At 37.2% G+C, this 72,089-nt stretch overlaps 2 protein-coding genes across 2 annotated transcripts in view; both read right to left on the minus strand.

Annotated features, from left to right (window-relative positions):
* Window positions 1-3,800, minus strand: part of LOC127623729 (potassium channel subfamily K member 13-like) — a 6,910-nt gene extending 3,110 nt beyond the window's left edge. The window contains exon 1 of the mRNA XM_052098209.1: window positions 3,461-3,800. Coding sequence (XP_051954169.1) covers window positions 3,461-3,800 — 340 coding nt within the window. The remainder of the gene's footprint in view (window positions 1-3,460) is intronic.
* A 27,357-nt stretch (window positions 3,801-31,157) lies between these two features.
* Window positions 31,158-37,440, minus strand: LOC127623664 (cell cycle control protein 50A-like). Its single transcript, XM_052098077.1, has 6 exons — window positions 37,414-37,440; window positions 37,115-37,234; window positions 33,634-33,741; window positions 33,149-33,236; window positions 32,916-33,062; window positions 31,158-31,384 (listed from the first exon to the last, which is right to left on the minus strand). Exons 1-6 carry the CDS (start codon window positions 37,438-37,440, stop codon window positions 31,158-31,160), a joined length of 717 nt encoding a protein of 238 aa, XP_051954037.1.
* Window positions 37,441-72,089: the final 34,649 nt, after the last annotated feature.

The raw sequence follows: 72,089 nt of genomic DNA on the forward strand, positions 1-72,089 counted from the left end.
AGATCACATTTTTCCCCATTCTGATGGTTGATGTGAAAATTAACTGAAGCTCCTGACCTGTATCTGCATGAATTTATGCACAGCATTGCTGCCACATGATTGGCTGATTATATATCTGCTTGAATAATAGATGTACAGGTGTATACTAAAGTGGCCAGTGAGTTTAAATCATGATTTAGGGCAATTTAATGATTTTGATTTAAGAATGAATAAATGTTTCTATTACGCATTTATAACATGCAAATAAAAACATTCACTTTTTGGCAAGTATTGCATGAAAGTCTCTATTTTTTCATATTCTTATAAACCACATATCAATGATTTACAATGCATTTGTAAATGACTTAGAAGTCATTAATGAATCCCTTTATAAACCTTTAACAACCTGAACATTAATGTAAAGAGAAACACTAAAATAAGGTTCCATTTGTTAACATTAGCTAATGCATTAGATGTAATGAACTAAAAATGGGCAATATGCGTTTTACAGAATTTATTAATCTTTGTTAATGTTAATTTATCAAAATTGTTAATTGTTAGTTCATAGTGCCTTTAAGAGGCATTCAGCAGTTCTCTAGCTAGCGTTAGCATCGCTCTTCTTTGTGTACTTTAAGTACCAATGTTACAGTGGTGTTAGACGCTATACTGCCATCTTTCGACGTGGATCAGCATGATCGTCTCTGCTGCCCCCGTCAGCTTTGTAATATCATTTGTATCTGGACAATGTCTGTGTTTGAGGTGATTTGTGAAGTTATTTATTACTCCTATAAAATAATGGTTTTGCCTAAAAACAAACATCAGAAATCAAGCGAATATGCTTCTGTTGTTAAGGATAGATTATTCTTGAGACTGTCTATGTTTCACGTTATTTCTAAAGACAGTTATGACCTTTATTAGAGAACTGCTTAGTGTAACATAAACCTCAATTATCTAGCGATACAGAATGTTATGGTAAATGAAATAATATACTGTAATTGTTTTTGATGATTAAATTTAGCATGTCCTCTTTAGCAATGAATTCTTTATTTGAAGAACTTGTTTTATTTCCAATCAAACCAATTTCATGGTTTACACAAAATCCACAACAATCGCTGTGCCAAGCTACTACACGAATGAAGACGTATACCATTTCATAGAGGTGGAGGTAGATGGGCCCCCTTTTCTATAGCTGTGATAACAAAGATAATTACACATTGCTTTCTGGTTGCATTTGTAAACACCATTGAAGACTGTCCATTACATACATTGACAACACATGTCATTTAAAAATTTTTTAAGGAAACTTGAATGAGTTTTTTGTAAATTCCTCTGATACTGTTTTAGAGGGTGGTCTAAACAATTAATAATGTCTTATCTATCCAACAAAAAAGAAGCAACCTCTGCATCACTACTCAGGTTTTGAGGTTTTATACACACTGTACAGCTATCTCTCAGCTGGCAACCATTACACTCACCCCCCTAAACCTTGCTCCCATCCGGGTCACGGCACCATTGTGACACTTCTGTTCTACCCGCTCCGTACGGCACACTCGAACAGGAATCTCCTGCATGGGAGGCGGGTGGACTAACAAGGAGGCTAAAGCCTCTAGTGTCAGTCGCTAGTGCACCTCTTGAGGTCAGGTGAGTGAGTTTTTATACACATTGCACAAGTGTCTATCAGCTGGCCACCATTACATAAGCATAGCCAAGAATATCTACACAGGCAGCAGCCAATGAACATGAGGATACGTCATTAAGTGAAACACTGCAGGTCATGTGATTTCAACATGGCAAAACACATTGTAGGGGTGACCCGCGCTATGTAGAATAAAACACTTTTTTATAGAGAACTATTATCAGTACAGTATTCATCTCATGTGAGTGTACACCATTCAGATCAAACTTCACAAAAACACAATTCATTCTTTAATGTGTAAAACTTTTTAAATTAACCCAAAATGACTGAATATATATATATATATACACACACAACAGTTGGTTCCGGTCCTTGAATCTGATTGGACGAGAGACGTTCCATGTGCACTGATGGCCTGACATCATCAGCACCTGGACACTTCACTGTGTGTATATCACTCCGCTTGTGTTCTGCTGTTCTACACTAACGTGTAAGAGCAGTGCATATGTGTTAAGAGCTAATGTAGGCTATGTGTCTCTTTTTACCTCTCTTGCGCACCGGTTACCATGAAATAGAGAGGAATACCCCGCTTTGACGGCTATTTTACCACTGAGAAAGCTGACCTTCAGAAAGCTGACAGCATCTTTGCTTGGGAGTGGCAACAGGTGATCGCACACGCTCCAGCTCTCTCTCTCTCTCTCTCTCTCTCTCTCTCTCTCTCTCTCTCACACACACACACACCCATCCTTGTTTGTCCAATAACTCGTTAGAAACAGCACAAGCCATGATACTATTTCTGAAGAGAAATTTTGACATGAATTACTAACAAAGGCTTGGACGCTTCATTTGTTTTGAACCAGCAACAGCAGATTCTGATCGGTCGCGTAATAAAGTAGTTCCATGCACAAATGCTCTTTTTATGACCATCCTTAGTTTTTCCTAATTATTTTAAATGTACTTGTTCATTGAACTGTTGAATATAAGCAATATCACACTCGCAATCGTGCTATATGGTCCTACATCAGCACTGCTGTGATTACCTGTGTCACTCAGCACTGATGTAGGACCATATCACACTCTTGCTCATGTGATTTTTCTTAAATTAGGCTATATATATATATATTAGTAGCCTATGTGTTGAAATTAACATTAATCAAGATTAATAAATGGTGTAAAAGTATCGTTCATTGTTCATGTTAATAAATATATGTATCTCTTGTTATCAAATGGAACCTTATTAAAACAGATTCATGACGCTAAAATAAACTTCTTCATGTTCTCTGTGTGTTTTCCGCGCACTGCCAGATAAAACAGACTGCATGGAAATAAGATCTGATGCATTTCATATTCATATTACCCCTGTTGGAAAAACAAATCTGACATGCAGTAAATTGATTAAACTTTGTTTATGCTGATGCTAAACGCGAAATGCGCACGGAGGGTTTCAACAGATGAAACTAAAATAAAAATAACAAGATGATTTTCTGATAGAATTGAAATGCTACAAATAGAGATGTTCGATTGCTTGTACGGAATCACTTAAATCAGATGTTAAACTACTACTGATGTGTACTAAACCGCTGCACCGATGATATCATAATCATTTGCATTATAATATGAGTTTAGTGCACTTCATTTGGTTTTATTCTGTTAACACCACCTAAATAGCACCATTAACCTGTTTTACCATTTTACACGGTGCTTATGCTGACTAAAATCTCTAAAACAGACCACAGGAGTTATAGGCTAATGTTGTAATGTGCGCGTTTTTGTCTTAATAAGACGTTAAGTCATGGGATTATTTCACTATTATCTTGATAACGACATCTGTTTCATGCGTCTCACCTATGGTTGAAACCACCGTTCCGACAAAATAAAAAGCCCCCGTAAAATCCCATCGAGGTCTGGATGCGTCCACCCGGATCCCGGCCACATTGGCCTCCTCATAGTTCCTCAGAAAGTTCTTCAGGTCGTCTTGACTCAGGTTGTGCTTCTGGGTGAACTGCTCGATCCTCTGACTCCATCTCTCTTTGGCGAGCTTCTCTTTCGGGTGCTCCAGGGCTGAAAACACCGCTGCCCCACATAACAGGTAAACGATGATCAGCAAAGCCAGCATGATAAATCTGGCATTATCTTCATTCAGGGGACCAATGCAATGGCAGCAGCATCCACCCCGGCAAGCCATTATTAATCGGAATATTATAGCAACAGATGCGGGTAAACCACCACATTGTCTCCAGGTTATCATGGATCATGCATGTTTCTGCTCAGTCCAAAAAGTCTGCATCCGGATATTTCATGCATGCTAAATTAACAAGCTGGTGCAAACGACGCGATATTGTACTCGAAATGACCAGTTTGTTCTGGAAAACTTCTCCCAACATGATGCTTTTCCTCTCCAGTGCAGCGGTGGGCTGTCTGACCCCAACCTCTCCAAGAGCGCGCGTGGATCGAGCTCAGCGCGTGATTGAGTTGGCGCCGTCAGATCAGACCACAGGTGTCTACCACATCGTGTTGGCATGGAGCGTTAGGCGTGTTTGCAATCTTTGATCAGATTGCGCTCTGGGAATGCATCATTGCGATCAATTGTGTTTGATCTTTTGGATCTGGTTGGGAAATCTTCAGCATTTGTTCTGGAATGTCCAGAAACGCGTTCTGTAAATGTTACCGTTTGAAGAGGGAAACGAAAATGCATTATGCATTTAAGACAGATAGACAGACAGCCAAACAGAGAGCACGAATATTTGTAGATCTGGACCTAAACTGTCCAATCGATCGGTTTAAACATTGCACAGATGTATCGCGTTATTTTTAGCGCTTACAACGCGCTCGTCCAGAGAAAGTTTCCAGGACCTTGGAGAGCTCATTTGCTTTGCCAGTTGCGTGCCTGTTCGAAATCTGTAGACTATGTATTCATTAAAAAACAGTATTACTTCTGACAGATAAAGAAGCCAAAAGTAGAGCATCTTTATCAAGTTCAAGTGCATTTCAAACGAGTTTTAATGGTGCGATATTGAGGTGGTGCATGTGCATTTTAACGATTTCATTTAAACAATATTTTGGTATTAAAAAGTCCAAGGTATAATTACGTTTTAGTGCGCAATTATTTTCTTGTTTTATTTGATATGTTGCTTTCTGTACTCCTTTAATGTGTTTACAACTTAAAATTCAGCTCTAATATGCAACATGATCACACAGGAATTCGGCGTGTTGGTTCCGAAAGTTTCGGTACCCTAGGATCGGCTACATTATGCGGACTCACCGACAGGCGCCATTTCCTATCAAACATTTTGGTACCTGCACACTTGAATTCATACATGGGTTCACTTTAAATCTCTTTAACCTCATTACAGGTAGCTACACTGTTAAAAGGTTAGTTCACCCAAAAATATAAATGTAAAAAAAAGTACAATGTAAATTTACTCACCCTCATGCATCCCAGATGTGTATGACTTTCTTTCTTCTGCAGAACACAATCAAAGGATTTTAGAAGAATTTCTCAAGTCTTTAGATCCACACAATGTAAGTGAATGGGTGCCAATATTTTGAAGCTCCAAAGTCCATGTAAGGAAAAAATAAAAGTACTCTAGATGACTCTGGTGGTTTAATACATGTCTTCTGAAGCAATCTGAAAGGTGCGGGTGAGAAACAGATCAATATTTAAGTTCTTTTTTTACTATAAATTCACCTCCCTGCCCAGTCAATCTCCGCTTTACTTTCACTTCCTCATTCTCCTTCATTTTTGGTGATTTACATCCTTCTTACACGCATATAAAATGACTTAAATACTGTTCTGTTTCTCACCCACACCTATATTCGTGTCTGAACACATGGATTTAACCACTGGAGTCTTATGGATTACTTTTATGCTGCCTATATGTGGATTTTGGAGTTTCTAAATATTTGGCACCCATTCATTTATATTTGATGGACCTTCAGAGCTGAGATATTCTTCTAAAAACCATGATTTGTGTTCTGCAGAAGAAAGTAAGTCATACACATCTGGGATGGCATGAGGGTGAGTACACAAGTAACACAAGTTAAAGGAATATTCCAGGTTCAACACAAGTTAAGCTCAATCAGCATCATATGTAACATAATACTTATTTCCACACAAATTAATTTAGACTTGCCCCTCCTTTTCTTTAAAAGAAATAAAAATAATCTTGGTTACAGAGAGGCACTTACAATGGAATTAAATGGGGCCAATTTTTATATATAAATAATTTTTTTTCGGGTATATCTAATGGGCAATCAAAGTTAAGAGTCATAACTTTATATTTTTATTCTAGGAAGTTGTACTAGAGTGCTGCCTTTGTAATGTTGACCGAATAGTTTTTTTGTACAAACTTGTTTTACTTATTTTTATTTTGAACTTTCTTTTTTATTATTATAGTCAAATAAATCAAATAAATATTGCAATGGTCTGCTTGTATTTAATGTAATATAAGCATGTATCTAGATACAAGCACGCAGCATGTTTCTAATTGTTCAATGTTCCATTGAGTTGTCTTTAAGAAATATATATATATATTAGACATTTATTATCAGCGATTTCTCAATGTACAAATGCTGGATTGCCAACGTACACATCCATAAATGTGCCCTTGGCATCACAGATGCCATGCAGTAGCACTGAGGGGAAAAGTTTTCTGTTTATGTAACATTTCTTCTGTGGCTCTGCAGGAGGAAGAATCCCGATGTGGCACCCATCGATGGCATCGGCAGCACAGCACAATGCCTCATGGCCAGCAGGTTGAACAAAGACGGAATTTTTTAACATTGTTTATTAATAGTTGATATATTTATTATGTATTTATTGCTTATTTATTTGTTTTTACTATTGAAAATGTATTCAACTGTATTCTAAATTTATTGTCTGATATGAATTCTTGAAGTCTCCCAGAATTACATTCCTCACTAACATCTGACCTGTTTGGTCAGGTACTTGCTTATGCTTGAGAAGGTTTCTAATTCTTGCATTGTTTGATAGGCAGTATAAGAGCACACCTGACTTCCCAGGTTCTGAGTCAAAAAGGTACTGTAGCCTACATGATTACTGTATCATAGACATGTTTGTGTTCAAGTCTTTCCTGGTTAATGACTAATGAGGTAAGTGACACAGATGAGGTACGGGTACTTCTTGCATTAATGTATAGTGGTGTTTGTGCACCTAACTGTACTTGTACCTGTACATGCCTTAGTTTGTATCTAGGTGTTCCAAGTAAACTTTCATGTCTACATAGAAATGTGTAGGCAAGTTAAAAAAGCATAATGATTAGACAAACGTACAAAGCTAGAGAGACATGCTAATGAGGCACGTCTCCTCTCCATCCTCCACCGCATCCTGACTCTTCTTTGACGGATTCGCCTCCGCAGTTGGGCAGCCTCCTGTTCAGCTTCTTTACAAAGCGTAGCAATCCGGTCTGATCTATTTGTATGCTATTTGTCTAATTTTCTAATGACTGATGTCTCATTTGGTTTCTCCTCATTCATTCACAAATGTCCACAATGACAAACTTTTTCCCACCACTGGCTTTTTATATGTAGGTAGGCTACAGGTCTATTTAACACTCAAATATACATATTCATATTTTTATAATGACATTTGTTTTTCGTTTTATTGTAAATAGACATTAAAGTGAAGATAACCGGAGCAGGCCAAGACCAGCTGAGATGGTGACGTCATCAAGTACGCTACTGTTCCATACTGCGTCCTTGGGAGTTTGTACTACCGAACTACTAAGTACGCAAGTCCGAACTTGGCGCACTTGGTATTTAGAAACGCCCCCTGAAATGGTCTATAGGCGGCACTTTAGTACAGCATCATAACATACACATCACATTACAGTTTAAATCGTCATGACAGCGTTAAATTGCAGGTTCAGCGTGAAGACGCATTTAATAGTTCCTGATTTCAATCTCTCATCCTCTGTGTAAAACCAGATGCATTACATTATATTAGCTAGTAGCTATGCTTATTAAAGTGGTTAGTGAATGTTTTCAATTTATATATATATATATGTTGTATATGTTGCTATGGTTACAAAGCGCATTAATATCGAATCTGACCGGAACTACCTGTGCATTCAATGGTTTGAACTACACACATTCCAGCCAATCAGAATCCAGTATTCGAACAGACCATAGTATAAAGCTCAAATAATACATGAGTTTTAACAGGAGAATTAAAGGGGACCTATTATGCAAAATTCACTTTTACATGGTGTTTGTACATAAATGTGAGTCGGCAGTGTGTGTACACAACCACCCTACAATGTGAGTCCACCCACTCTTCTTTCTTATATTTCTATGAATCAAAAACAGTGTGTCAAAATTAATGGTTTTTGTTTCTGCTCTAACCTGATGTCACTTTAGAGCAGGCCTCGCCTACGACTGGTGACGGACTCCACCCTCCTCCCCTGAGTGATGTACACACAGTCCGCCATTTTTTCCATGCTGGAGCAGATGCAGTGAGAAGAAGAATGTCTCAGATTCATGAGCGTCATAAGTGTTCTGTTGTTGGCTTTAAAAGTGAACATAAGAGTCTTCATGTACTTCCTACATCAGAGCCACTGAAGATACAGTGGACAAGTTTTGTTTTTGAAGAAAATGTGCCCAAAACATACAAAAATGTAAGTATGTTTGTGCAAATCCAGTTACCATTGTCTCTGATTGTATTCAGGAGACCAGCGCTATGTGGGGGGTGGGGAGCAGCAGCTCATTTGCATTTAAAGAGACACACACGAAAACAGCGTGTTTTTGATTCCACCCAAAAAGAGGCATTTACAACATGGAATAATAAATGATCTGTGGGGTATTTTGAGCTGAAACTTCACAGACATATTCTGCGGACACCTGAGACTTATATTGCATCTTGTAAATAGGGGCATAATAGGTCTCCTTTACTGTAAGTGCTTTTATAAAATTATAAGCTTCACATATCTGCCTTTTAAACCCTCCCAAAATTGGCCCCATTCACTGCCATTGTAAGCACCTCACTGTAACCTTTTTAAAGAAAAGGAGGGATGAGTCGAAATAATTTTTTGTGGTAATCAACAAATGCTGTTGATTGAGCTTAACTTGTTTTGAACCTGGAATATTTCTTTAACTCATTGAGTAAAGGCTCCACAATGAAAGTTAGAAAAATATTTAAGTACAGAAATAATTCATGAATTCAGATGTGTAGAGAGAATATTCAGATGTTTGGTACCACTAGCTCCTTTATTTTAACACTTATGAAAATTATAAGTTTTAAATTCAATTTTTTTTCTTCTATTTTGCAAAGATGAGGTTAAATCTGCAGATGTGATTAAATCAGGTAGTAAGATAATATTGAGCTGACAACAGCAAAGTTGCCCAGCAATGTGAAATTAACCCAACAAAATGGCTCAACAGGCTATCTGGGTAAATACATAAATATACAAACCAAGCATTTTTAGAGTGAAAGCAACTGTAACTTCTGTTTAGATGACATATCTCGATTCAGGCTAGAAGCAGTGCAAGTATATTTAAAATAATGTTTTAATTTCTGTCTACAAGATTGTCATCATATACTCTGTTTAGATTATGTAAATCAATGTGTAATCAACTAATCACACAAGCACAAAAAACAATGACAAGATTGAGTTTTTCATGGTAATCCAACATGAAGACTGAGCCATGATGGATTATATATTGTATGTAACTAATTAGTGTTTAATGCTTGTCTTCACCTCCAGCAGCTATAAGCCGCAATATCAACCAAACTATCTTGTCCCATGCTGCGAAGGAATAAATCTGGTGTCCATGGTAACAAGAACTGCGAAAGAGCTTCAACTGAGTTAAACGTGCAACAGAGAACGTGGTGGTAAATAATTCAAGGAAACTTCTCATCCACAAAGCAAGCTACAGTGGTGCCGTCAATTTGCTATCTCTTTTTGTGAAGTGTATTGCCCTGTCCTTTGGCCTGCAGCACTGTAGAATTCCATCTGATGTCTGCAAGACCTCAAAAATCACAGGTGGGTGATGGCTTTGGTAGGACAGACATCAAACCAACTGCGTAGGGGAGAAGGAGGGGCCTTGAATCAAAAACAAAACTGATCCAGCAGAGAAGACATGACAATGATGGCTGTTCAGGTCTGACTGGATGAGCAAAAGTTGACAATGTTGAAACCCAGACATCTTTGTGATGATGTCACTTATTTTCTGTTATTATAAGACTCAGATTTCCTCACCCTTTTTCTCTCTCTCACAGATTTATCTCCCACCTCTGTCCTGATCCTCAGAACTCTTCTCAGCTGACTCTGTGTTACTGAGCTGTAAGTGAGAGACAGAAGCTGAAAATAATGTGATATGATTAAATATACAGTGATTAGTGCTTTCAGTTGATGAAAATTTTGAATTAATCGCACAATATACTGATTAATCGAATTAATCACATACATCAATATATGCTGAGAAAATCCCTCAAGTGAAGATAATTTAAGACAGATGGGTAAATCACTGCATTGACATTACCAAAAGTAGTTTTATTTCCATTTCCTTGAACTTAAAGGTGCTGTAAGTGATTTTTTCCATGGAAAAGTATGCAAAAAATGCTCCAACTCCCTTAAATATATTAATGAAATAAGTGTCCTGATATCTTATCTGTCTTTTTGACAGCTGTAGACTTTGTAAACAGCAAACAAAAATGTGTCCGCGAATCACATTGTCGCTTTTCGCCTGTCAATCATTTTGCTTGTTCTCATAGTGTTGTATTTGAAGTGGATCATTGAGGCTGTGATTCATAATGTTTGTCAGTTGAGGGCGCTATTGTGCCACTGTTGAATTTGACAGCCACTGGAACGAACAATGCTGCTCTTCTGAAGTAGTAATTGTTTTTACATGATGTTTTCTCCCATAAACGTAAACGAGTGTCCTTGCCAACATCATCATATGTCGAAAGGACTGAAGCCTGTCAACTAAAACATGAGCTTATTGATGTCATTAAATGAGAAATCAAGAAAATGTTATCCTCCGTATTCATTATTACAGACTTCTTGATAGTGAGTTCTGTTTTCCCATAGAAATCTAAAGAGAATCTTATCAATTGATCTGCACACTGCATTGTCTCCGTGCAGAGAAAGAGCAGCATAAGTATTCCTAGAAACGCCCTCGTCCTTAGTGAGCAGTGTCCTGCCTCTCAAGATTAAATCTCTCTGCAGCCACAAGTTGAACCTTTTATTGGACCTTCTCAATAACAGGATTATCTATCGCTACAAGTCATTTCAACGTCACTTTGAATTGACGTCATTTACACCAACGAAAACACAACATCTATCCAAATGATTTGCTTTGCTTATGTGGAAACTCGGATGATTTCAGTTGGGTAAAACTATGCTATACAATCAACACATTTTCACTTTCCATTTTAAAATCCCAAATACTTTAATGAATAAATCAACCTATTTGTAACAATTTATCAAACACACAGCAAGTGTAGTTCCTATTATTTATGCAATATATAAAAATTTACAAATAAATTATCTTTTTCCAATACTGAAATCTTAAGTCTACTGTATACAGCCAAATCACACTAGTGCAATAACAGGTGTATAATAAACAAATTACAGGCTAATTTAACAAGTCTCAAAGTTAAAGAGTTCACCCCCCTATAACATCTAGACTGTCATCATATACACACCGTGTGTCCTGTGGAATGCAAAAGAGACAGAGAATCTCATTCAACATTCAATTTTATTGCATCTTTTTTTCTTTAAAATTGAATGAGACTGAATATTTTAATATATTCCACTAAAGACATACAGGTATGGAACATGAGCTGCTCTGAAAGTGCAGGGAGGATTTTTTTCTTTCCCTGAATTTATTATTATTATTTCTTTTTTTTAATTTGCAGTCTATTGCTATACATTTTGTGCTCACTCTTCAACTGTATGGTATTTGTAGTGAAACCATATTTGTAGTGAAACCACAATAATAATAATTATAATAATAATAATAATAATAATAATAAAGGACAATGAAATCCAATGTAAAAAAAAATTGTGGTTCCTCTGGTTTTACTAAAAATACCACTTTAGTTACTGTATGAAACCATGGTTAGCCATTATGAAAATGAAATATGGTTTTACTGTATAGAAACCGTAACTGTGTAACGAGCGATAGTAAAACAGACCCAAATGCAGAGGAACAGTTCAAAGGATTTATTTACAGTAAATGTGAGCGGTCACCGTGGATGTCAAGGATCCTGACACCGGCTGCAGCAGCGCTGTGGTAATTAAACGAGGTGATTAAAATTGGCATGAACAAGCAAGGAACAGGTACCACTTGCCAGCTGAAAGTTGGCATGATCAGCGTTCCCATGGAAACAATCAGGGTTCCCATGGAAATGCTGATTCTGTGCCAGTGGCACCTGAAACACATCAGGAAAAAAAACGTCAGCAGGCTTGCAACAAAACAAACAAGGAACGTTGATGCCACGGTCCTCGTCAGACAAAAACCCAACCTGGTGACAGGTGACAGGACCGTGACATCACCAGAGAGCGCACGGTGGTATCTCCCACACCTCAGTCACTAACAGCCGGACCCGTGCGGTCATACAAAGAACATACGTGAAACACGAGACAGACAAGGGATGGTGATGCTATGGTCCTCGTCAGACAAAACCAAACCTGACAAGGTGATAGGACGGTGAAATCACCAGAGAGCGCACGGCCGTAACTTGAGCAACGCAGTCACTACCAACCGGACATGTGCACTCACACCAAGAACATACACGAAACAGACAAGGGACGAGGATGCTACAGTCCTGTCAGACAGAAACCCAAACTGACAAGGTGAAAGGACTATGACAAGTTTAACCATGGTATTTTTAGATACAGCATAACCACAAAATGAACTATGGTTACTCCATTATTATTAAATTATAACCATGGTAAATGTATTGCAAGGAAATGGAAAACACATTTCAAGGGGATGAAAAACTATTTTAGAAAGGTGCTCCATAGGAAGAACATAAGTGTGAATAGATGACAGGATTTTTTAATTATCCCTCACACAGTGGATTCTTTATAAAGAAATGTTACTCTTGAAAATAGAGGACAGAGAAAAATAATGGATACATTATTTCCCTTTGCAATTACCAATTATTTCTGAAGGCAAGTTCTTTGCTCATGCAATATTCAGATCTTTATGTCCCCAAGTTATATTTACATGCATCTATTTCTAAGGAGAACTTCCTAGTAGACAGCCGTCCATATAAAAGCAGAGAGAAATCTGGTGTGGTGAAGGTAGGACTGGATTAGAAGTCTGTCCAGGTTGACACAGGTTAAGGCCAACATCTGTTAGTTTGCCGTGTCTTCAGCTGGAGCTCACAGGAAACCTACAATAAAAACAATACAATTCAGGGGGCCTGGGTAGCTCAGCAAGTAAATACACTGACTACCACACTAGAGGCCTGTACCATGAAGGTTGCTGAACAAACTCAGGGTTCAGGATTGGTTTCAGGTTGACAAATTCAAACCAATCCAATCAGGCTTTGATCTTGACTTTGATTAGATTACACGCTTGTGCACATGAATGAGTGACGTTTGCAGCACACAGCCAATTGCGTGAGAGAACTCGCTCCTTAAAGCAGATGATAATGAAAAGAATTTTAATTCATTTAAACTGTGCAAAAGATATCGTTTAAAAAAAAAACACACATAAGAAATAAAACTAAACCAATATGTTGTGAATTATTTTATATGGTTATTCCAAATAACATTGTGCTTTTTTTTTTTTTTTTACTTTCTTGGTGCACAATTTGTACATTGTCTTTAGTAAAAAAATAAATTAAAAAAAGGCTACTATTGATAATTAAAAAGTGAGTACTGAATACTGTATGCAAAAAAATTGGTACACAATAATACGACAATTTGTTCTACTTATGAAATACTTATTTTGTATTAATGACACTAATTAATGTATTAATGGAGTAGTGCCCTGCATGACTCTCTGAAATGAAGATATACGGTGCATCCGTGAAAGTATTCACAGCACATTTTTCCACATTTTGTTATGTTACAGCCTTATTCCAAAATGGATTAAATTCACTATTTTCCTCAAAATTCTACAAACAATACCCCATAATGACAACGTGAAAGAAGTTTGTTTGAAATCTTTGCAAATTTATAAAAAATAAAAACGACAAAAATCACATGTACATAAGTATTCACAGCCTTTGCCATGCCACTCAATATTGAGCTCAGGTGCATCCTATTTCCACTGATCATCCTTGAGATGTTTCTACAACTTGACTGGAGTCCACCTGTGGTAAATTCAGTTGATTGGACATGATTTGGAAACGCACACACCTGTCTATATAAGGTCCCACAGTTAACAGTGGCAAACCAAGCCATGAAGTCCAAGGAATTGTCTGTAGACCTCCGAGACAGGATTGTATCGAGGCACAGATCTGGGGAAGGGTACAGAAACATTTCTGCAGCATTGAAGGTCCCAATGAGCACAGTGACAGCCTGCCTGCAGTTTGCCAAAAGGCACCTGAAGGACTATCAGACTATGAGAAACTAAATTTTCTGGTCTGATGAAACAATGATTGAACTCGTTGGCCTGAATGGCAAGCGTCATGTCTGGAGGAAACCAGGCACCACTCATCACCTGGCCAATACCATCCCTACAGTGAAGCATGGTGGTGGCAGCATCATGCTGTGGGGATGTTTTTCAGCGGCAGGAACTGAGAGACTAGTCATGATCGAGGGAAAGATGAATGCAGAAATGTACAGAGACATCCTTGATGAAAACCTGCTCCAGAGTGCTCTGGACCTCAGACTGGGGCGAAGGTTCATCTTCCAACAGGACAACGACCCTAAGCACACAGCCAATATAACAAAGGAGTGGCTACGGGACAACTCTGTGAATGTCCTTGAGTGGCCCAGCCATAAACCAGACTTGAACCTGATTGAACATCTCTGGAGAGATCTGAAAATGGCTGTGCACCGACGCTCCCCATTCAACCTGAGTGAGCTTGAGTGGTCCTGCAAAGAATAATGGGAGAAACTGCCCAAAAATAGGTGTGCCAAGATTGTAGCATCATACACAAAAAGACTTGAGGCTGTAATTGGTGCCAAAGGTGCTTCAACAAAGTATTGAGCAAAGGCTGTGAATACTTATTTACATGTGATTTATTTTTAATTTTTAATACATTTAAAAATAAAACCACCGTGTAAAATTATGAATACAAATATTTATGCTTACCTGTTCCCATAGACTGACAGTTGACCTCAGAGATTCAAGTTGCGCATTTGCAGAATTTTTAAAGGTGCTCGTACAGGTCTGTAGGCGTGTCTGCCTGGCAGTTTTTGTGTTTGTGGTCGAATTCCAATCGAAAGTGATCCCTGTGCCCTATACTCACTCAAAAGGACAGAGCTCTTGATGTGGACACTTTGAAAGGAGCATGTGATTGTACCCTTCTCTAAGTTTTTCAGGAGGGCCCTGAATTTGTGGAAAAAACAATGTCTTGCTTAAGTTGGGAACAATTCTATGAGTGGTGTCCCCTTCCCACAGTGTCCTTCTAGGGCGCAAAAATGCAGTTTGGAAAACGCCCCGTGTGTCCGGTTGCCAGCTGATTCCGTCCGTAGGATTAATTCGAACCTAAAACAAAAGTTTTGTTTCTGTAATCTGTAAAACAAGTTGCTGAAAAATTAGCAAGACATCATCACAGATCCTCCACCAAATTTCACAGATTCGTCGTTGTGAAGGATGCGTGAATCAAGCCACATATAAGGTTATCCTGGAAGAAAACTTGCTTCCTTCTGCTCTGGCAATGTTCGCCAACTCTGAGGATTGTTTTTTCCAGCAGGACAATGCTCCATGCCACACAGGTCAATCAGGGTGTGGATGGAGGACCACCTGATCAAGACCCTGTCATGGCCAGCCCAATCTCCAGACCTGAACCCCATTGAAAACATCTGGAATGTGATCAAGGGGAAGATGGATGTCTCAAGCCATCAAACAAAGCTGAGCTGCTTGAATTTTTGCACCAGGAGTGGCATAAAGTCACCCGACAATGTGAAAGATTGGTAGAGAGCATGCCAAGACGCATGAAAGCGGTGATTGAAAATCAGGGTTATTCCACCAAATATTAATTTCCGATCTCTCCCAAGTTCAAACATTAGTATTATGTTATTAAAAAATAAATATGAACTTTGTAAAACAGTTAAAGGATGGGAAAGGAGGAGGCGAGAACCGGCTTGACGATATAAATCGTAGTTTAATGGAAAACTTAAAAGACAACACAAACACGCATGACGGACATGTCCGCTAACGATCTCTCTCTCCCGCACGGCCCTCTGCAGTCAGCCTTTAAACCTCACAGAGGCATAATTAGCCTAATACGGGACCGGTGTGTAGTATCACGACCCGGCCCCGCCCTCCGCCCTGCCACAAACTTGTTTTCTTTGCATTATGAAAACACTGCACATTTTTTGTTATTTTGACCAGTTGACATTTTCTGTAAATAAATGCTCTAAATGACAATATTCCTATTTGGAATTGGGAGAAATGTTGTCAGTACTTTATAGAATAAAACAAAAATGTTAGTCAAACACATAGTAAATCCAGGAAAAAGATAAATTTCCTTGAGGGGCGCCTTTAGGTAGTGTTGTACCCTACCAAGTGTGACAAATTTTTAAGACAATGAGTTAAAAAAAAAAATAAAAAAAAAAAAAAAAATATATATATATATATATATATATATATATATATATATATATATATATATATATATATATATATATATTTAAATGCGTCTTGAGACCCCAACATTCTATAGCATAGACCATATTCACAGCAGCGCCATCTTTGATTTTCAATAGGAATGGCAACGAGGCAAGTGTGACAGACGTATAGTCCCTTCAATGGGCTGTACTGTAGTTTAAAGAGTTTTTAAATCAAAGCTAAAAAACGATCATTTGCGATCAGTCATATAAACAATCTAAGAGTCTGTTTTGGGGCGGTGTGACCTTAAATATGTGCTTGTGATGCCTTTTTCTTGTATTGTGGTTGTACTGCATAGTTTTGACATGCGTGATATTTTGTGATGTCTTTTCATTGTATTTGTACAGCACAGTGTGATGTTTTTTTGTTTGTGCTTAATGTAAATAAATTGAACTGAATATTTTATCTTTCCTCAGACAAAACATTGACAAAATATCTTTGAGAACATTCAGTAGACAAAACAACTCCAGACAACATGAGTTGTGGAAAATCAAATGTGATCAAGCTTTTCACAGCTTTATACCATTAGTGCCCTTGAAGAGATCGTTAGTCTATCCCTCACAGCCTCGTTGTCATTCCCATTAAAACATTGGCACTACTGTGAATAATGTCTACAGGATGCCTTTACGCTCAGTCAAGCAGTTTTTGAATGCAAGAGCATGTCCAGAGTGAACGGCTGCTTACCCATTTTGTGCCGCATGCTCTCGGTGAGTGTGGTTTGTTGCCTGTATAGATAAGGCTGTGCTGACTGCCCCCAGCTGACGTGCAAAAACACGAAGGTGGTACCTTAAGCTTGACACAATGTATGACACCTTTGTATGAAATCTTCAGTTTTTTGGTAATTTCAAGCATTGTATAACCTTCATTCCTTAAAACAATGATTGACTGACGAGTTTCAAGTGAAAGCAGTTTCTTGTGTCATTTTTGGCCTAATATTGACCTTAAGACATGCCAGTCATCGTGGATGTTTTATTTGTCCCCTGTGTTTTTGTTTATTTGGTTCATCTTTTGTTTTTCCATTAAAAACTGCATGTAGATCCTCACTCCACCTCTGCCCTCGTTACAGAACAAAATGAAACATCCACGATGGGAAACAAAACATAAACAGGTGGAAACATCCACGAAGGTTACAGGCAGAACACGGAAGACCAGGCAGAACACGGAAGACCAGGCAGAACACGGAAGACCAGGCAGAACACGGAAGACCAGGCAGAACACGGAAGACCAGGCAGAACACGGAAGACAAAGCACATAACTACATTCAACAACTGACACCGAACGATAAAACAATGGGGTTTAAATACACAAGAATAATGACACACAGGTGAAAACAATGAAGCTGGCAGTGATGAGGGCAGGGAATTATGGGAAGTGTAGTCCGGGACAGATGACAAGTGAGAAACACAGGGCAGACAACAGGGAATCGTGACAACATGATTGAAATCATCACAAACTTTTAGCCATAACAATCAGCTTAAAGGGCCATTTGGATATATTTTGAAGACGTTTTTAAGATTTAAAGTGGAGAATTGGCTTTTACAGTAAATATTGCAGTATTTTCTTCAGAAATTTGTACAAATCTTTTGAACATCCGCATTTCTAAACATCTATTAAGATTTTAAGGAATAGTCCACCCAAAATGTTTAATTATGTTATTATTTACTCACAAGACATCCTTCCATAGCTTGTTTATCCAGGTACTCATATCAGGTTGAATCAGAAAATGAGACAAAATATTGAGGCACTGTAAATGGCACACAATATGAATTCCTGTAACAGCAATCCAATTGAAAGAGGAAGTATTCATAAGAGAGTTAACATCAGACATGAGGGTGTATCAGATGATCTGTTTATACACAGAAATTGTGGCTCTAGTAGACCTTATTCAAGATGGCGCCATCTTTGTTCCATTTTTAATGGGAATGACAACAAGGCTGTGAGTGATAGACTCTCCATCTCTTCAATGAGCTGTACTGCAATTTAAAATGTTTTTGGATCGTTCCACAGACAAAACATTGATAAAATATCTGTCCAAGAGCATTCAGTATACAAAAAACTCCAGACAACATGAGTTGTGGAAAATCAGATGATCTAGGAGCTTTATACCGTTCGTGCCATGGAAGGTATGGTAAGTCTATCCCTCACAGCCTCTTTGTCATTTCCCTTAAAAATCAAACATGGGGCTGGCTTGAATAAGATCTATTCTGTTGCCTCTCTCATTACCAGAGCAGACGATTCACACCAGTCACAATCTGTATTCTCATCATTAGTAAAACAGAGAGCTGTTGGGAGAACATTTGATTCAGTGGACAGGGAAATATGGATTTTATTTTCTTGAGGGTGTTTTTAGAGGATGGACAATGTGAGGCTAACTGCTAAAAGTGTATTATATCTGATCATATTTAAATGACAATGTGTTAATGTATTAATCTTCTTTTTGGTTAATGGTCTTTTTAAAGCTCACCTTACACATATACAGTGGAATAATTGTAAAATATTGGTCTAATTTTAAAGATGTCAAAAGAAGACTCAAATATTTCCCAGATACTATTGTAGATGTTTACAATGTTATGCTGAACATACCTTTTTTGTTGTCTTTGAAGGCCTGTAATTCAGACTCTGTTTGCTCTATGGCCCTGCAAAAAAAGTTTTATTTAATTCCATTAGATGTCAGCAAGTACTAGGAGAAAGACATTTTCCTCTATCACCATTCGCAATATAAAATCATTACAACAGGGTGGCGCTCAATTGCGACGAAGAGGTTTTCAGGTCTTATCTTGTTCTTTTATGTAACATACATTTAAATGTTATTGAGTTCAAAAGATTTAAAGAAAATAAAGATTTCTACTTATATAGCCCTGTACAAAAATGTCATGATTCTACATTAGTCATGACTGTCATACACGTTTCACTGGGACAACAGACTTACAGTTTAGACACACATACACATATGTGCACCAACACATATGAGTTAACTCACTGTAACAGGGGATAACCCCCTGATGGGGCAAGCCCTCTTGCAATCTCTCAGAGGTGCTGTGAGCAACACTGATTGTAGTCATGTGGATGAGCAACTAATAGCTGACAACACCTCTTGGCAATTACATCTAATTACAAGACAAAAGAAGCAACATAATCCATCAAGTGAGTAGTGTTTCCCAGCAGTGTGTTTCCCGCTGCCTTTAGGAATCGTTTAGACTGGGCCACTCAACATTCACTGCATGTCACTAGCAACATCATATACTGCATGCACTACATGCAAATCAATCAAAATCAAATCCCTTTATTGTCACTCATTAATATGCACAAGTGCAACAGTGGGTGAAATTCTTGGGTGCAGTTCCGAGCAACATAGCAGTCATGACAGTGGTGAGACAAATAAAAATTTACAATAAACATCAGATTTACACAACACAATTTACATATCTAATATACACTTAATTACACGACATGTACAGTAAACAATACACACAATATAAAACACACATACACAATAAAAATAGAATAGTATATATACAATATTCACACTTAAATGAGCATCTGAGCCTTTTCAAACTTGCATGCTCGTGATGCCAATTCACTTGTCTCAATTTAAACACACACACACACACACACACACACACACACACACACACACACACACACACACACACACACACATGTTGTGTTTCCATGTTTTATGGGGACTTTCCATAGACATAATGACTTTTATACTGTACAAACTTTATATTCTATCCCCTAACCCTAACCCTACCCCTAAACCTAAACCTCACAGAAAACTTTCTGCATTTTTACATTTTCAAAAAACATAATTTAGTATGATTTATAAGCTGTTTTCCTCATGGGGACCGACAAAATGTCCCCACAAGGTCAAACATTTCGGGTTTTACTATCCTTATGGGGACATTTGGTCCCCACAAAGTGATAAATACACGCTCACACACACACACACACACACACACACACACACACACACACACACACACACACACACACACACACACACACACACGTAGTGTTTCCATGTTTTATGGGGACTTTCCATAGACATAATGGTTTTTATACTGTACAAACTTTATATTCTATCCCCTAACCCTAAACCTAATCCTAACCCTCACAGAAAGCTTTCTGCATTTTTACATTTTCAAAAAACATAATTTAGTATGATTTATAAGCTGTTTTCCTCATGGGACCGACAAATTTCCCCACGTCAAAAGATTTCGGGTTTTACTATCCTTATGGGGACATTTGGTCCCCACAAAGTGATAAATTCACGCTCTCTCACACACACACACACACACACACACACACACACACACACACACACACACACACACACACACACACACACACACACTTGTTTTTATATTATCGTGTGGACTCTCCATAGACTTCCATGCAATTTATGGATTTTATAGAGATCTAATGATAATTTCTATCCCCTAACAGAAACCTTTTGGCATTTAAAAAACAAACATATTTTAGTATTTTTAATAGGCCATTTTCCTTGTGGGGACCGCTGGCTGGGTCCCACAAGGTAGGTGATCTCAGGTTTTTCTATCCTTGTGGGGACCAATGTAGTATAAACATGTAAACACACACACACACACACGTTGGTTCGGCTATCCTTATGAGGACTCTCCATAGACATAAGTATTTTTATACTGAACAAACTACTGATTCTATCCCCTACCCCTACCCCTCACAAAAACATTATGCATTTTACATTTCCAAAAAACATCGTTCAGTATGTTTTTTAAGCAATTTGAATATGGGGACTCTAGAAATGTCCTCATGAACCACATTTATAGCTTAATGTCCTTGTAATTACTAGTTTGTAACCTAAAAAATGTCCTCGTAAGAAATGACTGTGGGTGAACAGAAATACATAAAGATGTCTAATTAAAGGGAGGTTAGACAGGTTAGACAGCAGCTCTGTAATGGGCTACAGAGGGATAAATACCTATGCCTGAGTTGTCCTCATTCCCAAAGTGGATAATTTTACTCACTGAATGAAAAATCTTGATACCTTCAAAAGATTTTCAATAATACTAGAGGGCTGTTCTCTGGAAATGGTGGCATTTGTGCCCTGATATTTTCTGGGCTGATTGATTTGTTGGTCGAATTGTTGGTTGGTTATAACTGTTTAAAATGTAGTGGTGATAAATGTAAATTGGTAGGGTTGGGTCTGTGTGTTCCAGGGCATTGGGAATGGCCAATTCCGCTCAGAGGCTGACATGATCTTTTGTGATTCATTCATGATTTGTTGTTTGGTTGGATGGTGGGTGGGTGGTTGTTTGATTGGATGGATGGATGGATGGATGGAAAGGGTCCTGCTTAACTTTTCCACCCAAGGACCAAAGAACCAGGGCTGAAGGCTCACTACTATAAACATTAGGGCACTACCAAAGGGGGTTGTGTCCCTCCCAATATTCAGATTGATGGTGAACTACATGTTTTTTGTATTATTATTGACAAATCTTAAACTATTATCCTGATTTTAAATATGTGGTTACATTGCAAAGTACCAATTGTAATTTAATGTTACTTACCCGAAGTGTTATCCTAAAGCACCACATTATTTCAACCCTCTCACAATATGTTTGGAATTCATAAACAACCCTTTACACATTATAATAGAAAATATTATGTTTATCTTTGAATATACATTTTGTGCTAACCCCGCTTCATCAATGTTAAGAGTGCAAACATAATCACACCACATTATGTGCAGTCAGTATTCATGTGCTTTGTATCAAGAATATTTTTATGTATGACAAAACAAAAAGGTTTTCCATAAAGGAGTTGAATGGTTAATATAAATATATGTAAGAAACATCTCTGTTTGAGACATATGGTCACATTTCTTTGACTTCACTTCTTTATATGAGGTCAGAACTATAACTTTATACTTATACTTTATAACTGTTTAAAATATAATGGTGATGAATGCAAATTGGTAGTGCTGGGACTGGGAGTTGATCCCAAAAGAGATGAATCTTCAGTTCCAAGGTGTTTGGAATGGCATGTCAAATCAGCTCAGAGACATGACATGATCATTTGTGATTAATTAATCATAAACAGTGTGAAGTATGCTTCATACTGCACAGTTTATTGTAAATTTCACATGCACATCCTCATCTTTATTTCATTAAAGCCTCAGAACATCTCGGTTGGTGCTGATGAGTCTTGGGTCAGCTAGTGGTTTCAGAGATGGCCTGATGGTGCGAGAGGGAGTAAAAGAATGCACTTGGGTTGGGAGAAGGGTAATTAATCCAGCACTTTTCCTTTGGGCCTATTCTAGCAGCTGGTCTTTCATGCAGCGAAAAGCCCCAACTGCAGGAGTGAACAGATGTGGGTTTTGGTGTAATGATGAAGATATCAATTAGAGAGTTCCCTTAATATAAGCCAAGAAAAAAAAAAAAAACAGGCATGAATTGAATACAATTTTATAGATGCCTGTATTGCACATTCTTTTTACTAGTTGGAAGTTCACAATGGAAGTGAATGGGGTCAATCTGTAAATTATAAAATGCTCACTGTTTTAAAGGATAGCCACAAGACATAAACAATGTGTTAACATGATTTTAGAGTGATAAAAGTATTCACAGCCTATCGCGTGATGTACAGTAAGCTCGCTGACATATTCAAATCAAAGCAAAACCAACAAAGCTTGTAAACAGCATTCTCTTGTTAACAAATCAAGCCCCACTTCTGGTTGTATCGCGTCAGTTCTCATTAACATGCCAATGCGCTTGCGCCACGCGAGAGGCTGCATGTACTCTGTCCCGAACATCATTGGAGAGCAACTGGAAGTAAACAATTATAGTGAAAATGACTTATTGATCCGTTTCTCACCCAAAGTGATTGTATTACTTTAAAAACACACTAATCAATGGAGTCGAATAGTTTACTTTTACTATGACTGTACTTTTTGGTCCTTAAAATGATGGTCATCATTCACTTGTATTGTATGGACCTTCAGAGCTGAGATATTCTTCTAAATATCTTAATTTGTGTTCTGCTGAAGAAAATAGTCATACAGATCTGGGATGGCATGAGGGTGAGTAAATGATGAGAGAATTTTCATTTTGGGGTGAACTATCCCTTTAAGTTATCCTGTCAATTCAGTAGGACACTGCAGTTAGTTTACTATTTTCACGGTTTAGACACGTTTAGACGCGTCATCATCTAAGTGATAAAAAGAAGAAACTCTGGCCAAAATCAGCTTAATGTCTTCCTCATTTAGCATCATTCTCTGCTGTTCAAGACTAGGATTTGGCAAGCAGTAATAGAACATTTCTCAGAGAGTTTTAGGATTTAGCCATTTTATTCATCCAACAAGATGGACATTTCCTAAAAATTGAGAACAGTTGATGGCTTGTCACATTATAGAGTGCTTATTTGTTAGAGGCACAACAGACATGCTTAAATAATAACACTTGATTAAAAAGGACAAGAAACAACATTTAAGTGGTAATGCAGCCACGGCATGCAGCGGAGTTACAATTGAATGGGCCGGAGTAAATTATTTAGCTAATTCCATAGTTACCATACCTTAAGAAATTGTTCAGAGTTTTATCGCATGACATTTTCTGGTTTTTGTCCCTAATACGCTCGTGAGTGGAACTACTTCCACCACAAATTCAGCGACTAGTTTTGATAAAGCACAAGCCTTCGTTGCAAGTTTGAAAATGTAGCAATGTAGCCATGCACTGCTGCTAAGCACTTACTGGAGAAACAAGGCATTGTGTGTGTGTTTGTGAGCGAATGCGCAAGTGAAAGAGAGAAACCGAGACAGATCGTGTGAGATTACCTCCGTTTGCAGCGGCTTTCACCAGCAGTACCACCACCTCAATGTAAGTTTAAGTGTATTCCTCAGCAGCAGCATGGTCGTGTTGCCATTCTCGTATATGGCTTAACAACTGTTTACAACCCCACTGAGTCGCAGGGGTGTGCTGACATGAAGGCTGTGTTTGTTTCTCGCAAGCTAGTTGTTTGCGTACGTGTTCCCCTGTGTTTGGGAGGGGGGTTAAAAGTTAAAACATTTATTTCAGATAATATAGAAACTGTTGTATGTGGGGGAGCGTCTACATTAGGGCTCCGTTGGTCGACATTCGAGTCTCTATATGTGAGCTTATGTATGTATGTCAGTGTGTGTATGTGTGGGTAACACAACAGCAAAAGAGAGTGAGAGAGTGCAAGGGCGCATTTCAACAGAAATTGAAATAAATTTAGGATATTATAGACACTGTTTGTCATTCATAGGGCCGGGCAATAAAATGATCTCGATATATTTCTTAAAAAAAGAGAGAAGTCCGCGATATGTATGATAAACTTCTGAGTAATTTTCTATATTTAGCCTATGTTTTCAATCTAGAGCAAGGGTGTTCATTACATCGATCGCGATAGCAAGACAACCACTGGTTGATCTAGATCAAATATAAAAGATAATATAAATGACTTTTTATTTCCTGACGTCTTTCGCTGCTATTGTTTGATTGACAGGTGGCTAATGTTTGAGCGCTAATGTGGGTTCACACTTAAACGATCAAATACACGTCATAATTCCGCAAATGCCCTCCTTGATGAGAAATTCATGTAAACGCAGTCAGTTTGGTCTAATAAAAAACATATTTGCATCAAAATGTCAGGCTTGAAGTGTACATGTAACCGAATTGAGGACTGTCTAGTAGGCTATGTCATAAAAAGTCTATTAATCAAACAACAATAAGAAGAAAACAAGAAAATCACTCACTACTTTTGGCTCAATAAAACAGTGACATTTTTAATAATAATATTTTTAGTTTTTTTAATAATACCGACCCCTGATATAGAGATTGTCTAACAAATTACTAGGAAAGTAGGGATGATAAAATAATTTATAATTATGATTAGCCTTTATAAAGATAGAAAAGTATCAACATTTGCAGAGCAATACTTCAGCAGAACATTCCACCAGTCACAAACTTCAGAAGAGTGTGCATCGTGCATTAGAATGAGAACACAACTATCGATGGGCTTAAAAGATACAAGAACTAAATCAATGTGGAACATTGTAACTCAAAAGGTGGACAGTGTGGCCCCCTATGAGCTACTTAAAGAAATAATTAACTCAAAAATGAAAAGTATCTTATTTACTCACCCTCATGCCATCAGTCCATGACTTTCTTTCTTCAGAACACAAATTAAGATTTTTAGAAGAATATTTCAGCTCTGTAGGCCCATAAAATACAAGTGAATGGATGCCAACAGTTTGACACTCCTCAATGCACATAAATTAATTATAAAAGTAATCCATAAGACTCCAGTGGTTTAATCCATGTCTCTATTTTTATTAGACATTCTTCTCTCTGCCCAGTAGGTGGCGATATGCATGAAGAATGTGAATCACCAAAAACAAAAGAATAAAGTGAAAGTTAAAGTGGAGATTGACTGAACAGGGAGGGAGGGACAAATCGACTTAAATATTGATCTGTTTCTCACCCAACCCAGCATATCTCCTTCTGAAGACATGGATTAAACTACTGGAGTCACATGGATCAGACTACTTTTATGCTGATTTATGTGATTTTTGGAGCTTCAAAATGTTGGCACCAATTCACTTGCATTGTATGAACCAAAAGAGCTGAAATATTCTTCTAAAAATCGTAATTTGTTCTCTGCTGAAGAAAAAGTCATACACATCCGAGATGGTATGAGGGTGAGTAAATAATAAGAGAATTTTCATTTTTGTGTGAATTATTCCTTTTAAAGCCCAATGTGGCCCCTGTACCAAACAACAGCTCTAAGCCCTCTATTGTGCAGGACATGATGCACCAAGTGACCCTGCTTTTTTTGTGGGTTTTCATAAAAAACATTTTTGCATTCCTTGAATTATTTTTAACATGTTTTAAAACCCGACTTCGGATAAGCGGTTGAAGTTGGATGGATGGATGGATGTTTTATGCAAAACAATAACTCTCTCAGTCAGCATTAAGGTACATTTAATGGTAAATGTATGATATTGTAAATAACTTTTTCATCTTTTAATTTCTGTAATCATGTCACCTTTTTATTTATTCCATCAGATTCATGTAGTGTTTACAGTATCATAGATAAGTGATGTATTTTAAGTCAAGTCAATTTTATTTGTATAGCGCCTTTCACAACACGCATCGTTTCAAAGCAGCTTTACAGAATACAAGCATTAACAGACAATAAAACTGTAATGTCTATAAAGTCGATTAATCATAATTGTGTAATTTAGATAAAATATGATTTTTAATAGTGTTTAAAAATAATTAAATGATAATTGTATTAATAACCCCAGTGAGCAAGCTGTAGGCAACTGTGGCAAGGAACACAAAACTCCATAAAATGTAGATTAATGGAGAAAAATAACCTTGGGAGAAACCAGACTCACTGTGGGGGCCAGTTCCCCTCTGGCTAACATTATGAATGTAATGTAAATATTAATTATGTATAGTTAAAATCATGGTTTAAAATTATAAAACTAAGTGTTAAGGGTCAGTGATTAAACATTGATTGTGTTTGAACTGTAAGATTAATGACCAAAGTCTTTGAAGTCCATCTTGATTAATTGCAGAAGTTCACATAGATGCAATTGTCCTTGTTAATTGGCTGATGAAGGCTTTTGTTGGCAATAGTTACCCCCCATTTCCACCAACTGCGGAACGGCTGCGGATCGGCTCCGCTGCGTGTCGGATCCGTGGTCTGCCGTCCTTCAATACCTACCAGATACGGATTTGTTGCGGAATGGCTGCGGCCATGACTGACAGCTGAAGTCACGAGGACACACGATATCTCCCGAATTTACGTATGATCGCGCGATATAACAGGATGTAGTTTCTATAAACAGAACTACAAAACCAGCAACAGTTTGTTTCCATCCAGAGGAGTACAGGGGAAACATCTATTTGCTGACCTGCTGATCTCCCTTCTTTGTGGAGATTATTGTGATTCTACCATGGGTAAGTACAATATTTATAATTGATCAACTTATAAAATGCTAAATGTTTATTTTGGGTTCCTTTTTGAATGTATTGGGAAAGTAGTCGGTTGTGTAAAAAGTTAACTATTGTTCTTGTTGGAAAAGGAAAAAGTATATAAAACAAAATTTGTTTGGTTTAAATTGTACTTATGAGTGACAATAATGTTTTGGTTTTGTTTCTCTGCTCGACTTCCTGCGGCGCTCTCCGGCATCCGGCAAAAATAGAAACTCTGCGTATCTTCTCCGGAGGGCTGCGGTCGCCGGAGCTGGGACGGAGTCGGAACGCAGCCGTTCCGCAGTCAGTGAAAATGCACACATTGACTTTAATGGAAACCTATTGACTCCGCCGCCGTTCCGGAGCGGATCCGCAGCCGTTCCGCAGTTGGTGGAAATCCGGGGTTAGTCTAAGCATTTCATTTCAAGATCGTAGTCCATAAATAGACCGAGGTGATGCAGGTTGGAGTTGGAATCATTTCATCCTCTGAAGTCCGTCATAATAAATTTGTCAATCACAAACACCAATAAAATACCAATTTTTTTTTTTATTCTTTCTGACAAACAGACATAAAAGGGAATGTAAATTACAGTATGTGCGCAACATTTTTTCAACTGCAGCATCAAGTTATTATAATAAAGTGGCATAGCTTTGCAACTCAGTACTCAATACTCATGAGTACTTTTAAATGAGCTACTCTTTTACTCTTACTTGAGTAGTTTTTAGGCAGGTAATTTTACTCTACTCAAACTAAATTTTTTCAGATGTAACAGTACTATTACTTGATTATTATTTTCAGTACCTATTTTCACCCCTGCATATAATTAATTCCTTGAACATTTTTAATTGATTGACAGTCATATTAATAATAACCAATTGAATTGCCAGTTGCTTAGCAAAAGAAATTTAGAGGTACATTAAATCTGTTTATGGGATTTATATATACAGTGCATTCAGAAAGTATTCAGACCCCTTAATTTTTTCACATTTTGCTATATTGCAGCCTTATGCAATAATACTTTCAATAATTGTATTTATTTTTTCACATCAAGCCACACTCTATACCCCCATAATGACAAAGCAAAAAACTGATTTATAAATAATTTATTAAAAAGAAAAAAACTGATCACATTCAGACCCTAAACTCACATTCAGACACTTAACTCAGTACTTAGTTGAAGCACCTTTGGCAGCAATTACAGCCTCAAGTCTTTTTGGGTATGATGCGACAAGCTTTGCACACCTGGATTTGGGGATTTTCTGCGATTCTTCTCTGCAGATCCTCTCAAGCTCTGTCAGGTTGGATGGGGACTGTCGATGTACAGCCATTTTCAGATCTCTCCAGAGATGTTCGATTAGGTTCAAGTCCGGGATCTGGCTGGACCACTCACGGACATTATAAGAGTTGTCCTTAAGCCACTCTTGCATTGTCTTGGCTGTGTGCTTAGGGCCATTGTCCTGTTGGAAGGTGCAACTTTGGCCCAGTCTGAGGTCCAGAGCGCTCTGGACCAGGTTTTCATTAAGGATATCAATGTATTTTCCTGCATTCAGCTTTCCTTCAACCCTGACCAGTCCCCCAGTCCCTGCTGCTGAAAAACACCCCCACAGCATGATGCTGCCACAGCCATGCTTCACCGTTGGGATGGTATTACGCAGGTGATGAGTGGTGCCTGGTTTCCTACAGACATGATGCTTGGAATTGAGGCCAAACAGTTCAATCGTCGTTTCAACAAACCAGAGAATCTGAAAGTTCTTTAGGTGCTTTTTTGTGTCTCGCAATGAGGAGAGGCTTCCGTCTGGCCACTCTGCCATAAAACCCAGATAGGTGGAGTGTTGCAGTGATGGTTGTCCTTCTCCACGCATGATTGCTGGAGCTCAACCAGACTGACCATCGGGTTTTTTGTCACCTCTCTTACCAAGGCCCTTCTCCCCGATTGCTTAGTTTGGCCGTTTAGCCAGCTCTAGGAAGAGTCCTGATTGTTCCAAACTTCTTCCATTTAAGAATTATGGAGGCCACTATGCTCTTGGGAAACTTCAATGCAGCCTAATCTTTTTTTTTTTTGTAGCCTACCCCAGATCTGTGCCTCGACATAATCCTGTCTCTGAGCTCTGCAGGCAGTTCCTTTGACCTCATGGCTTGATTTTTGCACTGATATGCATATTCAGCTGTGAGACCTTATATAGACAGGTGTGTGTGCCTTTCCAAATCATGTCCAATCAATTGAATTTGCCACAGGTGTACTCAAATCACAGTGTAGAAACATCTCAAAGATGATCCAGAGAAATGGGATGCACCCCAGTCATAGCAAAGGGTCTGAATACATCAATCATATAAATTTGCAAAGTTATAAAAAAATAATTTTTTTGCTTTGTCATTATGGAGTGTAGATTGATGTGAAAAAAATATATATAATTTAAAGCATTTAACATAAGGCTGCACACATTTTAAGTCATAATTTTAAATAATCTTATTTGTGCATGACACAAGTAATTTTTCCAACAATTGTTTACAGACAGATTGTTTCACTTTTAATTGACTATATCACAATTCCAGTGGGTCAGAAGTTTACATACACCAAGTTAACTGTGCCTTTAAGCAGCTTGTAAACGGCCTCCCATCATCACCAAAGCTTCGAGGAACCGAGTCGGATTCAAACGACAGACGAACACACATTCTACCCACGGCCTCACGCGATACAAGTAAAAGGTTTACGTCTGGGCAGAGATAGATTATATTGTATTATTCTTGTGTTTCAAGGTTATTGCTTGTACAATTTATGGGCCGCCGAGTCCACTCATTGCTGCTAATAATAATCAAGGTATTACTGTAACTCACTGTTACCACGAATGAGATTTGCTGTGTTGCCGTCCAACCACGTTGGGCTGTTTATGCATTTCCCCCATCGCAGGTGAGACTAGCACACTGAGTTTATCCAATAAAGATCCAACAAACACGGATTACGAGCCGTTCACCTCGTCTCTGAGTGATAAAACTAATGGTTGCCATCTCTCCCACGATCGCTAAACCAGCTTCAGTGCCTTCGCCCTATTGTCTCTGTCTCTCTCGTACTAATCACACACACGCACAACCCCTCACAAACATACCGCACACACATTTGGCAAACAGATAACTTGGCGATAGAGCCCAGCTTTGTCCCCAAGTTATCATACCAGCGAAGACACGTTTTAAATGGGCTGACACCATAAACCAGTCTCTCCACCCACATTCGCAGCCACATTCTCTGGCGGGAAACCTCGCATGAGAGCCACGCCTGCCATTTTTTGCACTCCTTCTCTCCTCTCACCCACCCCTACCCTCCTCTCATGTATTATAGGCTTATTTGTTACCATATCTAATCATGTCACTGTTTAGTTTGTAGTTGGAAGTCAGAAGTTTATCGACAGCATTGTACTGATTATTAATTGATATTACTGCATCAATAAACTTTGATGTATTTTAAAGAGAAATGTTTTGGTATTGTTCTGCATGCACCTGTGCCAAGGGCTGGCAGGGGATGTCAGTGCAAGGATTCAAGCCTTCATTGTTTTCCTTTTGAATGTCGATGTTCTCCAGACCTAAGAGAACAATCGTATATTGAGACTGCTTCAATTAATCCAATTAAGCATTAATTGCTTAATAAGCTATATAAATTCTTATTAATGTCCTATTGATTTTAATAATTATCTTTGATCATTATTAATTATTGCTTATAACCAAACCCGCTCATATAGATATACACACACACACACACACACACACATATATATGTGCATATAGATATACTCCTCACATAGACCTATGTATGCAGCGTAAGGATACTGAAGGTTATTTCCAGGGTGTAGTTGCCTCTGGGCAGTGTTGGCGTCATGTTGTTCTTCTGAATGATGCGGTAGAGCTTTCTGAAGGTGGGGAGGGCAGCCGTGCGCATCCACACAATGAAATCCTCATTTATGAAGCCATTGTTTTCTGGGTCTGAGTCCAGTTCATAAACAGGCTTGCGCCAGTTGATTGGCTTTGCGGTGTCTGGAAGGTGAGGACTATTTTGGTTAGAGACATGAGCAAAAAACACAAAACACTTATATAATGCAAGAATGTTTTAACAATTTCAAACCAAGTTTTTTCAAAATTAAGAAAGTATTTAGGACACTTTCTGGTTGTCAAACTTTCTAGAACATGTCCATAGTTAATGTGGTGAAATACACCTGTGGTTACTCTGCTAGTACATCCAGTAATGACATTGGTTAAGACCAGTTGGTTAAGAGTAATTCCAAAAACTGTTCAGTAAATGAAGTTAGCTCTGAGAAAAGGTCTAACCTCATAGCATAGCATCTGTTTGGAGATAGCGCTTGGTTTGATACTTTGCATATAAAGGTGCACTTAAGTAATTTAAGGATGTGTTCACACTTGGCAGGTTTGGTTCGATCAAAACGAACTCTGGTGCGATTGCTCTGTTAGTGCGGTTCATCTGAACAAGCGTGAATGCTGCCATCCAAACCTTGGTGTGCACCAAACAAGCGGACCACTTCCAAATGAACTTTGGTGCGTTTGACTGATATATGATATATGGACCAAAGATGTCTAAACAGACCAATAACAGTAACTTGCCTTTAATACTGACCTCAAGCATACCTGGTTATTCTCATCATAGGAGCTATTTTGCCCATTACAGTTCGGTACAGGCGTCGGAATCACTGTCAGCCATATTTGCAGAATATCTTTGTTTGTGTGTGCAACGGAGGAATTTCTGGCATTGTTTTGACTCCTTTACACATTTTACTAGCTCTTCATTTGTTCTCAGTTGGTAAAAATACCACCATATATATATATCTATACATAAATCCAACAAGTGCATTTAGTCCATCTGTTTTGGATGTTCGGCAAGTTCCGTCGCAAAATATACGCGATTAAAGCTGTCCAATCAGGTTGAGACCTTATCGTTATGCCTTTTGTTTTGTATCTTTAGGTTCGGTGTTAAAAATGCCGGTGTGAACGCTAACCGAACCAGGACTAAATGTATAATTTTAATTTTTGGTCCAGACCAAGAGAACTGAACTACAAGTGTGAACACACCCTAAAATAGTTTTACTCCTAAATATATACAAATGAAGTCATTTTGAAACATACAGTATGTATAAAATCATGAGCACTCACTCACACTGAGATGAAGACTCTAGTCATTATCAGTAACCTTATAAAAGGGGGGCTTATTCTACATGGAGTGGGACCCCCTCATGGGGGCAGACATGTTAGGATCACATGACCAGCTGAATACTACTCGCCTAATCTCAGTAACTGTCGTGTTGTTGGACACTTTCACTCAAGGATTTAATTAATCATGGCTAACAGTGTATAGTGGATGTCTGCAATGACATCAGTAACTGAAAACTATTGATGTTGAATGACGCTGCATCCAAACCACTAGGTGTCACTGTAAGTAAAAGATGACACAAACACAAAAGTTACTGAGCGAACCTTTAATGCAATGAAATTCAAACATTTTGTCCAAACACTTTTGGGGCCACTGTATATAGAAGTATATAGATGTAGATTTTACCTATAAAAATGGCAGTAAGATTTGGGCTACTGCCACCAGGGTTTTTGAACTTCACATGTTTGTCTGTCCACCATGCGATTCCTTTTTTGATCAATGGAATTTGGGTTTTTGTTCCATTGGAATTAATGTAAAACAAGTCCAGTGTGTCTAAAGCAAAAACAAAATAAATAAATTATATTAAAACTACTACATAAAAAAAACAGTCTTCTTATGATGGCAAGTACAGGTCTTACCATTAAATATGCTGTTAGCAATGGCTCCACATGGGGCTATAGGCTTGTTGTCATTACTGCGGTACGGCTCACATTCTTTGCTTGGTTCCTGAAATGTTAAGATGTGATTTGAGCTTCATTCAACTACATCCAATTCTGTAGGATCCAATTAAGCATAAAGCTTTTTATATTAAAATTTCTTCCTGCACTCAGGAAGCAAATAAAGCCATTTTCAGCCTGTTGACTGAACAGGCTGAATATTGGGACAGGCATGCTGCAATCTCACTTAGTGTAAAATTCATTGACAGAGACAATGACTGTCGGTGACTGATAGGTGCTGAGATGTTTCTAATTCCAAGATGCCAAATCCTGCTTTCATATGGAGTTGGCAGAGTATTCTTTGCTGTCAAACACATCAGACAGCTAAACTCAAAATCAGGTGAACTTTTTTTAAGTTTATATTTAGTTAGACATGTGAATACCATTTGAAATGAAACTTGCAATACCTTAAGTGAGCGCTCATCTCCATTAAGCTGGCTGTCATCTCTGGACTTCACGTACCGCCGATGGTTTTGATAAAAATTCGACAAGCCATAGTACATGAAGACCTTACTCTGAGGAAATAAAGTTAAGAGTCTTAAAACGTGCTGCAATCGTTTTGAATTCCAGTAACACAAGAACAGTTTTTAAAATATAAAAATGGGAACATTCAAGTTTTTGGTCTGTAGTTTAAGCAATCATATGTTATCAGTGAGGACATTCAAGTTTTGTAAGGCCTATTGTTTCCTGATTTTTACAAACACGAAGAATCAGATGTAAGAATTCCACATATAACTCAACAAAATGTATTCTGCATCTTTGTTACTAATTACTCTACTTATTTATTTATTTATTTATTTTCAGTACACGTTTAGCTGTTTAACCAGAGAAAATCATTTCTACTTGTAAAATGTTTTTTACAGTAATGCACTTACAATAAAACTCTAAGGGCCAAATAGGGCTGGGCGATAAGACGATGTAATCAGATATCGATGATCTGACAAAGATCTCGATGCCGATATCATTATTGGCAGAAGATGTTCGACAATATCGGGAAATGACAAAACAATGGAGCTGGGAAATCAGCAAAATATATTAATAGTAGCCCAGGGTTTGAAATTAGCACTGGCGAGTCGCAACCTGCCAAATGCGGGTTTGCCTCGGAGTGACAGATGACAGGAAATGCTGTTAGACATAAAAGGCACGCACATCAGCTTTATTATAATTTTAAGAAAAGATGACAGGAAAGCCATCGATGTGCGTTTCAGCCTAATATTGTGTAGGTCCCCCTCGTGCCGCCAAAGCAGCACCAACCCGCACCTCAGAACAGCCTCCTGAGATGCTATTATTCTCACCACAATTGTACAGAGCGGTTATCTGAGATACTGTAGACTTTGACAGTTCGAACCAGTCTGACCATTCTCTGCTGACCTCTCTCATCAACAAGGCGTTTCTGTCCTCAGAACTGCCGCTCACTGGATGTTTTGTTTTTGGCACCATTCAGAGTAAATTGTAGAGACTGTTGTGTGTGAAAATCCCAGAAGATCAGCAGTTACAGAAATACTCAAACCTGCCCACCTGGCACCAAAAATGATTCATGCGATTATCTAGTCAGCCAATCGTGTGGCAGCAGACCAGTCCAGGAGATTCAATTAATGTTCACATCAACCATCAGAATGGGGAAAAATGTGATCTCAGAGATTTGGATATTGGAATGATTGTTGGTGCCAGATGGGCTGGTTTGAGTATTTCTGTAACTGATCGGTGTATATTTCAAATATATTTATTATTATTATTATTATTGTTTTCATTTATAATTTTCTTTAGACCTTAATTTGTACAAGTCATTTTCCAACTGCTGATGTAGATGGATACTTGTGTGATGGCAAATGAGAGGTGGTTAAACACAAATATTTTGACCACTTCATTATTTTAATTGCTTTTTTGTTTTGTTTGAAGTGCCATTTGAATTTAGAAATATCTTTGGATTAAGTTTCAATAAATTAATTTAATTTTGAAAGCAAAATCATTACATACACCCTCAGCAGTGGGGCAGGGGTGTTGACGATATAATCAGATTTTTATAAAAAATAAATATTGTGAACATATTTCTTGCATATCGCCCAGCCCTAGGGCCAAAGCATTGCACTGTAATAAAGGTTAAAACACTCTGTTTTAAAATTGTAGCTGCAAGACTAACACATTATATGCATCAGTCGCTGACTAACTATCTGTTCAAATGTATATGCAATATTTTACATGTCATGACCATGCAAACACATTAATTTTGATACGATAGAAAGCGACGTGACGTAACTATCTACAAAGCACTGTTTACATGGATCAAACATCACCCACAGGAATGACATTGGTAGAACACAACCTTAAGTGCATCCACTTAGAAAAGTATTCTTTGCTGCTAAAAGGACGATTTAGACAACTATAAAGCTCAAATATCAAACAGGCCAAAGATTAAATGTGCTTCAAAGCTGAAGAGTTTAACTTTTTCTGTGTTAAGATCAGGGCTGGGACGATATAATGTAAATGATGAATAACAACTAAAATGACGAACCATATGGAGGCAAAATTTGATATTTCGAAATGTGCTACATTGTTTCTGTGCTTGCGATTAAAGAGAAAATTTCTTCTGTGTGATGTGTGTCCATGAACGATGAGATCCACACACTCCACTTTCATTGAATAATGCATCTTTTAATATATTTTCTGTTCTTTACAGTCAGTTAAAAAAGTAAAAGTAATTATTAATCATTTTAATTACAAAAAATCACATACACTTATCTCTCGTTAATAAATGAACCAGAACACTGTGCGAGTCTGTGAGATATTTGTTGAACTCTTAAAGTGACAGTACAATTTAAGCGCTTCTTATACAAATTAATGTAAACTCAGTTATTTCTTGAAAATTTTACACATTATTTCAAACATTGACAGCTCATATCATTAATATATATACAATTTCATAATATATTTATAGATTTATGTGATTATAATAATGATGACAAATAGGGATTTCAATTTTCAGACATTTCCATAATCGATCATAGTGGAAATGAACGATCAATTAATCGATAACGTTAATATCACAAAATGCACGTGGAGGACTCCAAATAATATGTGCATTTAGCTTACGGTTTAAAAATAATTACAATTATTACACTAAAATTCAAGCATTGGCATTATACTCTTAAAAAAAATCTTAGTTCAGTGTATTTGAATACATTCAGGCCATGTTTAGTATGAATTTGTGAATTGTATAATATCTTTTAATTAATTACTTTTAGAAACTTTGAGCATCTATATTGTGTATTAAAGAACTTACACTTATTAAAAGAATAATTATAGAAATTATAAAGAAATTTTATAGAAATTATAATGTGAACTTTGCTGAATTTATTTTTAAATAAAATTGTGTCATACTTTGCCATTTTAGTGTTATTATACTGAATTGTGAACCTCGTCGTATATCAAATCGTAAGATAACCATATCGTCCCATCCCCTATCACAGCTTAATATGCAGAGACAACTATAAGTTTTATAAATTTTCTTGAAAACTGTAAACACTGTGTCTCTGTGGCGCTATGAAAATTCCACTGATTATTTTGAGCGACCCATCCAGACCCGACACAACTGACTCAACCAATGGCTTTATTTGGGAGGCAGATCTATCTGTTTGTTTTACCAGTGAGAGACGTGAGGTGTTTTCAGAAAGATATTTCGAAAACAATGTTTATTTTTGCATTTCTGTATGGTGGCGCTGAAATGATGCTGAAGCTTCTGCTTTTAAACCCTCCAAATAATTTTTTTTGTTTTGTTTTTTTAAACAAATAAATATATTATACAAATATATATTATTGTTCTGAACCCAGAACATTCCTTAAATGATAAAGGAATTCAACATAACAAATAAAGAGGTGATAAACACCCACCTCAAAGGGCTGGTCGAGAGAGAATGCCAGGATACATTTGCACGGAGTCGTGCTGTTCCAGCTGAAGCTTTGAGAGCAGTTAAAACACGGGCTGGACATGTCAGTGCCGGTATAATCAATCTACAAAACACAGAAACACTCACGCTCAACCCTGCTGCATAATACCCGAGAGCTTATTGCACCCACTTTAATCTTTCATATCCAGTCTGAGAGACTGCGGTCAAGTGGGCCGCGCGTTGAAAATACACGGTCAAGCCAGCCGCACATTTTTTAGGATGCGCGTCTACTCGTGTACTTACGGTATGGGTGCTGGAAGCGGTCGACATTGTTTTTAAGACTATTTTCCGCTATTTTACATTTTATTAGGACACAAATAATACATTTTCATAATTTTTTTTAAAAGTATGACTGTTTTATTATTATTTTAAAGTGTGTAGGCCTATGAGTTACATTAATTATTACATAATATATTCATGTTCATAGTAATGTCAATTAACATTAATAATTTTTACATTTTTATTGTTAATTTTAATGTTTTTTGAAACTATTTTCTGCTATTTTCCATCTCATCAGGACACAAATAATACAGTTTTATGATTTTTTAAAAAAAAACATTACTTTTTTTATTATTATTTTAATGTTTGTAGGCCTATATGTGATTCATTAATTACACAATTTATTCATGTTCATATTAATGTTAATTATCATACATCATAAATTCTTTTACGTTTTTATTGTTAATTTGAATGTTTATATATATATGTGTGTGTGTGTGTGTGTGTGTGTGTGTATTATACATTATTGTACTTTATTTATTAACTTTAACTTTAATGAAATGTAATATTAATGTTAATTATCATACATTTATATTGCATTTTTATTGTTGATTTTAATGTTTTTATATATAAAGTATACATTAATTATTATACATAATGTATTAATGTTTATTTATTTATTTTCTTACATTTGTTTTATGTTAATGTAAATGGCAAATATTTGGCAAATAAATGGCAAATAAATACAACAGGCTTTTGGTGGCTTTTAATCTGTCAATTATAATTGAATTGCATATATATAAGCTATAAACACCTTTATACAATCTATGAAATATACATTCATACCTGAAGTATGAAATATGATAGGCTACTCAAAACACACACACACATACACACACGCATGCACACGCACACACAAACACACACATACATTTTATATATCATGGGAGTTTTGCCATTTTACTTCAACTTCTAGCACTTACATCATGTCCCATATTCCAACACTCATAAAAAGTGTTCCTTCATAGGTTTGCCCATTCTTTCATTTGATTCCTGTTCAGAGTGACCCTGACTATTACTGTATTTATTTTCAAGTCATTTTACTGTATAGTTTTGGAGAAAAGTAAAGGCAAACTCAACCCCATCCATCAAAGTGCATTATAGCACTTACACCATGTCCTATATTCCAACACTCATAAAAAGTGTTCCTTCATAGGTTTGCCCATTCTTTCATTTGATTACTGTTCATATTGACTCTGACTATTACTGTAATTATTTTCAAGTCATTTTACTGTATAGTTTTGGAGAAAAGTAAAGGCAAACTCAACCCCAATCATCAAAGTGCATTATAGCACTTACACCATGTCCTATATTCCAATACTCATAAAAAGTGTTCCTTCATAGGTTTGCCCATTCTTTCATTTGATTCCTGTTCAGAGTGACTCTGACTATTACTGTAATTATTTTCAGGTAATTTTACTGTGTAGTTTTGGAGAAAAGTAAAGGCAAACTCACCCCAATCATCAAAGTGCATTCTATCACTTACACCATGTCCCATTTTCAAACACACATAAAAAGTGTTCCTTCATAGGTTTGCTCATTCGTTCAATTGATTACTGTTCAGACTGACCCTGGCTATTACTGTAATTATTTTCAGGTAATCTGACTGTATAGTTTTGGAGAAAAGTAAAGGCAAACACCCCAAACACTTTCTAGCATTTACACCATGTCCCATTTTCAAACACTCATAAAAAGTGTTCCTTCATAGATTTGCTCATTCGTTCAATTGATTACTGTTCAGACTGACCCTGGATATTACTGTAATTATTTTCAGGTAATTTGACTGTATAGTTTTCGAGAAAAGTAAAGGCAAACACCCCAAACACTTTCTAGCATTTACACCATGTCCCATTTTCAAACACTCATAAAAAGTGTTCCTTCATAGGTTTGCCCATTCTTTCATTTGATTCCTGTTCAGAGTGACCCTGACTATTACTGTATTTATTTTCAAGTCATTTTACTGTATAGTTTTGGAGAAAAGTAAAGGCAAACTCACCCCAATCATCAAAGTGCATTCTAGCACTTGACACCATGTCCCATTTTCAAACACTCATAAAAAGTGTTCCTTCATAGGTTTGCTCATTCTTTCAATATATTCCTGTTCAGAGTGACTCTTAATATTACTGTAATTATTTTCAAGTCATTTTACTGTATAGTTTTCGAGAAAAGTAAAGGCAAACTCACCCCAATCATCGAAGTGCATTCTAGCACTTGACACCATGTCCCATTTTCAAACACTCATAAAAAGTGTTCCTTCATAGGTTTGCTCATTCTTTCAATATATTCCTGTTCAGAGTGACCCTGACTATTACTGTATTTATTTTCAAGTCATTTTACTGTATAGTTTTGGAGAAAAGAAAAGACCAGTTCACCCCCAACATCAAAGTGATTCTTTCAATGGATTCCTGTTCAGAGTGACCCTGACTATTACTGTATCAGTTTTCATTTCATTGCACCATTGTTAAACACTAAATTATTTTCATTTTTGAAGGCATTGTTGTGCAAACATACCATGCTTATTTTGTATTTCATAATTAACTTACAGTATTTAATGTACAGTAGTGGACAAAATTACATGGAAATACATCATATACACAATGTCTTCTTGCATTTTACGTATTATTGTCATTTTAATTTAGTGAAAACCTTGTTTTTAACTATAAGAAATGATTATGTTCATCATCCGTTTGAAAAGTAATTTTTTTTTGTCAATGGTTACTACCTCACCTTTAGTTTCTTATGTCTACGTTTTATATCCTTATGTCTATGTTTCTTTTGTTGTTGTTTTTTTCTTTGTTTATGATGATTAAGTCTGCAAAACTGTTTTTTTTTTATGTTTACCTTAATCTGCAGTCTATTGAATCTGCTCAACTGGAATTTGTCATTTCCCTCCTCCTTGACAGAATCATTACAAACATATGGTATTGAGATGAACTTTAAAATGATCTTTCTAAATGAAAATCCATATACAGCAAGTGTCACATCATAGAGATAAGGAGAAAGAGTTGATAACACAAAGAAAAATGAAACTTATGCAGTGTCATGTCCTTGTCCTTGAATATGATCACATTTTTATTAATTATTTGCTTTTCTTATTTCAGAAAACAACTATGTCGATCTTGCAACACCACTTTCGGCATGCTGTTGTACTCATGTACAACCCATCAGACTGCAAGTGTCTACTGTGGCTTTGGCACCTGCGGGCATTGACTGGCTGCTGCACACTAATGCACACACCTAAAATAATCTTCTCATATTAGGTTTTTGTTTTATTACTTAAAATTATATTTTTGCATTTGAATCTATTGTGAAATGTCATAACACAGGATACATAATACCTATCACACCATATTTGTGTAATTCTGTTTATAAAACTCTTGTTTAAATTTCATTAGGTTGTAGCCTACTGCAGTCTTCTGATAACCATTCAATACTGTGCTTGTTAGGTGTCATTGAGTATTAAAGGTGTCTATAAATAAAATGTATGATTATTATAATTAATATATTACAGGATAAGCTGCAGGAGAGGCTGTGGCAGACTGACTTTTATGAGTGTTTGAACATGGTGTAAGTGCTAGAATGCACTTTGATGATTGGGGTGAGTTTTCTCCAAAACTATACAGTAAAATGACTTGACAATAATTACAGTAATAGCCAGGGTCACTCTGAACAGGAATCAATTAAAAGAATGCGCAAACCTATGAAGGAACACTTTTTATGAGTGTTTGAAAATGGGATATGGTGTTAAGTGATAGAAAGCACTTTGTTGTTTGGGGTTGAGTTTGCCTTTACTTTTCTCCAAAACTATACAGTAAAATTACTTGAAAAAAAAATACAGTAATATTCAGGGTCACTCTGAACAGTAATCAAATGAAAGAATGGGCAAACCTATGAAGGAACACTTTTTATGAGTATTGGAATATAGGACATGGTGTTAAGTGCTATAATGCACTTTGATGTTTGGGGTTGAGTTTGCCTTTACTTTTCTCCAAAACTATACAGTAAAATGACTTGAAAATAAATACAGTAATAGTCAGAGTCACTATGAACAGTAATCAAATGAGAGAATGAGCAAACCTATGGAGGAACACTTTTTATGAGTGTTGGAATATAGGACATGGTGTAAGTGCTATAATGCACTTTGATGGATGGGGTTGAGTTTGCCTTTACTTTTCTCCAAAACTATACAGTAAAATGACTTGAAAATAAATACAGTAATAGTCAGAGTCACTATGAACAGTAATCAAAAGACAGAATGGGCAAACCTATGAAGGAACACTTTTTATGAGTGTTGGAATATAGGACATGGTGTAAGTGCTATAATGCACTTTGATGGATGGGGTTGAGTTTGCCTTTACTTTTCTCCAAAACTATACAGTAAAATGACTTGAAAATAAATACAGTAATAGTCAGAGTCACTATGAACAGTAATCAAATGAGAGAATGAGCAAACCTATGGAGGAACACTTTTTATGAGTGTTTGAAAATGGGATATGGTGTTAAGTGATAGAAAACACTGATGTTTCGGGTTGAGTTTGCCTTTACTTTTCTCCAAAACTATACAGTAAAATGACTTGAAAATAAATACAGTAATAGTCAGGGTCACTCTGAACAGGAATCAAATGAAAGAATGGGCAAACCTATGAAGGAACACTTTTTATGAGTGTTGGAATATAGGACATGGTGTAAGAGCTATAATGCACTTTGATGGGGTTGAGTTTGCCTTTACTTTTCTCCAAAACTATACAGTAAAATGACTTGAAAATAAATACAGTAATAGTCAGAGTCAATATGAACAGTAATCAAATGAAAGAATGGACAAACCTATGAAGGAACACTTTTTATGAATGTTTGAATATGGGACATGATGTAAGTGCTAGAAGTTGAAGTAAAATGGCAAAACTCCCATGATATATAAAATGTATGTGTGTGTTTGTGTGTGCGTGTGCATGCGTGTGTGTGTGTGTTTTGAGTAGCCTATCATATTTCATACTTCAGGTATGAATGTATATTTCATAGATTGTATAAAGGTGTTTATAGCTTATATATATGCAATTCAATTATAATTGACAGATTAAAAGCCACCAAAAGCCTGTTGTATTTATTTGCCATTTATTTGCCAAATATTTGCCATTTACATTAACATAAAAAATGTAAGAAAATAAATAAATAAACATTAATACATTATGTATAATAATTAATGTATACTTTATATATAAAAACATTAAAATCAACAATAAAAATGCAATATAAATGTATGATAATTAACATTAATATTAAATTTCATTAAAGTTAATAAATAAAGTACAATAATGTATAATACACATACATATATATATATATATATATATATATATATATATATATATATATATATATATATATATATATATATATATATAAACATTCAAATTAACAATAAAAACGTAAAAGAATTTATGATGTATGATAATTAACATTAATATGAACATGAATAAATTGTGTAATTAATGAATCACATATAGGCCTACAAACATTAAAATAATAATAAAAAAGTAATGTTTTTTTAAAAAAATCATAAAACTGTATTATTTGTGTCCTGATGAGATGGAAAATAGCAGAAAATAGTTTCAAAAAACATTAAAATTAACAATAAAAATGTAAAAATTATTAATGTTAATTGACATTACTATGAACATGAATATATTATGTAATAATTAATGTAACTCATAGGCCTACACACTTTAAAATAATAATAAAACAGTCATACTTTTAAAAAAAATTATGAAAATGTATTATTTGTGTCCTAATAAAATGTAAAATAGCGGAAAATAGAGGCTTAAAAACAATGTTGACATTTTCCAGCACCCATACCGTAAGTACACGAGTAGACGCGCATCATAAAAAAATTTGCGGCTGGCTTGACCGTGTATTTTCAACGCGCGGCCCACTTGACCGCAGTCAAAAACTTTTGTAGGTCTTCACGAAGGTAGTGCATTTGTAAAACTAAATAAATAAATAATAAAAAAGCTCAGCGAGTATTGACACTGACTACCACCCCTGGAGTCATGAGTTCAAATCCAGGGCATGCTGAGTGACTCCTGCCAGGTCTCCTAAGCAACCAAATTGGCCCGGTTGCTAGGGTGGGTAGGATTCACATGGGGTAACCTCCTAGTGGTCGCATTAATAGTTCTCGCTCTCAATGTGGCGCATGTTAAGTTGTGCGTGGATTGCAGAGAGTAGCATGAGTCTCAGCGGTGTCATGCACGGCCAGCCATGTGATAAAATGCACGGATTGACTGTCTTAGAAGCAGAGGAAACTGAGACTTGTCCTCCACCACCCAGATTGAGGTGAGTAACCGCACCACCACAAGGACCTACTAAGTTGTGGGAATTAGGCATTACAAATTGGGAGAAATTATAGTTTTTGAAAATAAAAACGTTGTTTACAGGTGTTCTGGAAACAAAATAATGACTAGTCGTGCTTTTTAATGTTTTCTTGTACAGTGTGGTAAAAAAAAAATAAAAAAAAAAATAAAAAAAAATCATCAAACTGGAACAAATGTGCATTAAATACAACAAAACAACAACAGGTTTTATTACTTGATAGATCATTGTAATAGTTGCATTTCTTTGTGCATATTTGTTACAAAAAATTTTCTGATTCTTTAAATAATCGGATTCCCAGCATCTGGCAGTTGAGTCCTACCCAAAGAGCTCTAAAATAGGTCCTATACCACATGACGCCCCAGTCATCCACTGTGGTTTGTAGGAGTAGTAGAGAATTAAAGAGTATATTAGTAGAATGGATATGTTTATTTGATCTCGACAGGACTCCAGGTGTAACACATCTGCTTTAATGGTTTGAAAATGTCCTGTTAAACGGTCAAGCTATGTATCAGTGTTGGATCAGTATTTAATCTTAAAGAAAAGATTAAGTACTTTCTACATTCATGAATAAGTTAGTTTAAGAGTGAATTTGAAAATCGTAAGTAAATTCTACATTCAAACATGTTAAAATGAATGCCCTAGTTTATAAGTAAATATTATTTATTATTGTTTGTGATCTTTCAAATGTATCAATCCAAAAGTAGAAAATCTTGTCAAATGTATTAGCTACTTTGAGTAAATTTCACTGGTTAATAAAACAAGTACATTTTACTTCACTTTTGGAAGCTGTTCCCGAATCCCAGCATGCACTAGGCTTGAACAATTAATGAGCTTACAGGGTTGCACTGTTTGCAAGTTTATTTACACAGTTTTTATTGTTGATGTTGTTGTTAAGTTTGGTTGTGCACAGGTCGTATATCTAGTTTCTATCGCCAATAATAAAACATTTCGTTTTTTGTGTCTAGTTCAATAGGATGAAATATGCCACCTCATTTGGACCACAAGGTGGAGCAAGACACTAAAGCAATGTTTTTAACCAATATTTGGTTCTCACAGAACAGGTCGGAGACTAAACGTGCATTTTCATCTCGTCATCTTTCAGGCACTCTCTTTCAAATGCCTCTTGCTCGTTTTCAAGTACGGAGCTCTCACAGTCTCCAGTGCTTCTTCGTCCCAAAGGTCTTTTTATTATTATTATTAGTTTTATGTTTTTTATTCGTTCTTTTGTTCCTCTTTGACCCCTTAGTCCAAACGGTTGGCCAACATCATGCAGACTGCCAGCTCTTTGATTTCTGATCTGATTGGCAGTCATCACATCACAATCTTGAGCATACTTGGCTGTATTCCCCGCCAAAAAGACCAGTTTATTTAGTGTGGAATTCTCATGCTGGTCTTGACTGGTTTATGCCGGCTAATTGTGGTTTGGTGCTAGTCTAGCTGGACCATGCAGGAGAGCTATTCTTTTCACCCACAAAACCTATAGCTGGTGAAGCTGGTTGTCCACCATGGTCTTAAGAATTAAGCTAGTTAAGCTTGTTAAAAAGCCTGGTGGGGACACCAGCACACCCACATCCCATGCTGAGGGATCAGCACCCAAAACACAATATAAGTTGGTGACCTGCAGTGCTGATCTTTTCAACAGGGTTGTGTTTGACCTCTACAGCCAACCTTTTGGATCATTTTGTCTATCTTGTTTATCTGTGTTGTTGACAGACTTAAGACATGGCTTTACTACCTTCGCAAACAGTGTGTTTAGTCTTACCAGGGGAAAAAACAAAAAACAGCTGACCACAATTTCCAGTTGATCTTTCATTATTCCTTGAATATCAGGAATTGTTAGATTCAAGGGAGGTTTGGTTAGCATGGCCCAGATTGCACCTGCTGGTAGATGTTGTAACTCCACCATCTGTATACAAACACCTCTCTTATCCATTGATGGGCATTCAAAAGTAGCTGTGTATTCTGATTACATACATTTCTGTTGCAAGCAAAATAAAAATGTCAGATATTCCATTCATATTTCATAGTATAAAATACATTTGATCAGTTCTTTTTGCTACTTCCATTGATGCTAATGGATATAGCTCTCTCTCCAGTTATTACAGACCTCCTTCGTTAGACTAGGGTTAGACTGTACTTAGAGAGAGAGAGAAAGTGTGTGAGTGTGAGTGTGTGTGTGTGTGTGTGTGTGTGTGTGTGTAATCAGATACATATCTGGTCTTTCTTTGAAAATGAAGGTCTGTAAGATATTGATCTGCATGCAAGATTCCACCCAGACAGGGGCTAAGAAACATTCTGAGAGTGCTGAATATACGAGATACTAAAATAATCTCTTTGGGGTCTCATATGGAAAATCCTGTTTGGCTTTCTGGTGGTGTATCTTTGAGTGAAGTGTCGTATGGCAGCCACGAGGCTCTTTTTGTTTGTTTCGCCTAAGCTGAGAATTCAATGAGAGCGTAAAATTCCATTGAGGCAAAAACCCTTTCCTTGTTTTCGAAAAATTGGACACACTTTGTTCAGTCTCTCTGTCTTAGAAAGAACTGGTTCTATAAAATGGTATATATTCCATTATTATTGAAGAGTTTCTTTACTATTATTACTTTCAAGCAAGAAGAGCTGTGCTTGTCGCACTATATTTTGCTATTCCTCAAATAATTCATTAATTACAAAATAACATTATTAGCTCACAAGTCTAATTTCTCTGCATCACCATATTAAATAGTAATCTTTTTATTCATTCATTTATTTTGTTCTGTTTTTGGGGGGGCACTAGGACAGCACGATAAACGATGTGCGATAAACTTGGATAATGTGATATGTGATGTGAAAATCAAAAGCAAATTTGATCTTTTCAAGAAGACTTACCTCGAAAAAAATTATAACCAAGGGACAGGAAGTCAATTTCTGTACAATGTATTATCCAGCTTGAAAAAAATGGATCTCTAAACAAAAGGGTAGAGTAAATTAACAATTAATATGTTAAATTGACAACTAGCTAAACAAATTATGCAAAGAATGGAGCATTGACATTTTCCCCCACTTTCTGCTTTTCAGCTCCCCACATAATCTTTTGTCATATTGCTTATTTATATGTTCTGTACTTACATTTTTAATCTGAAAAAGTAGGACTCTTGAACAAAGAAAGCTTTAAGCATATCATACAACTATGGAGTTTTTGATCATAAATGCCTTATTATTTTATTGACAAAACATTATTTTCCAATCTATCCAAATTTGGGTTGCTCCAATACCAACATTTTGTCTTTGATACGATACCAGCCGTGGTACCTCGGTATCAACACTAAATCGATACTATAATCAACAAATAAAAAGCCTCAGATTTTTTATAAATTTACACAGAAAACGACTTATAAATTAACGTACTTAATAATTAATTAATTGAAGGCACAAGGCACGTTTGTGATATTGCTTACAGATAATAATAATAATAATAATAAAACAACCATTTATTATGACAAAATTATTATTATGAGTATTATTTCTACTTTTTGAATATTACATTTGTATACAATAGTTTTATTTTTCTGTCTTCAATTTCACACATCCAGTTGAATAGAGCTTTCATATTAGCGGGACTTTTATTTTGGCAGACCTTTGAGTTCTTCCTGTTTTTATAGCAAGCTTTCCATTAATACTGGGATAATCCCATCGCGACACTCAAGCTAAAATCTTCGAGCTGCACCGGAGGAGTTCGTTTAAGTGTTAACAGCCGTTTATACTGTAAACACACTGAATGTGCACTTGTAGTATGTGTTGTGTGTGTGTGTGTGTGTGTGTGTGTGTGCGTGCGTGCGTGCGTGCGTGCGTGCGTGCGTGCGTGTGAAGCATATGAAAGAACAGAGTGGCACCTCTTGTTCATTCTGTAGCGTGCAGCGCATGTGACTGTATAACATTTATTTAAATTACATCATTCTGCTGTTTAGTGATCACACTTGGCCATATCCAGAAGTTTTTCATTTTATTTTCAAACTGTCATTGATTTCATCTCAAAACTGTCTCATCTCATATAATTTTGCTAATGACAGCATACTGTAATATGCTACCAAAATTAGCAACAAGATGATATCGTACCGTTTAAATTTTTTTGGTATCGCTGTACTCCGTTATGTAAACTGCGCAACCCTAATCCAGATGTTCTTCTTCCATGCGCAAAATAAGACATGTATTGGGAGGTACACTAGCACCTTAAATCCTGCACCTCAGACACAGCCGTTAAATTTTAAGGTGTCTTCCACAAGAGGGCGCTTACCAGCCAAACAAGTAGAATCCTCAATTGTACATGTCCCTATCATCTCTACTATGTTATATTGTTAGAATGTTTGCTATTTAGAAGGTAATGACAATTATCATATGTTCAGTCATAAAACTCTACATGGTGTAAGCTGAAGGTCCTTTGAACATCTGATCTGTTAGCCAATCAGCACGCATTGTGCAGCTGATAGGTCAGTTGGCATTTCATCTGTTATTACAGACAATCAACTTGCGTACTCTCTCTTTGTTTAACATTTAAATTGCCTCATCTGTTTGCAGGTTAGCTGGTTCATTGCAGCTTTCAAATGAAAGTTCCATCCTCCTCCCCAGCACCACATGTCTAGGTTTGCTTTATGGGGATTGTAAGTAGCTTGTCTAAGGATGTTTTCAGACCTGTACTTCATTTAAATTGTTTCGAAACAGAGGCTAAATTGTTACAATGTTGCATTTTCTTCTTGGTTCAGTTTACTTTCACAAGGCAACATTTCAAATGGTCCAAATACCGTGGTCTTACATCCAAATACCGCTTAAAATTATATATCTGCATAAATTTGTCAACTGTTCGACTACTGTTTATGTCACGGTTATGCAAAAAGCTTCTGCATGGCACAAAATGTGTGCAGTCAGAGGTTGCACTGCAAATAAAATCCGTCACTTGTCACATATGAGTTGTAACATTTTCGTCATGGTTATTTTTTCCTGTCATTAGCTGCTTTTGCATTATTTATGTTTTGAAAAGTGCCTGTTCTCATGGACAAGAATCTCTCTCTCTCTCCCGTGCACACACACAAACACATACAAACACATATCAGAAAGAGTGAATCTACGTACAGTAAAGATGTTTTACATCTTTCATAAAGTTGCTAACGTCATCCCACCTGTGTTGGTTTTGCCGCCATCCCAAAGAAAGAAGAGATTGTAATATTTACCTTTTTTAAACATGCAATTGTGTCTAGTATAGTCGCCAAAAGGCTCTATCCACGTTTTGATTATGAATTACAGCAATGTGCTGTCCTACAGATTTTCTCTCCACAGATCTGTTCATGGTTTTTATTGGGATATTATTTGGTGCGTTGGTCCGTTGGGTCGGTTTGCATTTTCACCACAAGCGAACCGCTCCAGAGTTTGTTTGCAATCGGTTGGAGATCACCTCGTTCAGGAGGTCTCAGAATGATTGTTTTGGTGCAAATCCGGGTGTGATTGACGTGTTCATATATGCCTAAATGAACCAAACCAAGGGAGAAAACGTGCCAGGTTCCGAATCAAATGCTCCAATCGAGCCAGGTGTGAAAATGCCCGTACTGCACAACAGCCGAATGTTTCATCCATTATAACACTAACACCGAGAGTTGTCATGACTGAAATTATGTCATTGTATTATTTGCAAACTGAATTGACATTTACATTGAAGTTTACACTACAAAGGTGTAGCGTTATGTTGATTCTTGTGAACTGTGAGTGCCGTGACAGCAGGAAAGTGGCTCTGATGCAACATTTCATGTACGCAGAACTAAAGTCAAAAACTGCATAAAGAGCCGTGTGAAGACTTTTGTGTTCCATTGGAAAAAACAACAACAAAAGGCATACAGGTTTGGAGTGACATGACTAAAGTAAATAAATAATGAGTAAATAATTACAGGATTTTCATTTTGGAGTGAACTATTCCATTAACTTTTAAAAAAGAGAAAATTCATCATTCTTTTTTAATTGAATGTATCAGGTAACTCTTCAAATGAAAACTTTATGGCCCATTTCTAATCCAGTTTTGACTATGTAATGTGGTGTAGTGGTTGACCGATATGGGTTTTTTAATGGCCGATACTGAAATCTAGAGAGCAGGGTGGCCGATAGGCCGATACAATGACAATATATCATACTATTTAATATAGTAAATAACAAACTAATTAATAAATAAATACAAATATATAATAATAAAAATAATAAACTCTTATTTAGCACTATATTTACTTAATGTCACACAAAACTACAAAATAATGTTGTATTTTAAAAGGTAGATAGCAGTTTCTTCAGATTTCATCGTACCTCTGTATACAGCCTCCGGAGGCAGTATTTTCCTGGTTTCGGATGCAGCTTTCAAGTTGCACTCACATGGCCGTGCGGATCCAGTGCATGCAGCAGCAATCTGCTGACAGTTTAAACAGCATGGATCACCTGCTTGGATTGTCACAGAGTGACCATCATTATTTGTGAATCAAAGGAACTTTTGATCCTGAAGTTTTTAATTCTGGCAGATAGAATACACAGTTCAGAGGAAGAGTGCTCGATGGGAAGAAAACGCTGGATTTTCGAGGGGTTCGGGAATGATGTCTGTTTAAAAGAGATATCTGCACATTTGCAGATGGTATATAATATAAGTATTGTTGATATTTGCCTTTTATCATTAGAAAAGTTACAAGGAACTGTTAAGGAGAGACTGTTAGAATATGTGCTTTAGAGGTAAATAAATGAGCTCTCCGCAGGGTGCTGGATCTGCTGAAGTTTTGTGAGGTTGGTTTATTACATCTGTTTAAACGAGATATGCGCATATTAACAGATGGTATATGATATTACTTTTATTGATATTTGCTTTTTATCATTAGACCAGACAGTTAAAAGCTACAAGGAACTGTTGAGGAGAGAGAAGAAGAATGAAACAGATGAACACTTTAACATTTTAAGCTCAAACGCGTGTGCCGCGGCTCTGATATGTGATCCATTTAAATTACACTGTTGTTTACATGTCTCAGTCGCTTCACATGCAACCAGGCAATTCTCAGCGACATCAAGAAACAAATTGCCCTAACGGGGAAATTTATCGGGCGATGCCGATAAAAAAAAAGTCAGAATATCAGCCTTTGCGGTATATTGGTTGACCGCTCTGTGGGGTCACAGGTACAAATAAGTTATAATGACAGAGATGACTGAAATCTTTCTGATGGATGCATACATAGAAGAGCAAATAAACAAACACAGATATATGAGGTGTGAACATCGAACTTTTCTAAACCAATCTGAAATGGTACATGCCTCTGCACAGCGGCAGTGAAGCATGCTAATCTCTCCAGCATGGAAATACCATCACAACTTTTCTGCTTCCTCAGCAGGAGATATTGAAATTCAAAACCACCATGATTAATCAACCGCTTGTAGCTGGAGACACCATAAGCTGCTTGGCCAAGAGAGACACAAACAGACAGCAAGGGGCCTGGATGCTGTCAGTGCCTGAAAGAAATATGCTAATAAAACAAGAACTGCACATAAAAGCTAGTCACATGATGAAATCGACTGACTCTTGAAGAAAAGGTGGAAAAGAGGAACAGAGTGAAGCAAATCTATATGGTTCTATAAAGTTATTTTGGCACTTTAATTTAATAAGCCGAAGCAACAAAATCTTAAACATTTTGTCTCAACTTAAAGGAATAGTTAATCAAAAAATTACAATTCTGTAACCTTGTTTTATTCTAAACAAAAATTACTTTCTTTCTTTGTTTTAATAAATATTCTGTCTTTTCAAAACAATGGGAGCAGATAGTGACATTTTATGGGCCAAGCTATCAGATGTACACCTGTATAAAATCTGTTCTATTTTTATGCAGTTGGAGAAGGGAAAATCTGCTTTTGTTTGTTACAAGAGATGACTTAAATCAACATTTAGAAAAATTATAATACTATATTTCTATTAGAAACACAGTTCAAACTCACTAAAATGACACGGTCAAACATCAATATATATATATACTGTATTTATGTGTGTGTGTGTGTTTGATCTGAAGGCAAATGCTTAAATGTTTGAAAGTAGTTTTGTAGACGAAAATAGATTTGTGCCACCATATTAATTTATTTCATGATAAAAACTAAAATAATAATAAACAAATGTTTTTGAAATTAATGACTTGGACCAAATAATAAAGAAAAGCAGCCAATAAGTGCCCAACATAGATGGGAACTCCTTCAATACTGTTTAAAAAACATCCCAGGGTGATACTTCAAGAAGTTGGTTGAGAAATTGTCAAGAGTACATGTCTGCAAATTCTAGGCAAAGGGTGACTACTTTGAAGATGCTAAAATATAACAGTTCTGATTTATTTTGGATTTTGTTTAGTCACAGCATAATTCACATAGTTCCATTTATGTTATTTCATAGTTTTGATGAATTTACTATTATTCTAAAATATGACAGAAAAAAAGTGTTTCAAATCTTTTGACTGGTAGTGTGTATATATTTACACATTGGTGGCCAACAGTTTAGAATAATGTACAGATTTTGCTGTTTCGGAAGGAATTTGGTACTTTAATTCACCAAAGTGTCATTCAACTGATCACAAATTATAGTCAGGACATTACTGATGTTAAAAACAGCACCATCACTATTTGAAAAAGTCATTTTTGATCAAATCTAGACAGCAGCCATCACTCCAAGACCTTATCCTTGAGTAATCATGCTAAATTGATAATTTGTTACTCAAAAATCACTTGCAATAATATCAAACACAACTGAAAGCTATTTGGATCATTTAATGAAGTTTAACATTGTCTTTGTGTTTGTTTTTGAGTTGCCACAGTATGCAATAAACCGGCATGTCTTAGGGTCAATATCAGGTAAAAAATGGCAAAAAAGAAACAGATTTCTCTAGAAACTCATCAGTCAATCATTGTTTTGAGGAATGAAGGCTGTACAGTGCTGAAGATTTCATACAAAGGTGTACACTACAGTCTTCAAAGACAAAGGACAAATGACTCTAACAAGGACAGAAAGAGATGTGGAAAGCCAGATGTAAAACTAAACAACAGGATAAGTACATCAGAGACTCTAGTTTGAGAAATAGATGCCTCACGTGTCCTCAGCTGACAGCTTCATTGAATTCTACCCGCTCAACACCAGTTTCATGAACAACAGTAAAGAGAAGACTCAGGGGTGCAGCCTTATGGGAAGAATTGCAAAGAAAAAGACACTTTTGAAACAGAAAGAAAAGGTTAGAGTGGGGAAAGAAACACAGACATTGGACAACAGATAATTGGAAAAGAGTGTTATGGATCTTAACCCCATTGAGCTTTTGTGGGATCAGCGAGACTGTAAGGTATGTGAGAAGTGCCTGACAAGACAGCCACATCTATGACAAGTGCAACAGGAAGTGTGGGGTGAAATGTAACCTGTGTATCTGGACAATCTGACAGCTGGAATGTCAAGGATCTGCAAAGCTGTCATTGCTGCATGTGGAGGATTTTTTGATGAGAACTCTTTGAAGTAGTTAAGAAGTTCTGAAGTAATTTTTTACATTATTAATGTGCTGATTGATACATTGTGGTCAGATGAATGCCACTGTGGTGAATAAAAGCTCTAATTTCTTTCCATAAGAGCAAAATCTGTACGTTATTCCAAACTTCTGTGATTAATTGCATTTAATCGTGGTACATGATACATTGCAACAAATATTAAAATAGATGATCATAAATATATTTATGTTATACTTTGTCTCAAAGAATTTCTAAGAAATGGGTTAGTTGTCATTTATTAATTCATTTGTATTAACAACTATAATTAATGTTAAAATGTTGTGTTTTTTTTTCTAAATTAGTTAGAAAGTTACTAAGACACATTTTACAAGGATTAACCTTTCATACAAGTATATGTATACATGCCGTAACATAAGTGGACATGCAGTAATTAAAAGTTGGGAAAAATCTTTTTTTGTTTTAATAATAGGCCAAGAGAAACTTCATTGTACATTGCCAGTGCATTATTAGACACTATACATACATATATAAAACATATTTAACGCTGAAGTTTAATTTGCTGAAGTTTAAAATCTCAAAACTAATATTTTCTCTGGCTTCTGTTCAGTACACATGACTGCAGCTTGCTGAAAGTCCAGGTCCTTCAGTCTCTACCATGCACACGCTAGGTCTCTCACACGCAGTGACATTTTTGTTACTGATTCAGATGAAAGTGAATGAGCGTTTTCAGGCGATGTGAAGAGATATGACAGCTTGCCCATATCACTCGCCCACCTGGTTCTTTGCTTACGGGTGAAGTATCAATTCTTCATACAGCAAATCCGCTGCCGTGTTTATTATGCCCGGGTCACACGTCACGCGTGATGAATAGTGCACTGCTCCACATAATCCGTTTCTTGGCTAGATTGGGCAGTTGATGCGAGTGTGTACCTGAAAATGTATACAGGTACAGGTATATGCCAATTTTAGCCACAGGAAGTAGGGAAAAAGATTAGTGAAGTTTCACTCATTGTACAAAGGTGCCTGGGTTTGTTCTTGGCAGGCAGCAGATGTCCTAACCCCGCCCCACCCTAATCCTAACCATATGGGCTTTTAAGGCTGAGTAGCCTGCCAGGATAACTCAGGACAACTTTCTCCATTGTGTGAAGGCTTTAAGAATTAGAAAAAGAAACAGATTATGCATAAATTTGTTTCATGTGTTAAACATCACTATTCATTGCAAAAATTACTTGTTACATTTCCCAGCCTTAATTTATATAAAAAAAAAATGTGTGTAAACACAGATACAGTATATACTGTATGTAGATTGATAGAAGAACTGTGGCAAGTTCTCCAAGAAGCTTGGAACATCCTATCTGGAATCAACCATGAAAAACCGTGTCTAGGTGTACGTGACAGGGGGGAGGGGGTGGCTGAGTCGTGATTCTGCACACCCGGCCCCTTATCAGGCTAATCAAGCCTCCAAGAGGGATAAAGGCTGACTGCAGACAGTGGTGGGACAGAGAGAGAGTGTGTTACGGGCAGCTGTCCTTCATATGTGTGTGTGTTTGTGTCTTTGGATTAAGTTCTTAATTAAATATAATTTATATTTTCAAGCCATTTCTCGCCTCCTCTTTTCCATTAATCCCTTTACAGTGTACCAAGGCGAACTGGTGCTGTTTTGAAGGCAAAATTTGGCACATCAACTATTGATTTAGCTTTTTTATGTTTACTGGTCTTTGTATGACATCTGTGACTGGGTGGAGGGTGGGGCCGGGTCATGATGCTACACACCTGGCCCCTAATTGGCTAATTAAGCCTCAGAGAGGGATAAAGGCCGACTGGAGACTGCAGTGGGACAGAGAGAGAGAGATTTACGGGCAGCTGTTCAACACCTGTGTGTGTTTGTCTTTTCGTTTAAGTTCTTCATTAAAATATTATTTATATTGTCAAGCCAGTTCTCGCCTCCTCCTTTCCATTAATCCCTTTACACTGGTGCCTAAATCCGGGAAGGAGGAGGGATGCGCCGTAGTAGAGTCCTTGCCACTACCATCCACCCCAACGGAGCAGCTGCGGCCATCTGCCCGAGGACAGAGGAGCCCGACCGCCTGAGAGCAGACGAAAGGCTGCGGACCGCAAAATGAGAAGGGGCTCCTAACCTCCTAACAGGGCTACTGCCAGGGGCGGAGGAGACCCCTACCAGCCGCTGAAATGCGACGGGGTATGAGACCGCCGACCGCAGAGCGAGAGGGGCTCCTAGCCAACCACTTGGAGCAGGAGACCTCCGACCTTGAGAGGGAGGGGCTCCTAGCTAACCGCCTGGAGGGGGAGAACCACTGCCAGGGGCGGGGGAGACCACTTCTGTTTCCCGTGAACTTGGGGCTGGAAGACTGCCTACGATCCATCCGGTGAGTCGTGACTGTTGTCTGTTGGAGGAGTGGCTGAGGACCAAGCTACGGCGTATCGGAGAACCGGCGAGTAAGTGTTTTTATTTCACTCTCTCCTCTCTCTCTTCCACTGTGTTGGCTTTTTTCATTCTGATGCTACACACCCAGCCCATAATCAGCTAATCAAGCCTCAGAGATGGATAAAGGCCGACTGGAGACTGCAGTGGGACAGAGAGAGTGATTTACCGGCAGCTGTCCGACACCTGTTTGTGTGAGTTTGTCTTTTCGCTTAAGTTCTTCATTAAAATATGAATTTATAGTGTCAAGCCGGTTCTCGCCTCCTCTCAAATAAAATAAGACTAAAATGTTGTATGGGCTGCAGTAAGTTTGCAAGAGGGCCCAGAGTGCAAGTTGTCGGGGGGGCCAAAAATCCTAATGGCAACCCTGGCAATGCAGCTATTGAATGTGATTTGCTCATAAAGACACAGAGGTCAAATCTGACAATAGGCAATGACAATCTCCTGTAAATGCATTTACCATAGAACTGTCAGGACTTTGATAAAAATTACAATATCAATCTGATACGTACTCATCTTAGGAGCACCGGTCCCCGAATACCTCCCCTGAGATCCATCTGGTCGTGTTGCTCCATAAAGTCATGCCAGCGGGTGTCTGCACCCACTCCTTTTGGCTACACAGCCAAGCAGATGGACTCCCAGCATAAAAGGTCCTGATGTCTTGGGATTCACTGAGAAAGTGATGAGTCAGCCAGGATGTGGCCTGCCTTCAAAAATACCCCAACCTGGCCATGTCCTTGCCACTCGGATCAGCCATCCACATCCAGACAGACTTCCATAATGTGCTGTCTTTCATTAACCTCCCTGTGAGTGATGGATTAACCCCGAGGCCAGAGACAGAGTCATAGATTATTGAAAAAAAGTTTGCCTTCGCTTAGCCTCACATCTTTATGACAGATGAGAAGAACTTCATTTAAACTGTCACATTCAGTTCTTAGAGAGGATTCTTCGAGAGCTTTTAGACCATTTTTGATTTCAAACAACTTTAGCATAGCAGAGGCGAGATCGTTTTTTCAAGGTAAACATTTAAACATTAAACCTTTTCATCAAAGACGTGGCTCGGTGGGCAGTGTATGCTCTCCAATATGTTGCACAGAGTTGCTGATACAGACCATCCGAAATTGAGTCTGGCTCATGTAATTTCCCAATCCTGTTTCCTTCTTTTCTCCCTATTGTTTCCTGTCACAACCCCTATCATTAAAAAGGCAAAAAAGACCATGAATAAATAAATCATTAGATTAATTATAAATACAGACATGTTGGACGTGTCCTGCGGGATGAATAAATACATAGATAAATTACCAATTCTCCATTAATATAATTTTAACAGACTTATCAAATTTTCAGAGAAAATGAAACTACAGGTGAAACTCGAAAAATTAGAATATCGTGCAAAAGTTCATTAATTTCAGTAATTCAACTTAAAAGGTGAAACTAATATATTATATAGACTCATTACAAGCAAAGTAAGATATTTCAAGCCTTTATTTGATATAATTTTGATGATTATGGCTTACAGCTTATGAAAACCCCAAATTCAGAATCTCAGAAAATTAGAATATTACATGAAATCAATAAAAAAAAAGGATTTTAAATACAGAAATGTCGGCCCTCTGAAAAGTATAATCATGCAAGCCTGTGGCACTGCTGAGGTGTTATGGAAGACCAAGATGCTTCAATAGCGGCCTTCAGCTCTTCTGCATTGTTTGGTCTCATGTCTCTCATCTATCTCTTGGCAATGCCCCATAGATTCTCTATGGGGTTCAGGTCAGGCGAGTTTGCTGGCCAATCAAGCACAGTAATACCATGGTCATTGAACCAGGTTTTGGTACTTTTGGCAGTGTGGGCAGGTGCCAAGTCCTGCTGGAAAATGAAGTCAGCATCTCCATAAAGCTTGTCTGCTGAAGGAAGCATGAAGTGCTCTAAAATGTCCCGGTAGACGGCTGCGTTGACTCTGGACTTAATAAAGCACAGTGGACCAACACCAGCCGATGACATGGCTCCCCAAACCAACACAGACTGTGGAAACTTCACACTGGACTTCAAGCATCTTGGATTATGTGCCTCTGCATTCTTCCTCCAGACTCTGGGACCTTGGTTTCCAAATGAGATGCAAACTTTGCTCTCATCAGAAAAGAGGACTTTGGACCACTGAGCAACAGACCAGTTCTTTTTTCTTTAGCCCAGGTAAGACGCTTCTGACGTTGTTTGTTGTTCAGGAGCGGCTTGACAAGAGGAATACGACATTTGAAGCCTCAGTCCACTCCGTGTGAAGCTCCCCCACACATTTGAATGGCCTTTTCCTGACAATCCTCTCCAGGCTACGGTCATCCCTGCTGCTTGTGCACCTTTTTCTTCCACACTTTTCCCTTCCACTTAACTTTCTATTAATGTGCTTTGATACAGCACTTTGAGAACATCCAACTTCTTTTGCAATTACCTTTTGAGGCTTTCCCTCCTTGTGGAGGGTGTCAATGATGGTTGTCTGCACAACTGTCAGGTCAGCAGTCTTCCCCATGATTGTGAGTTCAACTGAACCAGACTGAGAGACCATTTAAAGGCTCAGGAACCCTTTGCAGGTGTTTTGGATTAATTAGCTGATTAGAGTGTGACACTTTGAGCCTACAATACTGACCCTTTTCACAATATTCTAATTTTCTGAGATTCTGAATTTGGGGTTTTCATAAGCTGTAAGCCATAATCATCAAAATTATATCAAATAAAGGCTTGAAATATCTTACTTTGCTTGTAATGAGTCTATATAATATATTAGTTTCACCTTTTAAGTTGAATTACTGAAATTAATGAACTTTTGCACGATATTCTAATTTTTCGAGTTTCACCTGTATATTACAGTGCTAATGTTACTTCTCCAAATGAAGATGCTGCACTTTCATAATTTTTAGTCATTATTGACCTCAATATGTATCATTCATCATATGTGGATATTCTAATATAATTATAAACCCAAATATACACACGTCTACAACCACATTTCATGCAATAATCTGACACTCCATAGGCGTCATTAATACATAACTAACATCGGCCAAGGCAAGAAACAGAAACCCAGTGCACGAGATTACACCTATTTTGATACTTTTCATCAAACTCATGTATTGATTTCTTTCTATCAAGTGTTACTTCAGATGTTTAATATACTACATTTCACTCAATTCCCATCTCTGGTCATAAAACCGGTTACCTTCACTCTTTAAACCCAAGAATCAATAATGGCAGGTGACAATTGTAAAAAAAAAAGAAAAAAAGAACATCAGTTCATATATTTCAAAACATGGCAGATATCCTGTTCCTAGTCTTATTTGCACATTCATCAGTGCATATTATTCCAAATGAAACAATTGTTTGTCTTTCACCAAATTACAAAGACCCTTAAGCAGGGTACTGGTTCTCCACTGTTCTCCAAATGTGTATTCAAATCTGTCTCCATTCTGGAATGGAATGCCCACTTTCCCAATCCAATAAATTCCTGATGGATAAAATCAAGTCACGCTCTACATTTTTGCCAAAAGTCCTACAAAACAATTTGACGACTGATAAACTCAAAAGCAATTAATTCATGTCATTGTTTAAGTTGGATAAACACACTATTGGATTGTGAGTAGTACATAATTTTTCATGCATGGCTTCTGCATGCTGCCATATTGTATTGATAAATGCATAATAACATAGTGAAATCCTTTCAACTTTTGATTTAGTTTTCTTGCCTTAGATGCTAAGCCCACACACAAGCAAGATGAACATCATGTCAAGTTTTGCTACTCTTTATTTTCTAATATTTACTCCATCTTTAATGTTATTAAGGTTTACCTTGCCTGAGGGAATCCACTGACACAGCAGTGCTGATGACTGGAGGCACATCTAAAAACAATTTACTCAGAGTGAATGAAATATATACAACGTCTGAATGGGTCTATGTACAAAAGCAGTTGCTTTCATCTGTAATGTCTGCTTGAGTTTATAAAAGCTCAATTTATACCTGGTATTAACATCTGTTTCAAGTGATTTGATCACTTACACTTTTATCCAAAGCCACTTACAGTGCATTTATTACAGGGACAATCCCCCCGGAACAACCTGGAGTTAAGTGCCTTGCTCAAGGACACAATGGTGGTGGCTGTGGGGATCGAACCAGCAACCTTCTGATTAACAGTTATGTGCTTTAGCCCACTGTACTACCACCACTCGATCACAACTGGAGAGCACTAAATGCACATGTAAACATGGTCCAAACTGTTTTGTTTTCAGATCACTGATACCAGATTCGAAACATAACCGGTCCTGTGTAGATTATTAAGAATTGCAATCCAGTGGCAACTGATTACAACTGATATAACTAAAATTGTAATCAGTAATGTAATTCCTTGGATAGTATTTTTTAGGTAATCAAATCAGATTTTTTTTGTTGCGTCAAAAGCAACAGAACCCATTATAATTATGCTGTCTACACTGGAAGCGTCCATTGCAGCGTGTCGATTTGCACCAAAGCTAAACAATATCCCGTTCCATTTTGCATTGCACACACTGATGCTATGGAAGCCCAGGAGTGCCATTTACAAAAGAATGAAGAAATAAATTGTCAATCTATTAATTTGAAAATAAACATGGGTTGATTTGTTCCATGCAGTGGAAAAGCCCCAATACTGTATCAATGTGCATGCTCAGGTAGGGCTTGTCATGCTGGGGATAGACAAGACCCAAAAGCAGAGGTAAAGCTCACAAGTCTTTAATGAAACAGTCTACACAAAAGCGCTACAGCACCAGCTCAGTCGAGCTCAAAGGGAAGCCACTGGGGGCAAGGGCAGTGTTTGTCCGTTGAAGAGTGGTGTGATGTGAAGCAGAGCTCAGAACAAGTCTCCCGACATGCAGGCAGAAACCAAATCCTCCTCGAGTGCGATCACCAGGCAACGGCGATCTGATGGGCAAACACCACTGGAGACAAAGCAACCAACAGAACGGAACTTCACACTAAACAGGAGAACAACGTTAAGGTACAGCAAACAATAAACCAGCAAACCTACAGGGAACACGCAAGGGATAAAGTAGGGCGTGCAATCAGAGGACGACTAGAGGTAGAGTGTGTGAGAAAACCATTACTGTAATCGGCGCCTCACCGGGAGCAATCAGCGTTCCCATGGAAACGCCGATAAAGCTCACTGACTCCACCTGTGAAACACGAGTGAGAGAGAAAAACAAACAACAAAATGAACCGTCAAATCCTGGAGCCATGACAGGGCCGCTTTCAGTATTTCACAGCAACAGTGAACGAGCCACCATTTACTTCTGATATGTTTGGCATCCGTTTCTTATGCGCAGATCCAATAATATCATGTAAAATGCACATACATTTATGTCTTACATCCTCTTTGAGTGGCACGTGAGAGAAGGGGTGTGTCTTATAACTGTAACGATAATTTATTGGTTGCTTGGGAGGGCTTGGGTAGCTCAGCAAATGAAGACACTGACTACCACCCCTGGAGTCGTGAGTTTGAATCCAGGGTGTGTGAATGACTGAAGCCAGGTGTCTTAAGCAACCAAGTTGGCCAGGTTGCTAGGGTGGGTTGAGTCACATGGGGTAACCTCCTCGTGGTCACTATAATGTGGTTCTCACTCTCGGTGGGGCGCTTGGTGAGTTGTGTGTGGATGCCAAAGAGAATAGCGTGAAACCTCCACACGCGCTATGTCTCTGAGGCAACACGCTCAACAAGCCACGTGATAAGATGCACTCGCAACTGAGATTCGCCCTCCTCCACTGGGATTGAGGTGAGTCACTATGCCACCATGAGGACTTAGAGAGCATTGGGAATTGGGCATCCCAAATTAGGAGAAAAGTGGAGAAAAAAAAGTATGAAAAGGAGAAGCAAAATGAAAATGAAAGCCATTGGCAGTTGGATGAGGAAAAGCAATTGGCAAATTACTTAAGAAACCCAATTGCCAAATACCTTGCAAAATAATGCAATTTAATAGGTGGCTTTAAAGCGCATTAAAAAGTGCATTTAAAAGACTCATTAATGTACTCAATTATTGCTACATTTAATGACATTTTAAAGATTAAATTAATATGATTTATTAATGCACAATTTTATTGTTAAATATAATGACAATTTTAAACATTAATTAAATAAACACATTTAAATGTGTCTTTTTATTTGTCCATTTATAAATGTATTTATTTATTCATATGTAATTTTAAAATTAATAGATTGATAATTTAGTCCTTTTGTAAATGGCACTCCTGGGCTTCCATATGGTGCTACAACTGCCAACAACATAAATAAATGGTTAAAAATGTTTGTGTCAACGTGTCCAGATTACAGCCAGCGAGTCTGTTAATGCGATGCAGCAGCTTGAGGTTGTAATGTAAGTAAGGTTCTCGGCACATGCAACAGATCAAAATTGGTTTGCCATAGGATAGGATTGGGAAATACTAAAATACAGAGATTTGTTTTTATTTCTCAAATAAAAATCAATAAATCAGACACAATGCAGAACACAACAACACATAAATGAAGGGGTGAGATTATAAAACATCCACAATGCAGAACCCCCCAACCCCCACCCAAAACAACACATACAGGTTTGTTTGACTATATTAGTGATCTCTCATTGTATGGAGTTAGAATCATGCCAAAACCTCACACACACACACACACACACACACAAAACGTGTTTTACTCACACCCAACGATTCACAAACAAACTCAGTGTGGTTTGCAAATACAAAACATCACTCACAAACTAATGCATTTTGTTCTGCAAATAAAAAACATACCTATCAAACAAATACAGTATGTTTTACATATACATAGAAACGTATTTCTTCAATGACAAAAATATCCTCCAAGTACAAACTAAAATGTAATTCGCACTCCACAACATCAGGTGGCGCTGTTACCGATTTGCTTGGCGCCGCCACGGACATGGAAAGAGAAGAGAACAAGAAACGTTAGCGTGGGTAGGGTGTTTTGAACACGATGAGTGGCCAACAGGTGAGTTTGCAGTCGTTGCTGGTGAAAAACCAAATGTTAACTAACTAAACTCCAGAATGCAGCCAGTTTGGTTCTCTTTAATCTTTTTGTTGTCGTATTTTTGACACCGTCAAAACCTTTTATTTCAACATTTTCCCCGATGTGACCACGTTGCATTGTCTCCTGGGTTGTTTGTTGTCAGTTAAACAAAGTTATTGTATTTTTTTGGTTGTTCCAACCCCCCAGATGTTTTAAGATTGTATTCACACTACAATAAAAATAATACAATCTACATGTCTTTGGTTTGAACATTCATTATGATATTAAGAGAGCTGAAAGTCCGCTGCTAGCACTGCTTGAGGAAAGCTATGCTTCCTGCTGGTCTGATTTGATTAAACAGAGAAAAATCAAACATGAGACAACCTCACTGATTCAGAAATATTTATTTGGTTTTAGTGTGAAAAGAAATGATAGGCCTATACTGTAACATCTCTTACAAACCAGTTATTAGCAGGGGCACTATTCTGTAAATAAGTGTTCTTTTGTTACCCAAATGTATGTAGAGAATGTGAGAGTGTATTTGTGCTACAATTGCATCGAATCAGGTCCTTTGCTGAGTACGTTTTACTGTAAGCCTAGTAAGTGCTGGACATACTGCACAGTAAGTAGGTAGATGTCTGAGCCATGTGATTGGGAGTGTCCCAGGGGATTTATGGCTGCCCTTAGTGCTGCCATTTGCTCATCACTCAGTACATCGCCCATCTCAGGAACAGTGACACCATGGTGTGGCTCATTAGGCAGACCACTGTACTCCCAGTCCAAATGTGGTAGCTACAATCCCTGAAAAGACATGTAAAGTGTTTATGTAGAGCAGTGGTTTTCAAACATTTTTACATCAAGGACCCGGACCACATTTGATAACATTTTGAAACAAACTACAGAAATACACAATATTTATTCTGAGACTGAATAACATTACTTTCTGTCAGTGTATGTTCAAATTATTGTCAATGGGATGCATTTTTGGTGAAATTTATAAAGACATTTGTGGAAAAAGCCTATTTCTAGAAAAAGTCAGAATTAAAAAGTTGTGTATATATATATATATATAAAAGACCCCCTTGAACCTCCCTCAAGTTTATTCTTAAAACTGATTGAATATACTTTAATTCAATTAAAATCTTCGCACATACTTAGCGCACTGTGGCTGTTTCTGCTTACACTTTAACCTCCTGTAGTATTTATAACTGTTCCATGAACATATTAGCACCAAATATCACATCTTTTCACGTGAATTAGCGTCGCTAAAAAAAGTTTGCGCTAATGACATTTCAACTCCTATAAACTCTTCACAATTAAAGCCTCCCGTTACTTTGTTATTTCAGTGACTTAACATGACTCCTCAGATGGTGCTTAAACAAATGTGTGTGGCCTGAGGTGGTCTTCACTTCAAAATTCGCCTTAAGACCAAGGCGTATCAAGTGTAACATTATATGTGACCATAGTATAGTTTAATTTAGTTAAGTTAGAAACAAAATGGAAAAATTAGCCTAATCGGTGTAAGCTAGGTTAGCTCCTGCGGTACCATAAGCTACACACATATAAATATGTATATGTATATATATCTCACCCTACCCACGACAGACATTCCTGGAGTTTAGTTAGTTAACATTTGATTTTTCACCAGCAACGACTGCAAACTCACCTGTTGGCCACTCATCGTGTTCAAAACATCCTACCCACGCTAACGTTTCTTCTTCTCTTCTCTTTCCATGTCCGTGGCGGCACCAAGCAAATCGGTAACAGCGCCACCTGATGTTGTGGAGAGCGAATTACATGACAATTTACTAGCATGTGTGTGGATCTGAAGGCATTTGTGTGTGGATCAGCAAGGCGGAAAATTAGTGCCAAAAGTCACGTGACAGTTTTTTGTACTTGAAGGATTTTGTTTTGTACTTGTAGAATTTTTTTTGTACTTGAAGGATTTTGTTTTGTACTTGTAGAATTTTTTTTGTACTTGTAGAATTTTGTTTTGTACTTGTAGAATTTGTTTTGTACTTGAAAGATTTTAGTTTGTACTTGGAGGATATTTTTGTCATTGAAGAAATACGTTTCTATGTATATGTAAAACATACTGTATTTGTTTGATAGGTACGTTTTTTATTTGCAGAACAAAATGCATTAGTTTGTGAGTGATGTTTTGTATTTGCAAACCACACTGAGTTTGTTTGTGAATCGTTGGGTGTGAGTAAAACATGTTTTGTGTGTGTGTGTGTGTGTGTGTGTGTGAGGTTTTGGCATGATTCTAACTCCATATTGATTTCATATCAGGCTAATGATATTTTATATTTCCAAACTCTACCCCTAAACCTAATCCTAACCATCTCACAAACATGTGCGCATCACTAAATTTGAAGATCAAAACCATCTGACTGCTTTAAGAGCTTTTTTCTTTTTCAGATGAGGACATTTGGCCCTCACAAGTGTAGAAAAATCCGTGATATATACTGTATATACCAAACGTACCACACAGGTTGAAGTTTGAGTCTGACCACTGTGTGACAAAGTTTAGCTGGAATTTTGATGTTCGATGTTTGAAATAAATTATAGGTAACAAAATATTGACTTTTCTTTGTTACACAATCAGATTTGTCTGTGGCTGCATGGTCAGGTTTGACAGCATATTAGAGCATCATTGCCAGTGTCAATCTGACACTTCAACACAAGTGGTTTAGAAAAAACACTACAATATGACAAGTAATAGTTTTTTAATAATGTCTAAATATATTTCCAATGCATAAGTTGTTATAATATCTAGAAATATTTTTTTTTTGAATATTGGATTATAGAGACCAGCCAATGCATAGAGCACTGAAGCCATCTACTGTATATACCTGTCATTTCATGTCATTGTTATTTTTTTAGTACAGCAGAGGTCACCAGAGACCCCAAATGAATGACAAATTGTGATGTTTTGACACTCTTTCTATTTACTGGATGCTTATTTCATATGAAAATTAAAGGTGTAATTTAGTAATTTAGCGCTGAATAAGGTTATATTTATAAGGTAAATAAAAAATTGCACAACTTTAGTGTTTTACTTTAGTAAAATTAGTGTTTTTACAATCTAACAAAATTAAACACATGAAGTAAAATATTTCACATGTATGTTCGGGTAATTTTTGACCCGCGAACACCACAAGTGTGACTCAAATACAATCACTGCACAAGGGTTAAGGGTTTTCTTTTCTTTATCGAATATCTTTTTTTGAAAAAGGTTGTGCATCACTTCTGTAACAGCTGTGAATATTTTTTTAAGTCGGTAGTTTTGACTGTACCTGCTAAGCAATTTCAGAATCAGAATCAGAATCAGCTTTATTGCCAAGTATGCTCACACATACAAGGAATTTGTCTAGGTGACAGGAGCTTCCAGTGTACAACAATACAAAAACAGCAGCAAGACATAGATAAAAAAAAATTTTTAAAAATAAAGAATAATAAAAATAAATAATTATACATATACGTACATACATACCCACATACACACATAGTGCAAATCTACTACAAATCCGTTATATAAAGAACAAAATACAGTATATTATGTACAGAGCAATGTATGTAATGGCAGAAGTGGATATGTTGGATAATATAAGTAGATTAAGCTCTGTATTGCACATAATTATTGCTCAATGTGGCAGTTTTAACTGTTTATGAGATGGATAGCTTGAGGGAAAAAAACTGTTCCTGTGCCTGACGGTTCTGGTCTATAGTACCTGCCAGAAGGCAACAGTTCAAAAAGGTAGTGGGCAGGGTGTGTGGGGTCCAGAGTGATTTTACCAGCCTTTTTCCTCACTCTGGAAGTGTATAGTTCTTGAAGGGAGAGCAGGGGCAACCAATAATCCTCTCAGCAGTCCAAACTGTCCTTTGTGGTCTTCTGATGTCTGATTTCGTAGCTGCACCAAACTAGACAGTTATTGAAATACAGAGGACAGACTCAATGACTGCTGAGTCGAACTGGATCAGCAGCGCCTGTGGCAGGTTGAACTTCCTCAGCTGGCGAAGGAAGAACAACCTCTGCTGGGCCTTTTCACAGTGTAGTCAATGTGGGTCTCCCACTTCAGGTCCTGTGAGATGATAAAGCCCAGGAACCTGAATGACTCCACTGCTGCCACAGAGCTGTTTAGAATGGTGAGGGGGGACAGTGTTGGGGTGTTCCTCCTAAAGTCCACAATCATCTCCAGCATTTTGAGCGTGTTCAGCTCCAGGTTGTTTTGACTGCACCAGACAGCCAGTTGTTCAATCTACTTTCTGTATGCAGACTCATCATCATCTCGGATGAGGCCGATGACAGTGGTGTCGTCTGCAAACTTCAGGAGCTTGACAGAGGGGTCCTTGGTAGTGCAGTCATTGGTGTAGAGGGAGAAGAGTAGTGGGGAGAGCACACATCACTGGGGGGCACCAGTGCTGATGGTACAGGTGCTGGAAGTGAATTTCCTCTGTCTCACTAGCTGCTGCCTGTCCGTCAGAAAGCTGGTGATCCACTGACAGATAGACATGGGAACTACGGAGAATAGCTGGGACTATGGTGTTGAAAGCTGAGCTAAAGTCCACAGAAAGGATCCTTGTGTATGTCCCCGGTCTGTCCAGATGTTGCAGGACATGATGCAATCCCATGTTGACTGCATCCTCCACAGATCGGTTTGCTCGATGGGTCCAGTGATGTCCTTCAGGTGGGCCAACACCAGTCTCTCAAATGACTTCATGACCACAGATGTCAGGGTGACAGGTCTGTAGTCATTTGCATAAATACATTTGACTGAATCAGACGTGATAAAATGTGCACACCTAAAAGTTGCTGGTTCATGTTTTAAATAGAAGTGTAACTGAACAAATCCCAGACAAGCCTAAACACATGTGCTCCAGTCCAAAACTGATGCTTTAGCACATGCAGCTAAGGTGTTTTATCAAAATTTGTCTGAGGGTCAGATAAATTGGCAGGCCGCATCACATTATCCACTGAATTACATAAAAAAAAAGAAATTACTTTGTACCGCGAGACTCTGAGAAGTGGTGGTAGGCAAGAAAAACTGCCGGTACTCTGTTGACTACAGGTACTGAATACCGGTGAGTACCCGCCAGCTTCAAGCACTGGACCCATTTCAATTCTAGTGAGACTTTTCTAGCTTAAAGTGTTATGGAGGAAGTCAAGTCAAACCTCTCAAACAGTAGGCAGGAAAAGAGGAACAATGTGCTATGAGCTCCAAAAATATATTTTTACAAAATTGTTTCACGGTTTTACATGAGTGAAAGTAATATATTTTGACAAAAAGTTATAGTTTCATATGAAATAATCTATAGGTAGAATCGATTAGACCCAATTTTTATATCAACAGTGGCAGTTGTAGTTAAAGTTTAAAAATGTGTTTTTCCATAAATACTATAATTTGTTATTATTACTACTACTATTTTTTACGACTAGCTACATTAATGTAACCATGGACAGGGTAACTAGGAATGAAGTGGTAGACAGTTCTCAAGGTTCTAAGTTCAGTTGAGTCTCAGGATTCACAATGACTTGGGTTCGTTGGAAGGCTAATGCTAATACCGCTAATGCTCTTAAAGCAGGAAGAAAAATAAGATTGGTTTGTCATAAAATCAATCGCTCTTTATGAAGAATTCATTGCTTTGGTGTCTTCATCCTCCTGAAAGCCATGATCGTTGTTGATTAGTGTTGAATCAATACCATGTTGGAGACAGTCTGTGAATAACCAACAGAAGAAAGAAGAGAGATCCCAGAGTGAATGAACCATCTCAATCCATGAGGATCTGTGTCAGTTTTGTGGAGTCTGGGTTAAGTGGTCTGAGAGAAATCAATAACATTGGCTAATTTGCCTCCAGATCTCAGCTGGATGCCTGAGATCACAAGTCTTTTGATGAACATGCTGAAACATCTACTGTCTGCAAACCTCAGCAATTAAATGCCCTCTAATACTAATTATGTGTTTTCCATTTCACGTGCATCTTAGGTCAGAGCTTTATCATAGACACTCAAAATCAACGTAACACCAGTGGTCACTGAGTGGGTCAGGTCTCAAGAGCATATTTTCGTCGATTTAAAGGGGTCATATCTTTAGGGATCAAATTTCCCTTGATCTTATGCTTTTTCTCTTGATGTACTGTTAAAACATGAAGCAGCTTTTTAAAGGTCACAAGGTCATGAGAGGGTCAGAGAATGGTCATGACTGCCAGTGACTTTTCATTAAGATTTTACAGTATCTAGTTCTAAAAAACAGTACCATCTGTATGGAATTAGAAGAAATATCTGCAGTTCATGGAAACAGCCACCTGGTTCTGGAAAAGAAATGTGATTCAGACTGAAAGAATATGACAGACTTGAATGCAAGTGTAATGGGAGTCAGCTGGTATGTGAGAGCTGTGCGGTATGTGTAAACCTCACTCCCCTGGCCTCAAGAGGCGCACTAGCGACTAAAGCTAGATGCTGTAGCCTTTAGCCTCCTCATTAGTGCGCCCGCCTGCCATGCCGGAGACGCCGGTTACAGATGAGTTCAGAGCGGGTTGAGCAGGACTGGTTACACAACACCGCAATGCTCTTTATGGAGTAAGCTCATGTACTGTAGCTTTATGCAGTAATGAACTGAATGTGATTCAAAAATGTTTTATCGTTGTAATTTTACTCATGCATAGTTAATAATCCATCAGATAATAGAAGCAGAAAACAGCAGCTCGTATGACTGACACATCTAATGGGGAAATGAATATCAATCTCTTGTCTCACTCTTGACCTTCTCCATTGCAAACCCAGTTGTCATGACAGCCAAGTGTGATGCTTTTGACAGTGCAGATGGGGGCAAAGGTAGTATGTGTTCATCACACGCAAGTATACACATGCAAGCATGTTCATTTGTAAAAAGCACAAGAGATTTTTGAGTTTTGAGATCTGTTATGTTCAAGCAATAGAAACAGTAAGTTAATGGAACTGCAAACATGCTAAATTGCTGGATTTTGCTTGGATTGTTTGTTTGGTTTTGGACATCAATGGCAGCTGACATAGAAAGTAAATGTCATGCTTTAACATACAGTACCTCCATAAATTTGGCACTGGTATAACATCTACTGTAATATAATGAAATAATGACAACTTATATGTTGTTTGCAAAACTATTTTTTTAGAATGCATAGCTACTGTATTCTTTTATATGACTATGCTTTTTTCTTCAGAACACCAGTCAAGTGGTAGGGACATTTTATGGTATTCAAAGCAAATCACTTATAGCACCTTTACTGTGTGTGTGTGTGTTTTTTTAAGTGTAATAATTTCATATTCAAGAAAGTATAGTGTTTCTATAACATGAGCTGATGGTGATCACCAACGTCCTTCACATTTCAAGTCTGCATGCACTTAGATACCCAGAGCTTTGACTGCTGTCAATAATAAAGCAGCTCACTGACTTCCATCTATCTATTTAAAGTAGCTTAGTTTCTCCTATAGACCTTGAGGCACCAGTTATGGTGGCCGATCCATCAAAGTCCCAAGTGAGTGATGATGTCATCACCACAGGCCATCTGACCGAATGTGTTTTTTTTTTTGTCGACTCTATCTGGAATGATGGAGAAACATCCCATGCACACCTCAAACTGCTTTCCCATTTACTTTATCAGTCTTCAGCTGAAATCCACCAAACGGTGGGATCAGCCCTGCTGAAAAGTCTAAATTAGACCAGCATGAATTTCCATGGTGCCGGTCTAGCTTGGGAACCAGCATCAGGTTTGGCTATTCAGGAAGTTGAATTAGAATGACAGGCAGAGAAATGTACTCTCACACACAACTGTGAAAAATGACCAGAAATAATAAATGACAAAACATGCTGTAAATAATTACAGTATTAATTTGGACTAATTAAGCTATTTACTCCTGATATGTAGAACACATTTTTGTATGACTAGACGTGATCATATTTCATAAGTTTAATACTGTCAAAAAATTAACACACAGCCATAAAGACTTTATTTTTAGTTGCCATATAGCTCCACAAGATGACTTCCACATTGTTTTTAGAAAACTTTAAATAAATAAGCAAATATGTATTGACCTTAAAATTTACATCTGAAAGTTAATGAAAATCTGAAAGTTTAAGTTTGAAATAAAATTTGATGCACCATTTATACACATTTTAATAATTAAATAAATATAATAATGATATTATAATTATTGAACATATTTCAATATAAATAATAATAAAAAAATAATACATTGTAATTGTAACACTTGACAATAAGGTTCCATTTGTTTACATCAGTTAACAACATTAGTTAACATGAACTAACATTGAACAATACTTATTAAACATTTTTTAATATTGGTTAATGCTAATTTGAACATACTGTATACTAATACATGTTTTAAATCAAAATTTGTATATGTTAGCATTAGTTAATGCACTATGTACTAACATGAACTAACAATGAACACTTGTATTTTTATTAACTAAGGTTAACCAAGATTAAAAAATATGTTGTTCATTGTTTGTTCATGGAACCTTAATGGAACCTAATTGTAAAGTGTTACCATATAATGATATAAAGTACATTTATTGTGTGTGTATATATGTATATATATATGTGTGTGTATATATATTTTAGGAATTGAATTGCAATTTTAAAGGGATAGTTCACCCAAAAATGAAAATTCTCTCATGATTTACTCACCCTTATGCATCCCAGATGTGTATGAATTTCTAACATCTGCTGAACTAAAATTAGGCTTTTTAGAAGCATTTCCCAGCTGTTTTGCTCCATATAATGCAAGTGAATGGGTGCCAAAACTTTGAAGCCTCCAGTGGTTAAATCAATGTCTTCTGAATCGATATGATGTAAGAAACAGATCACTTTCACATTCTTCTTTATTTATACACCCCCTACTGGGCAGAGAGAACAATTTCAAGCAAAAAAGGACATAAATATTGATCTGTTTCTCACCCATACCTATCACATCACTTCTGAAGATATTAAAATATTGGAGTCATATGGATTACTTTTATGCTTCATTTATGTGGAGCGTAAACATTTTGGCATCCATTCACTTGCATTGAATGGACCTACAGAGCTGAAATGTGCTTCTAAAAATATTAATTTATGTTTTTGAGACGAAAGAAGGTCATACACATCTGGGATGGCATGAGTGTTAGTGAATGATGAGAGCATGTTCATTTTTGGGTGAACTATTCTTTTAAAGGGCACCTATTATGGCATTTAAAATGTTACTAATATTGTTTTGGGAGTCCCCAACAACAGTTTTACATGCCTGCAATGAC

The sequence above is a fragment of the Xyrauchen texanus genome, chromosome 30, assembly GCF_025860055.1.
Source record: "Xyrauchen texanus isolate HMW12.3.18 chromosome 30, RBS_HiC_50CHRs, whole genome shotgun sequence".
Classification (NCBI taxonomy): Eukaryota; Metazoa; Chordata; class Actinopteri; order Cypriniformes; family Catostomidae; genus Xyrauchen; species Xyrauchen texanus.

Coding starts and splice junctions, on each gene's coding strand:
- LOC127623664 (XM_052098077.1), bottom strand. CDS start 37,440: ATGTCGACCGCTTCCAGCACCCATACC. Junction 33,742..37,114: donor CTCTCGACCAGCCCTTTGAG/GTGGGTGTTTAT, acceptor TTATTTCCTCAG/AGTAAGGTCTTCATGTACTA. Junction 33,237..33,633: donor GAGATGAGCGCTCACTTAAG/GTATTGCAAGTT, acceptor TTAACATTTCAG/GAACCAAGCAAAGAATGTGA.